Source organism: Chiloscyllium punctatum, chromosome 27 (genome assembly GCF_047496795.1).
Source record: "Chiloscyllium punctatum isolate Juve2018m chromosome 27, sChiPun1.3, whole genome shotgun sequence".
Taxonomy (NCBI): domain Eukaryota; kingdom Metazoa; phylum Chordata; class Chondrichthyes; order Orectolobiformes; family Hemiscylliidae; genus Chiloscyllium; species Chiloscyllium punctatum.
In genome coordinates this window covers 3,724,052-3,796,140 of record NC_092765.1, presented here as the reverse complement: position 1 = coordinate 3,796,140, position 72,089 = coordinate 3,724,052, and the positions used below count along the sequence as shown (strand labels likewise).

At 43.4% G+C, this 72,089-nt stretch overlaps 1 protein-coding gene across 1 annotated transcript; it reads left to right on the top strand.

The window, feature by feature from the left end:
- Nucleotides 1–21,999: 21,999 nt before the first annotated feature.
- On the top strand, nucleotides 22,000–63,391 carry LOC140453276 (digestive cysteine proteinase 2-like). Its single transcript, XM_072547830.1, has 11 exons — nucleotides 22,000–22,114; nucleotides 23,862–23,921; nucleotides 27,560–27,652; nucleotides 29,222–29,394; nucleotides 31,059–31,299; nucleotides 33,972–34,170; nucleotides 39,650–39,843; nucleotides 52,825–52,916; nucleotides 55,897–56,058; nucleotides 61,080–61,269; nucleotides 63,060–63,391. The coding sequence occupies exons 1-11, from the start codon at nucleotides 22,060–22,062 to the stop codon at nucleotides 63,245–63,247; spliced, it is 1,647 nt and encodes a 548-aa protein (XP_072403931.1). The 5' UTR covers nucleotides 22,000–22,059; the 3' UTR covers nucleotides 63,248–63,391.
- The last annotated feature ends 8,698 nt before the right edge of the window (nucleotides 63,392–72,089 follow it).

The following is a 72,089-nucleotide window of genomic DNA, read 5'->3' as shown; positions in this document are numbered from 1 at the left end:
GTTCCAGTGCCAGTATGTCCTTCCTGAGGTGTGGGGACCAAAACTGGACACAGTACTCCAAATGGGGCCTAACCAGAGCTTTATAAAGTCTCAGTAGCACAACAGTGCTTTTATATTCCAACCCTCTTGAGATAAGTGACAACATTGCATTCGCTTTCTCAATCATGGACTCAACCTACATGTTGACCTTTAGAGAATCCTCGACTAGCACTCCCAGATCCCTTGTACTTTGGCTTTACGAATTTTCTCACCATTTAGAAAGTAGTCTGTGCTTTTATTCTTTTTGCCAAAGTGCAAGACCTTGCATTTGTTCACGTTGAATTCCATCAGCCATTTCCTGGACCACTCTCCCAAACTGTCTAGATCCTTCTGTACCCTCCCCACTTCCTCAGTACTACCTGCCTGTCCACCTAACTTCGTATCATCTGCAAACTTTGCTAGAATTTCCCCAGTCCCTTCATCCAGATCATTAATATATAATGCGAACAGCTGTGGCCTCAACACTGAACCCTGCGGGACACCGCTCGTCACCGGCTGCCATTTTATCCCAACTCTCTGCCTTCTGTCAGACAGCCAATCCTCAATCCATCCCAGTAGCTCACCTCGAACACCATGGGCCCTCACCTTTCTCAGCAGTCTCCCGTGTGGCACCTTATCAATGGATTCATGGTCACCACTGGACTCCTAATTCCACAAGAAATTTCAGATCACTGTCCTTTCACCCTCTCATTAAGGCAAATAAAGTTTGAGGATACATGATGAGTGGCAGGGCTCTGGGAAGCAATGAAGATCAGAGGGACGTTGGTGTACACTTACACTGGACTCTTAAGGTATCAGAACAGGTAAATAAAATGATTAAGAAAGCATATGATATACCTGACTTTATTAGCTGAGATATCAGGTTTAAGAGTAGAGAGGCTATGCTGGGACTGTACAAATGTTGTTTAGGTCACAGTTGGAATATTGTGTGGAGTTCTGGAATCCACACTATAGGACAGATGTGATTGCATTGGGTGAGGGTGCGGAGGGAGATTCACCAAGATGTTGCCTTAGGGTTGGAGAGTTTCAGAGATGGAGAGAGATTGGACAATCTGGGGGTGTTTTCCTTCGAACAGAGGAGACAGAGGAAGGACACAATTGAGTTGGAGAAAATGATGAGGGGCAGAAATAGGGTACACAGGAAGAAAAGTTTCCCCTTGGTAGAGGCATCGATGACCGGGCTGGGGACATAGACTGAAGGTAGGGGGCAGGAGGTTTAGGGGAGATGTGAGGAAAAACCTCAGAGGATGATGAGAATCTGGAAATCACTGCCTGTAAGGATGGGAGAGCCAGCAACCCTCAGAACATTTGAGAGATATTTGGATGTACACTTATGATTCCAAGGCATACAAGGCTATAGGCCCAGTATTAGAAAGTAGGAATAGATGAAGAGGATTAGTTAGATGGTTGTTTTTGAGGTAAAAGCAATGACTGCAGATGCTGGAAACCAGATTCTGGATTAGTGGTGCTGGAAGAGCACAGCAGTTCAGGTAACATCCAAGTAGCTTTGAAATCGATGTTTCGGGCAAAAGCCCTTCACGTTTCAGGCTCACTGCCTTTATTCCTGATGAAGGGCTTTTGCCTGAACCGTCAATTTCGAAGCTAATTGGATGCTGCCTGAACTGCTGTGCTCTTCCAGCACCACTAATCCAGAACCTAGATGGTTGTTTTTGACCAGTGCAGATATGAAGAGCTGAAGGGCCTTTTCCAGAGCTGTCAATCTCTATGAAATATCATTAATGAACCCTGTCACTGTCTGTTAATCGAGGTTTGTCAATCCACCGTGCTGTTCCATTTTAATTTCCTGAGAGCTGGTGAACAAGACTCATGCAGGATTGAGAGAACATGCTGAAAACCAGGCAGATATGAAAAATGCATCATCAAATCAGTCTGATTCAGCTGCTTTTGGAGAGAAACGAAATGGATTAACAAAACTACCATTGTCACATTATTAAAGATCGCTGTGTTACAACGTAATTCTATGGTTTCAGTCAACATACTAGCATTTAGTAATAGTTTCACAATGAATGTTTGTTGATGTCCTGAAGACTGAAATGTGGGAAAGCACAGCAAGTTATTGGTACATGTTAAAATAATGTTATACTGCCCTCTGCTGAGTGTATTTTTCTCTGCCTCAGTTGTTTCAGCTTTAACACAAAGTGACCCAGATTTTGCAGGGATTTTTGATGGTTGAACTGCCGGCATTCCTCATCTTTTGAAACTGACCACAACTCCAGGTGTACAGGATGAATATGAAATGCATCATCCATTAGAGACAGAGAAGAGGAGGATTTTTCTCTCTCAATGGTGGAGTTCTTTACTACAGAGGGATGGCGAGGCTGGGTCATTCAGTTAATTGTAATCAGCAAGGGAAATAAAGGTTGTAGCGTTAAGTCAGGCAAGGAGGGTTGAGGATAATCAAATCAACCGTGATCGCATTGATTGGCGAAGCAGACTCTATAGGCTGAATGGTCTCCTGCTGCTTCTATCATCTTGTGGTCTTATGGAGTAGATTAGTAAGAGAATTCTGCAGTTGTGATCAATATAGGAATATTGGAATGAGGAGCAGTAGTAAGCAATTCAAACCTTCGAGCCCGCTCCGCCATTTAACATGATCATGGCTGATCAATCACTGAAGTCTGTGCTGAGGACTCCACAGTGACATCAGTCAAGATGACAAGAGTTGGTCATCGAAACCGTAGGCACAGTTGCACCTTGTTCATTCATGTGTAGCTGGAAATTTAAGTGAGTAATTGCTCCTGACGAACAAAAGCAAATATATATGTTATTGGACTGCTGCTGAATCTGTCCTTTTTTTGTCAATTCCCTGTAGCATCTTACATAACTCAAAATATTATTGTGATAGGACAAAGGATGAACTTTATTGTTTTATGTTTTCAGCTTTAGATTTTGTGTTTTGGTTTGTTTTCTGTGTTTTAAGATGACACATTTCTCACTCTGTTTCCGTGCTGTATGACTCTCTGACTCTCTGGCACTGTATTTGTAATAAATACATATGGCAACAAATCAAATCAAATCAAACCAAATCAAATCAAATCAAATCAAATCAAATCAAATCAATCTCCTCTCATTCTTCTCAAGTCCAGAGTGGTCTAAACTGTGCAATCTTCCTTTGTAAGTCAAACCCCCCAGTTCTAGAATTAATCGAAGTTGTGAAATTGAGATGTGAGCCTGAAAAAAGGATTGACAATACATTGAGATGTTGGTACAGCCAACTAGGTGAAGGGGACTCGTGGAGTTCAGTAGGGCTCAGTGTTGGGACCACAACTATTCACCATATGCATTAACAATCTGGAGACTGAAGTTAGGGCATTGCTGTTAGGAGAAAGTGAGGACTACAAATGCTGGAGATCACAGTCGAGAGTGTGGTGCTGGAAAATCACAGCAGGTCCGAGGAGCAGGAGAGATGATGTTTCGAGCATAAGCTCATATTCCTGATGAAGGGCTTATGCTCAAAATGTCGACTCTCTTGCTCCTCGGATGCTGCCTGACTGGCTGTGCTTTTCCAGCGCCACACTTTTTGACATTGTTGTTAAGTGCCGTGGTTGTGGGTGTGTTTGCCGAGCTGGGAAGCTGATTTGTAAACATGTTGTCCCCTGTCTAAGTGACACCGTCAGGGCTTTGGAGCCTCCTGTGAAGCGCTGCTGTACTGTGTCTTCGGGAATTTATTGGGTTCCATTCCTGCTGCTTCCGCCAGCTCATTGTAGTGGCTGGTATATTGGGTCGAGGTCTATGTGCTTATTGTTGATGGAGTCCCTGGATGAGCGCCATGCTTCTAGAAATTTTCTGGCTGTCCTCTGTTTAGCTTGTCCTATGATTGTTGTATTGTTCCAGTCAAATTTGTGGTCCTTGAGATCTGTGTGTATGGCTACTAGGGACAGCTGGTCATGGCATTTAATGATCAGTTGTTGTTCGTGGATGTGGATTGCCAAACACTCCGTACAATCGTCACAGGAATTCCTCGACAACATCAAGAACATGAACATAGACAAGGACGAAGCAATGGTGTCATTTGATATAAAGGCACTGTTCATTTCAATTGATAAAACTCTAGTCAGAGAGACAATAGCCAATCTCTTGGACAAACAGAACAGACAACATGACGGGGAACCTATCAATAAGGACGGCGTACTCAAACTACTAGACCTGTGCCTCACAACACACTTCACATTCAACAACCAAATATATGAACAGATCAATGAGATAGCTATGGTCTCACCCATCTCTGAGCTCATAGCAGAAGCAGTAATGCAAAGACTGGAACAAACAGCCCTCCCATAAATCCAATCCAAACTCTGGATCAGATACATGGACAACGCTTTTGTAATGATCAAGAGAACAGATTGAGAACACACACTGGATTATCAACCCCATGCTCACAGGGATCAGGTTTATGAGAGAGGAGGAAACCAATAATCATCTCCCATTGCTGGATGTGATGGTAGAAAGAGCACAGAGTGTACAGGACAACACACACGCTGACCAGGTCCTGAACTACAACACCAAACACCCAAACACACATAAGAGAAGCTGCATTAGGACCCTGTTCATAAGGGCTGCAACTCAATGCAGAACTCCCAAACTACAAAGGGAAGAAGAAGAACTCCTCTACAGAATCTTTGCCAAGAACAGATATTCCCGCAACTTCATCCGCAGATGCCTAACAGACAAACAACATAGCGAGGGGATGTCATGACCTAACTCACGAGATGCAGTTATAAAAAACATCTCGGTACTGACAGCCAGACGTTTCTGATCACTGGGATTCATGACAGCCCAAAAAGTGACAGCCTCGCTCAAACAACAACTCACCAGAACAAAAACATCCTATACCCATCATGTACAGATTCCATGTAAAGACTGCATGAAACACTATGTAGTACAAACAGGCAGACAACTAGCAATCCACATTCACGAACACCAACTAGCCACTAAATACCACGACCAGCCACACAGATCTCAAGGATCACAAATTTGACTGGAACAACACAATGATCATAGGACAAGCTAAACAGAGGATAGCCAGAAAATTTCTAGAAGCATGGCACTCATCCATGGACTCTATCAACAAACACATTGACCTCAACCCAATCTATCGGCCACTACAACGGCAACCAGCAACTGGAAGCATCTAGCATGGAACCAAATAAATTCCAGAAGGCACAGTACTGCAGCGCTACACAGGAGGCTCTAAAGCCCTGACAATGTCACCTAGAAAGGGGACAGAAACATCTGCAAATCAACATCCCAACTCAGGGAATGCACCCACAACCACAGCAACCAGCACCAGAGCTTTAGGCAAATCTCGAATTGTTGTTAAGTTTGCAGATCACACAAGGATAGGCAGATGGACAGATAGTGTTGAGGAGGTGGGAAGGCTTCAGAAGGATTTGGGCAGACCGTGAGAATGAGTAAAGAAGTGGCAGATGGAGTACAGTGTGGGAAAAAGTGAGGCTATGCACTTTGGTCAGAAAAATAAAGGCATCGACTGTTTTTTCAATGGGGAAAAACTTCAAAATCTGATGCACAAAAAGACTATGGAGTGCTAGTTTAGGATTCTAATAAAGTTAACATCCAGGTTCATTGGCAGTTAGGAAGGCTAATGCAATGTTTGCATTCATTTCAAGAGGGCTAAAATACAAGAGCAGGAATGTACTGCTGAGGCTGAATAAGGCTCTGGTCAGATCACATTTGCAGTATTGTAAGCAATTCTGGGACCTGTATCTAAGGAAGGATGTGCTGGTATTGGAAGGGATGCAGAGGAGATTTACAAGGATGATCCAAGGGATGAAAGGCTTTTCATATAAGGAGCTTTTGACGACTCTGGATGTATACTCAATGGAGTTTAGAAGGATGAGGGTGGTGCTCTCATTGAAACTTACAGAATACTGAGAGGCCTGGATTGAGCAGACATCTCCACCAGTAGGAGAGACTAGGACCCGAAATCAAGATTAACCTCAGAGTGAAGGGATGACCCTTTAGAACTTAGGTGAGGAGGAATATTTTCAGCCAGAGGGTGTTGAATCTATGGAACGATTGCCACAGAAAGTTATGGAGGCTATGTCATTGAAGATAGATAGGAGTTTGATTTGCATGGGGATCAAGGGTTATGGGGCAAAGGCAGGAGAATGGGGCTGAGAAACTTATCAGCCATGATTGAATGATGGAGCAGACTTGATGGGCCGAAAAGCCTTTATCTGCTCCTATATCTTATGGTCTTATGGTGATTATCAACTTGGTTGGTAACAACAAATATCCTAAATTCCTTTGTAGCACACAGCCATCAAACGTCAATTACATTTGGTTAAGCAGATCAAAATTAAGGACAGTCAATTATAAAAGTGATTTTTAAGTGAAAGAGAGTAGAGTTTTATTACTTACAACACCACCACCGAAAAAGAAACACTATGCGACATCCAACACAGACACAGACACACAGGTATTTAGGTCGTGTCAAAGGGGAGCTGGGGTTGGGGACAGGTACCTGAGACAAGATTTTTATTCATTGAATTTAATCTCCACCAGCCGCAGTGACAGCAGGGCTCTCCAAGGCATGAGCTTCGGTCTGTGGATTACTGATCTGGGAACATTACCACCACATCACCATCGTCCCCAGCAACACAGAAATATCCCAAAAAACAGTATCATATGTAGCAGTATCAAACAGTATCATTCACCAAACCCCCAAAACAACTCCTGGGTAAGTGGGCAGTATGTCAGGGAATGCAGCAATCAACTTGCAAGTAAGGGCCCCATGAGATAAATGACCAGGTAATCTGTTTTCTTTTAACATTTTATTGGTTGAGAAATAAATATGAACAAAGATACGAAGAGAACTGCTGGCTCCTTTCCAATGAGTACCATCCGATTTTTTACGGGACAAAGTGATGTCTAACTGACAGAAACTGGCTGTAAACAATGTGACCCTTACTCAGTCCCACGCAGTAATGGCAGCTTGGATTCACTGCTATGGAGTGGGTCTTGAATCCAATAAGTAATGTACTGTCTCAGACTCGAAAGAGACTGTGCTGAACTGAGGCTAACACCTCTCTACAATTGCTTTAGCCTTTATGTATGATCCATTCTAAATGTGATGAGGCAATTTAACTTAGAATTGTGACCACTGATAAAATGACTGTAATGCTCAATAGCTCAGGCAGCATCTGTGGAGAAAGGGAAGTGATGTTTCAGGTTGACAACTTAATGTCAGGATAGGATAAGTTTCAAGATATAGCAGGTTTCTCATCAGTGCAAAGACAAGGAAAGTGGGAAGGGGAGAAAGACCAAAAGTGAACAGGTTGTTCATTGGAACACAGAAAGGTCAGAGGGCAAGTGGGCAGAATGTGATGGCTCCCATGTTCAAACAGCCTCCTGTTTACTTATTAAGCAGCATCCGAGGAGCAGGAGAATCGAAATTCCGGGCATAAGCCCTTTGTCAGGATTCCTGCAGGTCTGGCAGCACCTGTGGAGAAAGAAACAGAGTCAATGTTTTCAGCCCAGTTCTAAGAAAGGTGACTGGACCTGAAGCGTTAACATTGTTTTCTCTTCTGAGATATTGCCAGACCTGCTAAGTTTCTCCAACAATTTATTTTCGTTCCTAATGAATGACTGCATCAGATAACTAAAATTAAGTGTGTAAATGACTTCTGTGTAAGAAATAGCTCCAGTATTTGAAGATAGTATTTATAATAATCAATTTCATGGATTCACCCTTCACTCCCTCACCTGTATGATTTGTCATTCGAATTTTCTAATGTTCTGAATGAACAGATGCATTTCAATGCCATTTGCTGTGCTTTTTGGGTTAAGACTGAAGAAAGTAGAATATTGATAAAATAGTCTGGTTAATTATTTGTGGAAAAGGAAGTTAAATATTATAGTCTGGAGACAAAAGAAAAACATGCAGATTAATTCCCTGACCTTGATGAGGAGGACACACTGTGAGTGTGGCATCTGGGCAGAGAGGGTCTCTTGTTTGGTGTTTACTTTTGAAAGCTGCAGCACACATCCTACAGCAGCTGGCACTGATATAGCATCTTTAACCAAGGTGAAGTTCCTTTAGTTTTGACCCAAAGTTCAATGTAGCAAATTTAGATAATTGATTGTTGTTGCAGAGGGCAGAGACTAAGCAAACTGAACTAAACAGACAGAACATATCGAAGCATTTTAACACACGCAGCAAAATATTTAAAGACTAAATGGAGAGTGCAGGAGAAGCACCAGGCATACCTAAAAATGAAGTGATAATCTGATGAAGCTACCAAACAGGATTACCTGTGTGCCAAACAGGTAATAACAGACAGAGCTAAGTGATCGCACAACCAACAGATCTGCACTCCTGCCACATATAGTCGTGAACGGTAATGGACAATTAAACAACTCGCTGGAGGAAGAGACTCCACAAATATCCCCATCCTCAATGAATGGAAGACCCTAAGACAAAAGGAAAACACATCAGTGCAAAAAACTGGGGCAGCATGGTGGCTCAGTGGTTAGCACTGCTACCTCATAGCACCAAGGAACCAGGTCGGTTCCAGTCTCAGGTGACTGAACATGTGGAGCTGTACATTCTACTCTCTGGGAAGCTAGAGAAGTGATTGCTGGGCCTCTTGCTGAGATATTTGTATCATCGATACTCACAGGTGAGGTGCCGGAAGTCGGGAGGTTGGCTAACGTGGTGCCACTGTTTAAGAAGGGCGGTAAAGACAAGCCAGGGAACTATAGACCAGTGTGCCTGACGTCAGTGCTGGGCAAGTTGTTGGAGGAAATGCTGAGGGACAGGCTGTGCGTGTATTTGAAAAGGCAAGGACTGATTAGGGAGAGTCAGCATGGCTTTGTGTGTGGGAAATCATGTCTTACAAACTTGATTGAGTTTTTTGAGGAAGTAACAAAGAGGATCGATGAGGGCAGAGCAGTAGATGTGGTCTATATGGACTTCAGTAAGACGTTCAACAAGGTTCCCCATGGGAGACTGATTAGCAAGGTTAGATCTCACGGAATACAGGGAGAACTAACCATTTGGATACAGAACTGGCTCAAAGGTATAAGACAGAGGGTGGTGGTATAGGGTTGTTTTTCAGACTGGAGGCCTGTGACCAGTGGAGTGCCACAAGAATCGGTGCTGGGTCCTCTACTTTTTGTCATTTATATAAATGATTTGGATGTGAGCATAAAAGGTAAAGTTAGTAAGTTTGCTGATGACACCAAAATTGGATGTGTAGTGGACAGTGAAGAGAGTTACCTCAGATTACCACAGGATCTGGACCAGATAGGCTAATGGGCTGAGAAGTGGCAGATGGAGTTTAACTCAGATAAATGTGAGGTGCTGCATTTTGGGAAAGCAAATCTTAGCCGGACTTATACACTTAATGGTAAGGTCCTAGGGAGTGTTGCTGAACAAAGAGACCTTGGAGTGCAGGTTCATAGCTCCTTGAAAGTGGAGTCGCAGGTAGATAAGATAGTGAAGAAGGTGTTTGGTATGGTTTCCTTTATTGGTCAGAGTATTGAGTACAGGAGTTGGGAGATCATGTTGCGCTGTACAGGACATTGGTTAGACCACTGTTGGAGTATTGCGTGCACTTCTGATCTCCCTCCTATCAGAAAGATGTTGTGAAACCTGAAAGGGTTCAGAAAAGATCTACAAGGATGTTGCCAGGATTGGAGGATTTGAGCTATAGTAAGAGGCTGAACAGGCTGGGGCTGTTTTCCCTGGAGCGTCGGAGGCTGAGGAGTGACATTATAGGGGTTTACAAAATTATGAGGGGCATGGATAGGGTAATTAGACAAAGTCCTTTCCCTGGCATCAGGGAGTTCAGAACTAGAGGGCATAGATTTAGGGTGAGAGGGGAAAGATATAAAAGAGACCTAAGGAGCAACATTTTCACACAGAGGGTGGTACGTGTATGGAATCAGATGCCAGAAGAAGTGGTGGAGCCTGGTACAATTGCAACATTTAAGAGGCATTTGGATGGGTATATGAATAGGAAGGGTTTGGAGGGATATGGGCTGGGTGCTGGCAGGTGAGACTAGATTGGGTTGGGATATCTGGTCGGCATGGATGGGTTGGACCGAAGGGTCTGTTTCCATGCTGTACATCTCTCTGACTCTATGACTCTATTCACCTCGTGTCTGCGTGGGTTTCCTCCCACAGTCCAAAGATTTGCAGGTCATGTGAACTGGCCGTGCTAAATTGCCTATAACATTGGGTGCATGAGTCAGAGGGAACTGGGTCTGGGTGGGTTACTCTTCGGAGGGTCGGTGTGGACTTGTTGGGCCAAAGAGCCTGTTTCCACACTATAGCAGTAACTGTCTGTGTACTATCTACAAGATACACTGCAGAAATTCATCACAGTTTTTGAGACAGTACCTTCGAAATCTGCAACCACTTCCACCTAGAAGGATAAGGGCAGCCGATAAATAGGAGCACCACCATCTGCAAGTTCCCCTCAAGCTACTAACCATCGTGACTTGGAAATATATTGCTGTTCCTTCAGTGTTGCTGGGTCAAAATCCTGGAATGCCCTTCCTAAAGGCATTGTTGGTCAACCCACAGCAGGTGGACTTCAGTGGTTCAAGAAGGAAGCTCGCTATCACTTTCTCAAGGGGCAACTAGGGATGGACAATAAATGCTGGACCAGCCAGTGACAGCCACATCCCACAAATGAATAAAAAAGAAATCTGAACATGCAGTTGGAATGTCGGATCCTTTTCGAACACTTTCATTGACAATATGAAAAATTGATGCAGATAGCCACTCAAGTCATCACCAGTGGTTCTGAAATTCCAAACAGTGAGTTGTACCATTTTTACATTACTGAAAAATGATTTGCACTGCCAAACGGCTGGTCAAGTGTTTACATGAGACTATCTCCCTGGGTATTTCATTTGCATATTCTCAGTGTATTTGCATGTATTCAGCATATTTGCATCTACTCAGTGTATTTGCTTATACTCGGGGCAGTGGTTGGAGTATAAAATAGGACTAATACGTTAAGCTGTCCATCAATTATTGCAGCCTTTTAAAAATTCATTGCTGGCCTCAGCAAGTTGGGGTTTGGTAGGTAAGTAACAAGCAATTCCTGACTCAGCATGATTGATGTCTCAAGGTTGTTTTAATATGGTTTTCAAAAACTTCAAACACAGGAGAACAAATACAAAGAGACCAAATTAACTCTTGCATACAACAATCTGTAAAAACTTCCCAAATACTCCACATCCAATTTAAGTTTGTTCTGCTCTAACATGCGTATCATTAATATGAGTTGGCTGTAACACAATTGACGAACTGGCGACACTGTTTCTAAAGCCCAAAGTTTTAAAGTATTGGTTACAATGCGATTCTGGTCCCATTAGTTTAAATGGTGCTACTATACACAATTTTGTTAATCACATGGTTTTGCATTAGAACAGAACTACGTTGTTATAATAGAACTGACTATAAGTGCATTGCAGAATCATTTTTGATGTATATAGGGAAACAACAAAATTCTACAAAAAGTATTGAGATACCTGACCAGATAACCTGTTCACCTTTCATTTTTGGCTAGGTCACCTCTTCTGCTCTTCAAACAGACCCAGGGGATGTGAGATGGCCAGAAGACCATGATTTAATTAAATTCTTCCATTTCTGTAGGGATACCTTGCACCCACGACCTTCTGGCTGAAAGGTAAGAGCATCCCAGTGAGGCAAGGCTGACACAGAGTTAATAAAAACTGGACACTTGCAGGACACAGGAGCAGAGGGACACCCAAGGACTTCAGAATCTAATTCTCCCTGATGTACCAGAGGAAAATATTCGAAAATATCATTCATGCTCTGGGGAACATTATGGCACTGACACTGAGGACTAAAGTTTCTTGAGTCGATCAATGTCATTCAAAGTGTCCCATTGTTTCAACAAGCTGTGTTGAAACCATTCCAAATGGAGGGTGCAAAAACAGAAATTGCTGGACAAGCTTAGCAGGTCTGGCAGCATCTTTGGAGAGAAAGGTGTGGAGAGCTAATGTTTCAGGTCAAATGACTCTTCTTCAGAACTGATGGCAGCTAGGAAAATGTCAGTTTATATGCAGAGGATAGGGTTGGGGTGGGGGAGGGATGGTGGGTAAGTATTAAACGAAGGTGTAGGAGGTGGATCAGACCTGGCCAGTGGCCCTGTCAACAACAGTGCTGGGGAATCGTTGGCTGAGGAAGAAGGTGGACAGTTTGGACCCCCCCTTGTTGAAGCTGGCATATGGGAACATGTGTGACAGCAGTAGAGGAACTGGGAGAATGGAGGGAAAATGTCTTAATCGAATGCTTTGCTGTCTCCTGACCCTGAGCTGTGTAACTTAGTGAGTATCTCAGCATACTTCAAGGTTACTCATTGTTTTGAGTACAAATCGTCTTGATGAAAGGAATATAAACAAAATCTATTTATAATGTTCTGGATTTGAAGTAGCTTAAACAGAAGGCTTCAACAGAAAATAAAATCTAACCAGTCTTTTCTCGTTAGTGTCACAAAAGATTCAATGAAATTATTACAGCAGCACCACTCTCCTTAGGCACTGCCACCATGTTTTGCATCTCAATTGCTGGCAGGAATCCAGCTAACATGTGTGATGAGTATATTCCTTCCCGTTCAGCACTCACATGCATGTACCTAAAACTCCTTCTTCCAGTTTAACAGGATGGTGCTACCATATCTCTTACTTGCGTTGTCCCATGGGGTGTGGTCGACACTGGCCTGCTCATCTTTCCTTCATTTACACAATCGCATTGCAGCACAAAGTGATACACAGCAACTGCAAGAGACAAACAAGTCCTGATACGAAAAGAATTATGCCAAGATTTCATGTCCATGTTACACCAGGGGCATGGGTGTTAAATCCACAAGATTACTGGCACATGAGTCCGTGTACTACCCAGGGTTTAATCAGGGTACTCAGCAACTAGTGAATGTAGGTAAAAACAATGACTGCAGATGCTGGAAACCAGATTCTAGATTAGTGGTGCTGGAAGAGCACAGCAGTTCAGGCAGCATCCAAGGAGCTTCGAAATCGACGTTTCGGGCAAAAGCTGTTCATCAGGAATGATGAAGTGAATGTATGCGAGACATGCCAAATGTACGAACTCCAGCAGTGAAGGAAATCTTTATACACAATATTCCACCAACTCCTTGGTCAAAATAGTAACTGTACATAGGATGATGACTTCCTTGTGAAAGGTCACTTCTCTAAATTTCCCATTGCTCAATAACTTAGCAATGCTATGAGGATGACAGTTGTTGACATAATGAGTCAGGAGCGCTATTTTCAGTTTCAGTTGCACACCAAATAATGTCAAGCAACTGACTGCAATGTACTGGCCAAACTGTTTCAAGACATGTACTAAATGCAGAATGAGTGGTATCACATTGTCACTCAGGTGGTATAGCAGGGACTTATGCAGTATTCAAAATTTGTAAGAAGATTTTAGCTCGGGTGCTCATTGTTGTGGTTCTGTTCGCTGAGCTGGGAATTTGTGTTGCAGACGTTTCGTCCCCTGTCTAGGTGACATCCTCAGTGTTTGGGAGCCTCCTATGAAGCGCTTCTGTGATCTTTCCTCCGGCATTTATAGTGGCCTGTCTCTGCCGCTTCCGGTTGTCAGTTCCAGCTGTCCGCTGCAGTGGTCGGTATATTGGGTCCAGGTCGATGTGCTTATTGATTGAATCTGTGGATGAGTGCCATGCCTCTAGGAATTCCCTGGCTGTTCTCTGTTTGGCTTGTCCTAAAATAGTAGTGTTGTCCCAGTCGAACTCTTGTTGCTTGTCATCTGGGTGTGTGGCTACTAAGGATAGCTGATCGTGTCGTTTCGTGGCTAGTTGGTGTTCATGGATGCGGATCGTTAACTGTCTTCCTGTTTGTCCTATGTAGTGTTTTGTGCAGTCCTTGCATGGGATTTTGTACACTACATTGGTTTTGCTCATGCTGGGTATCGGGTCCTTTGTCCTGGTGAGTTGTTGTCTGAGAGTGGCTGTTGGTTTGTGTGCTGTTATGAGTCTTAGTGGTCACAGTAGTCTGGCTGTCAGTTCAGAAATGCTCTTGATGTATGGTAGTGTGGCTAGTCCTTTGGGTTGCGGCATGTCCTCATTCCGTTGTCTTTCCCTTAGGCATCTGTTGATGAAATTGCAGGGGTATCCATTTTTGGCGAATACATTGTATAGGTGTTCTTCTTCCTCTTTTTGCAGTTCTGGTGTACTGCAGTGTGTTGTGGCTCTTTTGAACAGTGTCTTGATGCAACTTCTTTTGTGTGTGTTGGGGTGGTTGCTTTTGTAGTTTAGGACTTGGTCTGTGTTTGTGGCTTTCCTGTATACCTTTGTGGTGAATTCTCCGTTCGGTGTTTTCTGTACCATCACGTCTAGGAATGGGAGTTGGTTGTCCTTTTCTTTCTCTCTAGTGAATCGGATTCCTGTGAGTGTGGCATTGATGATCCGGTGTGTGTTCTCTATTTCTGTGTTTTTAATTACAAAGGTGTCATCCACATATCTGACCCAGAGTTTGGGTTGAATTTGCGGTAAGACCTGTTTGTTCTAATCTTTGGAGAAAGTGAGGACTGCAGATGCTGGAGATCAGAGCTGAAAATGTGTTGCTGGAAAAGCGCAGCAGGTCAGGCAGCATCCAAGGAGCAGGAGAATCGACGTTTTGGGCATGAGCCCTTCTTCAGGAATGAGGAAGGTGTGCCAAGCAGGCTAAGGTAAAAGGTAGGGAGGAGGGACTTGGGGGAGGGGCGTTGGAAATGCGATAGGTGGAAGGAGGTTAAGGTGAGGGTGATAGGCCGGAGTGGGGGTGGGGGCGGAGAGGTCAGGACTGAGACAAGGTAAGGAGAGGGGAAATGAGGAAACTGGAGAAGTCTGAGTTCATCCCTTGTGGTCGGAGGGTTCATAGGCGGAAGATGAGGCACTCTTCCTCCAACCGTCATGTTGCTATGGTCTGGCGATGGAGGAGTCCAAGGACCTGCATGTCCTTGGTGGAGTGGGAGGGGGAGTTGAAGTGTTGGGCTACGGGGTGGTTGGGTTGGTTGGTCCGGGTGTCCCAGAGGTGTTCTCTGAAACGTTCCACAAGTAGGCGGCCTGTCTCCCCAATATAAAGGAGGCCACATCGGGTGCAGTGGATGCAGTAAATGATGTGTGTGGAGGTGCAGGTGAATTTGTGGTGGATATGGAAGGATCCCTTGGGGCCTTGGAGGGAAGTAAGGGGGGAGGTGTGGGCGCAAGTTTTGCATTTCTTGCGGTTGCAGGGGAAGGTGTCGAGAGTGGAGGTTGGGTTGGTGGGGGGTGTGGACCTGACGAGGGAGTCACGGAGGGAGTGGTCTTTTCAGAACACTGTTAGGGAAGGAGAGGGAAATATATCCCTGGTGGTGGGGTCCATTTGGAGGTGGTGGAAATGACGACGGATGATACGATGCATCTGGAGGTTGGTGGGGTGGTAGGTGAAGACCAGTGGGATTCTGTCCTAGTGACGATTGGAGGGGCGGGGCTCAAGGGCGGAGGAACGGGAAGTCGAGGAGATGCGGTGGAGAGCATTGTCGACCACGTCTGGGGGGAAGTTGCGGTCTTTGAAGAAGGAGGCCATCTGGGTTGTTTGGTATTGGAACTGGTCCTCCTGGGAGGCGAAGGAATTGGGAATATGGGATGGCGTTTTTACAGGGGGCAGGGTGGGAGGAGGTGTAGTCTTGGTTGCTGTGGGAGTCGGTCGGTTTATAGTAAACTAATCTTTATTCTAATCTTTGCGTTACCGCTTCTGCTATGAGTCCGGAGATGGGTGAGCCCATGGGTGTGCCATTGATTTGTTCATATATTTGATTGTTGAATGTGAAGTGTGTTGTGAGGCACAGGTCCAGTAGTTTGAGTATGCCGTCTTTGTTGATAGGTTCAACGTCCTGTTGTCTGTTCTGTATGTCCAGCAGGTTGGCTATTGTTTCTCTGGCTAGGGTTTTGTCGATAGAGGTGAACAGTGCCATTACATCGAATGAGACCATGGTTTCTTCCTTGTCTATGTGTATATTTCTGATGATGTCCAAGAATTCCTGTGTTGACTATATAGAGTGTCTGGATCCGCTGATCAGGTGTTTCAGTTTCTGCTGTAGTTCTTTAGCCAGTTTGTGTGATGGTGTCCCTGGTAGTGATACAATGGGTCTGAGTGGGATGTCTGGTTTGTGCACTTTAGGTAGTCCATAGAATCTGGGGGTGTTGTTGCTTTCAGGTTTCATATTTTGTAGGTCAAACCTGTTTATCTGTCCGTACACAAAAGAGGGAGTTTGACCCCACCCCACAGCTCACCAATACGATAAACAACACACTGAGGAACCTACAAAAAACGGACAATCTTTCAACTTATGATTGACCTGCCATTCCGGGAATTGAACTAGTGAACCTACGCTGCACTCCCTCAATAGCCAGAATGTCCTTCCTCAAATTTTGAGACCAAAACTGCACACAATACTCCAGGTGCGGTATCACCAGGGCCCTGTACAGCTGCAGAAGGACCTCTTTGTTCCCATACGAAATCCCTCTTGTTATGAAGGCCAGCATGCTATTAGCCTTCTTCACTATCTGCTGTACCTGCATGCTTGCTTTCATTGACTGCTGTATAAGAACACCTAGATCTCGTTGTACTTCCCCTTTACCTAACTTGACTCCATTTAGATAGTAATCTGTCTTCCTGTTCTTGCCACCAAAGTGAATAACCACACATTTATCCACATTAAGCTGCATCTGCCATGCATCTGTCCACTCACCTAACCTGTCCAAGTCACCCTGTATTCTCAAAATATCCTCCTCACATTTCACCCTGCCACCCAGCTTTGTGTCATCAGCAAATTTGCTCATATCACTTTTAATACCTTCAATTGCTTCAGTAAGAACAGAGAAGATGGTAAAAGAGGGGGAGGTGTGGCATTGTTGAGCAGGGACAATATTACAGTTGTTGAAAGGATGCTTGGGGACTCGTTAACTGAGGTAGTATGGGCTGAGGTTAGAAACAGGAAAGGAGAGTCACCATGCTGGGAGTTTTCTATAGGCTTCCGAATAGTCCCAGAGATGTGGAGGAAAGGATAGCAAAGATGATTCTTGATAGGAGTGAGAGAGGCAGAGTAGTTGTCATGGGGGACTTCAACTATCCAAATATTGACTGGGATCACTACAGTACGAGTACTATAGATGGGTCAGTTTTTATCCAGTGTGTGCATGAGGGCTTCCTGACACAGTTTGTAGACAGGCCAACAAGGGGCGAAGCCATTTTAGATTTAGTACTGGGTAACGAGTCTGGCCAGGTGTTAGATTTGGAAGTAGGTGAGCACTTTGGAGACAGCGATCACAATTCTGTCAGGTTTACTTTAGTGATGGAAAGGGATAGGTGTACTCCACCGAGCAAGAGTTACAGCTGGGGGGAAGGGAAATTACGATGCAATTAGGAAAGATTTAGGAAGTGTAGAATGGGGAAGGAAACTGCAGGGGACGAGCACATTAAAAATGTGGAACTTATTCAAGGAAAAGCTCCTGTGCGTCCTAGATAAGTATGTACCTGTCAGGCAGGGAGGAAGATATAGAACGCGTGAGCCGTGGTTTACGAAGAAAGTGGAATCCCTGGTCAAGAAGAAGAAGAAGGCTTATGTTAGGACAAAATGTGAAAACTCGGTTAGGGCGCTTGAGGGTTACAAGGAAGTCAGGAAAGACTTAAACAGAGAGCTCAGAAGGGCCAGGAGGAGACATGAGAAGTTGTTGGCGGATAGGATCAGGGTTAACCCTCAGGCTTTTCATAGGTATGTCAGGAATAAAAGAATGACGAGAGCTAAATTAGGGCCAATCAAGGATAATAGTGGGAATTTGTGTGTGGAGTCAGAGGAGACAGGGGAAGCACTAAATAAATAAATTTCGACAGTGTTCACTATAGAAAATGAAAATGTTGGCGAGGAAGATACAGAGATACTTGCATCTAGACTAGAAGAGATTGAGGTTCACAAGGAAGAGGTATTAGAAATACTGCAGAGTGTGAAAATAGACAAGTCCCCTGGGCCGGATGGGATCTATCCTAGGATCCTCTGGGAAGCAAGGGAGGAGATTGCTGAGCCTTTGGCATTGATCTTCAAATCATCATTGTCTACAGGAATAGTGCCTGAGGACTGGAGGATAGCAAATGTGGTTCCCTTGTTCAAAAAGACCAGTGAGTCTCATTTACTAATTACAGACCAGTGAGTCTCACTTCAGTGGTTGGTAAAGTGTTGGAAAAGGTTATAAGAAATAGGATTTATAACCATCTAGAAAAGAATAATCTGATCAGGGACAGTCAGCATGATTTTGTGAAGGGTAGGTCGTGCCTAACGAATCTTATTGAGTTTTTTGACAAAGTGACCAAACAGGTAGATGAGAGTAAACTGGTTGATGTGGTGTATATGGATTTCAGCAAGGCGTTCGATAAGGTTCCCCTATGTAGGCTATTATAGAAAATGCGGAGGAATGGGACTGTGGGAGATATAGCAGTTTGGATCAGTAATTGGCTTGTTTGAAAGAAAACAGAGGGTTGTAGTTGATGGAACATGTTCATCTTGGTGTCCAGTTACTAGCGGCATACCGCAAGGGTCAGTGTTGGGTCCACTGCTGTTTGTCATTTTTATAAATGACCTAGATGAGTGCTTAGAAGGGTGGGTTAGTAAATTTGCGGACGACACTAAGGTCGGTGGAGTTGTGAATAGTGACGAAGGATGTAGTAGGTTGCAGAGAGACATATACTGGATTAGTGGTGCTGGAAGAGCACAGCAGTTCAGGCAGCATCCAACGAGCAGCGAAATCAACGTTTCGGGCAAAAGCCCTTCATCAGGAATAAAGGCAGTGAGCCTGAAGCATGGAGAGATAAGCTAGAGGAGGGTGGGGGTGGGGAGAGAGTAGCATAGAGTACAATGGGTGAGTGGGGGAGGAGATGAAGGTGATAGGTCAAGGAGGAGAGGGTGGAGTGAATAGGTGGAAAAGAAGATAGGCAGGTCGGACAAGTCAAGGAGACAGTAACTGAGCTGCAAGTTTGAAACTAGGATGAGGTGGGGGAAGGGGAAATGAGGAAGCTGTTGAAGTCCACATTGATGCCCTGGGGTTGAAGTGTTCCGAGGCGGAAGATGAGGCGTTCTTCCTCCAGGCGTCAGGTGGTGAGGGAGCGGCGGTGAAGGAGGCCCAGGACCTCCATGTCCTCGGCAGAGTGGGAGGGGGAGTTGAAATGTTGGGCCACGGGGCGGTTTGGTTGATTGGTGCGGGTGTCTCGGAGATGTGCCGAGGACATGGAGGTCCTGGGCCTCCTTCACCGCCGCTCCCTCACCACCAGACGCCTGGAGGAAGAACGCCTCATCTTCCGCCTCGGAACACTTCAACCCCAGGGCATCAATGTGGACTTCAACAGCTTCCTCATTTCCCCTTCCCCCACCTCATCCTAGTTTCAAACTTGCAGCTCAGTTACTGTCTCCTTGACTTGTCCGACCTGCCTATCTTCTTTTCCACCTATCCACTCCACCCTCTCCTCCTTGACCTATCACCTTCATCTCCTCCCCCACTCACCCATTGTACTCTATGCTACTCTCTCCCCACCCCCACCCTCCTCTCGCTTATCTCTCCATGCTTCAGGCTCACTGCCTTTATTCCTGATGAAGGGCTTTTGCCCGAAACGTTGATTTCGCTGCTCGTTGGATGCTGACTGAACTGCTGTGCTCTTCCAGCACCACTAATCCAGTATTTGATTTTCAGCATCTGCAGTCATTGTTTTTACCTTGCAGAGAGACATAGATGGGATGCAGAACTGGGCTGAGAGGTGGCAAATGGAGACTTATGTGGACAAGTGTGAGGTGATACACTTTGGGCAGAGTAATTGGAATCCAAAGTACTGGGTTAATGGTAAGATTCTTGGGAGTGCAGATGAGCAGAGAGATCTCGGTGTCCATGTACACAGATCCCTGAAAGTTGCCACCCAGATTGACAGGGTTGTTAAGAAGGTATACTGTGTTTTGGCCTTTATTAATAGAGGGATTGAGTTCCGCAACCAGGAGGTTATGCTGCAGCTGTACCAAGCTCCGGTACGGCACACTTGGAGTATTGTGTACAGTTCTGGTCACCGCATTATAAGAAGGATGTGGAAGCTTTGGAAAGGGTGCAGAGGAGATTTACTAGGATGTTGCATGGTATGGAAGGAATGTCTTATAAGGAAAGGCTGAGGGCCTTGAGGCTGTTCTTGTTAGAGAGAAGAAGGTTGAGAGGTGACTTAATAGAGACATATAAGATAATCAGAGGGTTAGATAGGGTGGACAGGGAGAGCCTTTTTCCAAGTATGGGGACGGCAAACATGAGGGGACACAACTTTAAAGTGAGGGGAGATAGGTATAAGACAGATGTCAGAGGTAGTTTCTTTACTCAGAGAGTAGTCAGGGTGTGGAATGCTTTGCATGCAACGGTAGTAGATTCGCCAAGTTTAAGTGCATTTAAGTCGTCATTGGACATACATGGAATAGTGTAGGTGGGATGGGCTTCAGATTAGTATGACAGGGCAGCGCAACATTGAGGGCCGAAGGGCCTGTACTGCGCTGTAATGTTCTATGTTTTATGTATCATTAATGTATATTGTAAACAGCTGCAGTCCCAGCACCGAACCTTGTGGTACCCCGTTTCTTGAATGTGCAGCCTGTTCAGATTATATGAAGTCATTGTTGCCTCGGTTCCACATTGTAAAGGCACAGAGGACACTCAGACCAATGTATGACACGCGTTCACCAAGAGAGTGAGTAAGAACACTCTGTGGGTGATGATTGAGCAGGATGATATTGACTGGCAGCAACCAGCAGCAAGGCGACCAGAGTGACAACCGAGTGTCATGGAAATCAATGCCTACTCATTCAGGCAGGCATTTCCACACTACAAGTTGCACACTTCCAAACCACTACACTGAAATTTAATCTTGTAAACTCTGTTTTACGTGCTTGTAAAATTATTGAACTCACAACATGTGTCTATGTCATAGAGTCATAGAGACGTACAGCATGGAAACAGATCCTTCGGTCCAACCCGTCCATGCTGACCAGATATCCCAACCCAATCTAGTCCCACCTGCCAGCACACCCCAATATCCCTCCAAACCCTTCCTATTCATATACCCATCCAGGTGCCTTTTAAAAGTTGTAATTGTACCAGCCTCCACCACTTCCTCTGGCAGCTCATTCCATACACGTACCACCCTCTGCGTGAAAAAGTTGCAATGGGACCCCTGCAGCTGAAGTCATCCTGACCTAGACACCTCAGTCACCTGTTGGGCTGCACTGCTGGTTTAACTATCTGAAATTAAAGTTTTAGCTCAGGGTCCTGAGGCCAGTGCTTAAACTGAACGGACTGAACAGAGATCAGAAAGTGTACCTGCAGCCAAGCTGGTCTGTGTACTGTAACCACACTGAGGAGGGGATGAGGGTCCACTTTCAAAGGAAAATTGAATCATTAAATGCAGTCCTGAGGTCAACATTGTCGAGTCAGGTCAATCACAATCAGATTAAACTAGACGTTGGAGACATGTGACACAAAAGAAGCTTAAAGTCCATGATTCTCGACCTTTGCAGTTATCCCCAGGCTCTGATGGATGTGTTCTCATTAACCTGGAGCAGATAGGACATGAACCCAAGCTCCCCGGCTCAGAGGTACAGGCACTACCACAGGAGCCCTCAATTTGACTGTGGACGTGGCAGAAGTTGCTTCTGGAACGATATTCCAAGATCTGGAATTCTGTACGTTTTGGCTTCATTTTTCCGTGCGAATGGTGTGGATGTAAAGGGGATGCTCATTGCAGGGAGCGGGCTGGTTGTGGTTGGGACTGGCCTGTGCTATCACTGGGAGGGAGGAGTTTAGGATAATTCTGTAAAGCTCAGCAGCTTCCTCCACCCTGCCGGTCCCAGAGGCACTCTCAGTCCGGCTTCAGAGCTGGGACTAGCGGCTGCTCCGCCCGTCCTGCCGTGCTGTCCCTGGCGGAGCGATGGCACTAATCGGACACTGGATGGGCATCATATTTCTCTTCACCTTGTTCTCAGGTATAAGCTGCTCCTTTAAATAAACCCTGGCTGGGTTTACAGAAAGGCTAGAGCACTGGCTTTGACTCCCAGTCTCACTTAGGAAACAACAGGAAAAGTTACTCCTGAAAGTTACTCCTCTGATGGTTGTTTAAAATCAGGTTTGACTTTGGGACTGAGACCCGTGGGCTGAAGGTGGCAGTTAGACCAGAACGGTTCCAGATAACGAGTTCTTCAGTTAGGGAGCTGGAACTGAAAACCCAGCGATCAGGAGATTGAGAGAGATTTTTTTTAAAAAACTGCAGGAGGAGAAACTCTGGCAGCATTTGTGTCGAGAGAAATAGAAAGAATGTTGCCAGTCAGATCTGACTCTTATTGGGAACAGGAGCAGGGAGGAGATCTGATAGAGGTGCTCATAATCACACGCCATTAGGATCCATAAGGGGAAAAAAAACTTCTCCCCAACTGGGGAAAGTGGTCCAAGCCAGAACACAACTATCTACAATTGCAGGAGAAAGTGAGGATTGCAGATGCTGGAGATCAGAGCTGAAAAATGTGTTGCTGGAAAAGCACAGCAGGTCAGGCAGCATCCAAGGAACAGGAGAATCGACATTTCGGGCATGAGCCCTTCTTCAGGAATCCTGCAGATCTACCATTGCAGCATGGTGACACAATGGCTCAGTGGTTAGCACGCTACCTTACAGAGCTAGCTGCCTGGGTTCGATTCCACCTTCAGTGACTGTATGGAGTTTACATATTCTCCCTGTGTCTGTGTGGGTTTCCTCCCATAGACCAAACATGTGCAGGTTAGGTGGAATAACCCTGGGAAATTGTCCCATAGTGTTCAGGCTAGCTGAGGGGGATTACAGAGATGGGCTGAATGGCCTGCTTTCACACTGTAAACAACAGTATGAGAGAGAAGTTTTGTTTTCGCCGGAAGCAGTTGACCTGAATGTAGCACCTGGAGTGGTACCTTCAAAAATAATTTAGATCATTATCTGACGGTGGAAGGGTTTAGGTGAATTGCTTTTTGCAAAAAGCCAGCACGGGACAACAGGCCAAAAGGTCTCCTTCAGCGCTGTCACTGTACTATTATTCTAAATGTACCCACCATTAATGTCACGATGTATATGGTGTGTTTAATATTTATTCATTGCTCAATGAGTTTCCTTACAGTAGGTCTGGAAGGAGGATGTGGACTCATGCAAAAAAAATCTGTATTTCCACATATTTCCAATAAGTTGTCCTCCATGTCATAAACCAGTCTGTCTGCATCTATCTTGATTGGGCAAGTCTATAAAACTATTTGCAACTTGATAGTTTCCCACTGGGGAATCTAGTAACTGATGCACTTTCTGTATTTAGTCAGGCTGATTCGGCCACATTCTGCTAAATGGGTGGCATAGTCGTTAGCACTGCTGCCTCACAGCACCAAAGACCCGGGTTCAATTCCCGCCTCGGGCAACTCTCTGTGTGGAGTTTGCACATTCTCCCCGTGTCTGTGTGGGTTTCCTCCGGGTGCTCCAGTTTCCTCCCACACTCCAAAGATGTGCAGGTCAGGTGAATTGGCCATGCTAAATTGCCCATAGTGTTAGGTGAAGGGGTAAGTGTGGGTGGATTGCGCTTCGGCGGGTCGGTGTGGACTTGTTGGGTCTGTTTCCACACTGTAAGTAATCTAATCTGATATGACAAATCAGCACAAAGGGGTTTACTGTATGGTCATGTGTTTCTCTAACTATCTGTGTTAATTTTATATTTTCTGAGGTAGCATTTGATGCCCAGTCTTGGATGAACACGCCCAAATTTCCAGATACCTATCATGTTACAGGTATGTTCCAGGTATATTCAGCATAATGACATTGATATCAGAAATAAAAACTAGAATCACTGGAAATATATTGCAGATTCTTCAGCATCTATCAGAATGCAAGTAGATTAACATTCTCGGATTGACCCTTCACTAGAACTTTAGAAGAGTCACATTTTTCCTCCACAGTTGCTTATGGAATTTCTGTATGCTTTGAATATTTCTATTTACTTTTATATTGCCAGATTTTTTCTGTATCTCTGCATTAAGTAATTGCCTTATTAAATACATTTCAAAGTCCTAAAGAGCTTGCGTATGTATATATGTGTCTACATTGTGTGTGCATCAGTGTGTGTGTCTCTGTCTGTGTCTGAATGTGTGCATTAGGGCATGTGTGTTTCTGTCAGTCTGAGTGTGTGCATCAGTGTGTGTGTCTTTGTGTCTGAATGTGTGCATTAGGGCGTGTGTGTTTCTGTCAGTCTGAGTGTGTGCATCTGTGTGTGTGTGTCTCTGTGTCTGCATGTATGCATCAGTGCATGTGTCTGTCTGTCTGCATGTGTGCATCAGTGTGTGTGTCTCTGTTAGTGTCTGAGTGTGTGCATTAGGGCGTGTGTGCCTCTGTCTGTCTGAGTGTGTGCATCAGCGTGTGTGCTTCAGCATGTGTGTGTGTGTCTCTGCGTCTGCATATGCATCAGAGCGTGTGTCTGCGTGTGTGCATCAGCGTGGGTGTGTGTCTCTGTGTCTGTGCATCAGTGTGTATGCCTCTGTGTGTGCCTGAGTGTGTGTATCAGTGTGTGTATCTCTGATTCTGAGTGTGTGTAACAGTGTGTGTGTCTCTGTCTGTGTCTGCGTGTGTGCATCATTGTGTGTGTCTCTGTCTCTGTCTGCGTGTGTGCATCAGTGTGTGTCTCTGTGTCTGCGTGTGTGCATCAGTGTGTGTGTTTCTGTCTGCGTGTGTGCATTAGTGTGTCTGTCTGTCTGTATCTGAGTGTGTGCATCAGTGCATGTGTGCATCAGTGTGTGTGTCTCTCTGTGTCTGCGTGTGTGCATCAGTGTGTGTCTCTGTGTCTGCGTGTGTGCATCAGTGTGTGTGTCTGTATCTGAGTGTGTGCATCAGTGCATGTGTGCATCAGTGCGTGTGTCTCTGTGTCTGCGTGCTTGCAAGAGTGTGTGTCTCTGTCTGTGTCTGAGTGTGCGTCAGTGTGTGTTTCTGTCTATGTCTGTGTGTGTGTGTCCATTGTGTGTGTCTCTGTCTGTGTCTGAGTGTGTGCATCAGTGTGTGTCTCTGTCTGTGTCTGAGTTTGTGCATCAGTGTGTGTATGTCTCTGTCTGTGTCAGAGTGTGTGTGTCAGTGCATGTGTCTCTGTGTCTGTGTGTGTGCATCAGTGTGTGTGTTTCTTTCTGTAGCTGCATGTGTGCATCAGTATGTCTCTGTGAGTGCATCAGTGTGTGTCTCTCTGTCTGTGTTGGCATGTGAGCATCAGTGTGTATGTCTCTGTCTGAGTGTGTGCATCAGTGTGTGTCTCTATGTTTGCAAGTGTGCATCAGTGCATGTATGCATCAGTGTGCGCATCTCTGTCTTTCTGTGCGTGTGTGCATCTGTGCGCGTGTGTATGTCTGAGTGTGTGCATCAGGGTGTGTATGTCTCTGAGTGTGTGCGTCAGTGTGTGTGTCTCTGTGTGTTTCAGGAGTGTGTACATCAGTGTGTGTGTCTCTGTGTCTGCGTGTGTGCATCAGTGTGTGTGTCTCTGTGTCTGCGTGTGTGCATCAGTGTGTGTTTCTGTCTGCATGTGTGCATCAGTGTGTGTGTCTCTGTCTGTGTCTGCGTGTGTGCATCAGTGTGTGTCTCTGTGTCTGCGTGTGTGCATCAGTGTGTGTGTCTCTGTGTCTGCGTGTGTGCATCAGTGTGTGTCTCTGTGTCTGCGTGTGTGCATTAGGGCGTGTGTCTTTGTGTCTGAGTGTGTGTGTGTGTCTCTGTGTCTGAGTGTGTGCATCAGTGTGTATGTCTGTGTGCGTGTCTCTGTGTCTGAGTGTGTGCATCAGTGTGTGTGTGTCTGTGTCTGTGTGCGTGTCTCTGTATCTGAGTGTGTGCATCAGTGTGTGTGTCTGTGTCTGTGTGCGTGTCTCTGTATCTGAGTGTGTGCATCAGTGTGTGTGTTTCTGTTTGTGTCTGACTGTGTGCATCAGTCCGTGTTCTGTGTCTGAGTGTGTGTGCATCAGTGTGTGTGTGTCTATGTCTGTCTGAGTGTGTGCATCAGTGTATGTGTGTGTGTGTCTGTGTGCGTGTCTCTGTGTCTCAGTGTGTGCATCAGTGGGTGTATTTCTGCCTTTGTCTGAGTGTGCGCATCAGTGTGTGTGTGTCTATGTGTGTGTTTGTGTGTGTGTGCCTGTGTCTGAGTGTGTGCATCAGTCCATGTGTCTCTGTGTCTGAATGTGTGTGCATCAGTGTATGTGTCTGTGTCTGTAAACTTTTGCTATAAAGTCTGTGTCCTACAGTCGCATGCTCCACAACCACGTGATGAAGGAGCAGCGTTCCGAAAGCTAATGCTTTCCAATAAACCTGTTGGACTATAACCTGGTGTTGTGTGATTTTTAACTTTGTCCAAAGCTGGCACCTCCAAATCATTATTTTATAACATTTCCTTGCAATTGACTGTTTTCCATTTAAGGTAATGGACCTTGTAATTGGTTTTAGTTACGTCATTTTGGGAGGTCATCACCAGATCTATTCTCTCTGATCTCTTTCTTTAAGGTTATGCTTGAAAATGCAGGTGCAGCTGCCTGGACCATTATCTCCATCTCCCTTATCTTTACGGCCACAGAAACAATAGGCACAGTTCCCTGATAGCCCCAGCACAGTTTCAACTTGGCAAAAGGGAGGACTGCAGATACTGGAAACCAGAGTTTAGATCAGAATGGTGCTGGAAAAGCACAGCAGGTCAGGCAGCATCCGAGGAGCAGGAGAATCAACGTTTCGGGCAATAGCCCTTCATCAGGAATAGAGCTATTCCCTCTATTCCTGATGAAGTGCTTTTTCCCGAAACGTTGATTTTCCTGCTCTTCAGATGCTTCCTGACCTGCTGTGCTTTTCCAGCACCACTCTGATCTAAACCCCAGCACAGTTTCAGCCTATTAACAAATATCTATGGCTTGACCACTTCCTTGCCATCTGGCCTTTCAGTCCTCATACCCAAAATGCCATTTGCTTTTTGGTCAGGGTACCCATTCTGTCACCATGATGCAACCCAGCTCACAGGGCTTCATCACATACAGTTTCCAATCATTAATAGGAATGAGATAATAGATGCATGATTCAAAGTACATGTCACAAGATTGTTTGCACGTGTGTGTATTGGCCAACAACATGCAGACTTCAAAAACATAATAAATAAAGTACAGGAACCTTCATTTATAAACATTAAAAATGTCTTTATCCATTTATTTTACCTATTCACCTCGGTTAAAGTGTCAATTTTTTAAATGTAAAGAAACAATTGCATTTTTACAGCTCATACTTTGACATAGGAGGTCCGACACAGCTTTAAGCCCTGAATGTGGTGTGAGTGCACATGGAGAATGGTGCGATGCTGAATGTCTCTTAGTTGCAAGGGAGAGGTCTGTTTGACTGTAAGAATAAACAAACTTTTTAATATTTGCAGGAATTCTGTCATTGCCATTCGCTGAGATTAAAGAGCCGTTCGAAGCTTGGTACAACCTGTCTGGAAACGTCAGCCGCATTGAATACTATTATGGTACTGCTTCTGTCCCGATAGATTAACATATTGTTTCAGTTAATTAGCCTTAAGTATGCGTGTCAAGTCATAGTGAATTGTTACAGTTGGAATTTTCCTGATTCTCAAAGGATTTAATTTCTGATTAAATCCATCTATTTCTATAACCTGATTATTATCTCCCTCTTTAGTTTCAGTGAAGTGAGAACAGTGATAAGGTTCTGGAACAGTGGTATGGTTCTGGAACTGCTTGACTGTGAAATGTTCCTACAATTTTTTCTTGCAAATTTAAGGATGATGCTGCATTCTGGAAGAAGCTAAAACCAGAATTGAACTGAAAGCAACATATGCCAGAGATCACAGTGGGTCAGGCAGCATCCAGGGAGAGAGAGCAAACTAACATTTCGAGTCTGGATCACTCTTCATCAGAACTAACGTGAAATGTGGAGGGGGCAGCATTTATGCCATAGTGGGGGGTGGGGGGTGGGGGATTGGAACTATCAACACCCTTTCTCCCCCAGCACTCCCACACCCCCCACACTTCACTTCAGCTCTGATGAAGAGTTATCTAGACTGGAAACATTAGCTTGCTCTCTCTCCCTGGATGCTGCCTGAGCCGCTGTGATCTCCAGCATTTGTTGCTTTCAGTACAGATTCCAGCATCTGCATTGATTTGTTCTGACAAACTGAGTTTAGAATTGAGTTAGATTGTGTCAAGGCTGTTAGTAGCTCATCATTATTTTTTAAAAACCTACTAGTTTTTGTCAGCAAATTAATAAAGTTGTTCTAAAGTTACTGTAGCAGAAGCAGATAAAGACCAGTTCTGATTATAATATAGTTCTTATATCTCAATCTCTGAAACCTTCACTGTATTGTCATTAGGGAATCAGGTTTAAAAAACAGCACGTTTCTTCCAGATCAGATTAACAGAAAGGGAAAATTGGCTTCATAGATTCCCTACAGTGTGGAAACAAGTCATTTGGTCCAACAAGTTCACACCCACCCTCGAAAGAATATCCCGCCTAGACCCATTCCCTCACCTATTACTCTACATCTACCCCTGACAGCAAAGCTGCACCTTTCTGCAGTGGACATTTCGACAAATTCACAACCCCTGAGCAAAGAAATGTCTCCTCACCTCAATCTTAAATGCCTGTACCCTTCTTTTAGAGCTGTGACTATAGAAGACATAGAAATTTCAGTCGATGATCATCAAAACATTCAAGTGAGATACTGTGAATCCTGGGAATGTGAAATAGGAGCAGCAAGTGTTTAATTCCTCAGCAGGTCATGCAGCACCAATGGACAGAAAAGCAAAGTTAATGCTTCAGAGCGATGGGCTATCACTGAAATTATCAATGCCGTGTTCAAATGTACACTGGTTTTTAATCTTCCTGATTACAAATTACTTTGGAAGTGTAGCTATTTTTGACTCTTTTCCACATGATGAAGACCCAGCAGCCACACTGTCTGTCGGAGGACGTTTGCTGAGTGTAAGCAATAGTATTGATAGTGATCTGCTCACAGCTTTCATTTACTGTTTCTCCTTTTGTTTGAATAGTTATAAATCGATTCTTTTCCATTTGACAGGTCAGGTTATAACCCTACAGCATGGGTTCGAAAAGCCAGCTGGAATTAGTTACAAGATTTCTCCAGAGACTACAGAAACGGAGATAAATGTTATCAAATGCTTCCAAATAAATGGAACTGTTGACGATCCCATCCTTCCACAGTCAGTCTTTCCAAACTTGAAGGGTTTTAAGGTAAGAGTGACAGGTGCTAAAGTTTAGAATTCAGTCAAGAATTAAAATAAAACTATGAGAGCATCATAATGGAAAATTCTAAATGAAAACAAAAATAATATGATTAAAGGCAAGACAAGAGGAGCAGGAAAATGCAGAGGTAAATGGGACCACCAGGTGCTTGAGCAGGGAATTAGGATGGAGGGAAGGTAATAATGGCAGAGAAGGTGTGGGTGGAAAAGAAATAAAATAGGATGGGAATCACAAGTTGGAGGAGTATCTGAATGACTGAGGAAGAAATAGAGAAGAGGTGTCTCTAAGTGCTAGATTTTTCAAAGCCCCTTGACCACCTCCAGAGAACAAAGTCTCAGGATGATGGGGCAGGACATTGAAAACTGGAGGAATTTCTTCATTTAGAGGTTGGTAAATCTTTGAAATGCTCTGTCCCAAAGGTTGTGGAGCTCAGTCGCTGATAGTGTTCAAGACTGAAACCAATGAATTTCTACTAAAGGGATTTGAAGATGGCTTAGGATAAAGGTGTGCAAATAGAAGATTAGGTATGGTCTCAATAGATGGTGGAATGGACTCAAGGGGCTGAATGGCCTCCTTCTGCTTCTATTTCTTATGATCTCACCTCCATATTGTACTATCACCTCTCCTCGAAAAGGAAAGGACAAAAAGATAGACGATGGGGGGATTGAAAACAACCTCATCTCAACTGACCACCGTACATGAATGAATGAACACATCCAAAATGAACTCACTCACGTGAGTCTCCGTGATGTGTGGTCAATAACCTGACCTTCTTCATTTTAGCTGTTAATGTCCCGCTGCTTGCACTGACACAACAACATCTCTAGAATGTTTCCTGAAGTAGGGCTTTCCAAAATGAGAGGTCATCATGTTCGGAAAAGGGGCAGCAGATTTAAGAGAGAGATGAGGAAAAATGACTGCTCCAAAAGGGTCATGAATCTATGGAATGCACTCCCCCAGAGTGCAGTGGATGCTGGAGCATTGAGTAAGTGTAAAGAGGAGGAGATGGATTTTTAATGAGTAACAGGTTGAAGGGTTTTGGAGAGTGGGCAGGCAAGTGGGGTTGAGGCCAAGATGAGATCAGTCACGATCGTATTAAATAGCAGACCAGGCTCCAGGGGCTGAATGGCCTCCTCCTGTTCCTAGTTCTTATGTTTAGTGGAGAACATTATTTTACTTCTGTATTTCCCAATGAACCTCAGTTAGAAGACTGCCAATATTTCCCCATGAGATTGAGAGATTCATGTTGCCATTTAAGACCCAGTTCTGAGGTAATTGTCCCTCATTACTCTAACGTTACTGTGTTCACTAGCATTTTCATTATGTTCCATATTTAGCTGACCTGCTGCAAGTGGAGACAGATTCACTTTGACACTGCTGAAAGAGGCATGGGTGAAACAATTGCCTCTGGATTGCTCACAAATTGGAAGTAATCAGCCAAGCAATAAAGCAAACAAAAAGCAGTGATCTGCCGTTATTTCAATTTTGTAGTGCAGTGAAAATCTAAAGTAGAGAAGTCCTTTATGGTGAAGGGAGTACAAATAATTCTCGATCTGTATTAAATACTAAAGAATTAAGTTAACTTTTATTATCCTATTTGTATTTATCAACATTTGCGGTCTGATTGTGTATTTTAATGTCCATCTATTTAGTTTATCAAGGAAGAGGACTATAAAGGACAACATTGCAGTGTGTGGCAGAATATTATTTATAAAAATGAAAAGAAGAACAATTACACCATTTGGATCACCAATTCTACAAATGGTCCCATTCCAGTCCATTATGAAATGAAGGGGTATAATACGTTGTTTGGATCCCATTATGACCAATATCAATTAGATTATGGGACTGTGCACTTTGACATGGACTCAAATATCTTCGAACTTCTTGAAGGTAAAGCTTTTGAAAGATGGCTACAGATGAATATGTTGTTCAGAGATGTTGATGTTTGCAGAGAGCACTCCCCATTTGGTTATGTGGTGTATAACGACACACTCTTGCTTGAGGTTCTGTATGGACCAAAGCAAACCCCCTTCAAATAATTCCAGAAGATAGCCTCGACCCAACTTTTACCTCATTTAAAGGCAAGTGTAAGATGCTGTGTTCACATATAATTTGATTGGTTACACTACTCAGCTTTAAGCAAAACACACTTTATTCCTAACCTACTGTTAAAATACAAATGAAAGAAAGAAGAATTGAAATAACTTTAACTCCATTGGAAAAATTAGTAGAATAATAGATTATTTAACTACTAAACAGCAATTGTTCCAGTATAATAACACCCCATAAACACACCCTTGACAAAGGCAAATTCAGTAAAACAGATTGTCTCACATGTGATTCCGTCTGCAGGGAGAGAGCCCAACCTTTTAGCTGGAACAGAGAGAGGTGTAGCTGCTTCTATATTCAGCTTCAAACCACAACAACCAAAACTCAACTAAAACCCTCTGGGAGCCAGACTCCACCCATTCATGCTGTTTCTATTGTCCAAACGTTAAAAAAAACTTTATTGTCTTGGAAGAGTCAATGTGGTACCTCTGTCTTAAAACGTCTCTTCAAAAACCATGGGTGGCACGGTGGCTCAGCAGTTAGCACTGCTGCTTCACAGCGCCAGAGACCCGGGTTCAATTCCCACCTCAGGTGACTGACTGTGTGGAGTTTGCACATTCTCCCCGTGTCTGCGTAGGTTTCCTCCAGGTGCTCCGGTTTCCTCCCACAGTCCAAAATGTGCAGGTTAAGTGAATTGGCCATCCTAAATTGCACGAAGTGTTAGGTGTAGGGGAATGGGTCTGGGTGGGTTGCTGTTCAGCGGGTTGGTGTGGGCTTGTTGGGCCGAAGGGCCTATTTCCACATTGTAAGTAATCTAATCTAAAAAAGGATGAAATACACCTCTTAAAGCCACAGTGTCATCATAGCACTCTCAGATAGTCATCATACACTGTCACTGATGTATGAGGAGGGCAGAGAGCAGCACTCTTCCTGTTTGCCTTACCCTTGAGATTGAGTTTAACATATGAATTTTCAAACTGTATTGAATGTTTTGAACCTTCCATTTGAGCTCATTTTTACTGACTGTCTCCTCAGCATTTTCTCCCACTGAAGAATTGAAATGTAACCTACTGTCTATTTTTAAAGTTCCAAAATTAGCAGTGTTTGGAGTCACTATGATAAAACAAAGAACTGAGTGCATAAAATAAAAACATCGTGCTGGAGAAACTCAGCAGATCGGGCATCGTCTGTGGAAAGAGAAACAGAGTTAATGTTTTGAGTCTAATGAAGAAGCATCATTGGACTCAAATGTGAACTCAGTTTCCCTCTCTACAGATCTGTTGAGTTTTTCTAGTAATTTCTGTACTTGTGGGAACCACTACATTTGTTTTTAATATTGTCCCAAATTGGCACTCACTTTATCTATGTTAGAGCAATCAGTAATTCCACACTAACTCCTATCATAGAATCATTCATGCCGACATCATGAAATGTTTCAAAAACCAGTAACAGTGCAACAGTGCAACTTTCATTCTTCAGCTTTTGTAAAGTAACAACTCCTTGTTAAGGCATTATGCGATCGCTCATATAATGAGTGTAGCTTTGGGAAGAGAACAGGAGCATGATTTTAAGGGAATATTGTGGTTCAGAGCAGCATTGATTAACCAGAAGGTAAAGATGGGAGCATGACCAAACTTGATATTTGAATATTCCAAAAACCTCAGTAGCTACGATGAATGAAGTAAGAAGGTTAGGACTGGGGAGATGTGAATTTTATTTTGTGTGCTGTTCGAATTAATGTTGGGCATTTTATTGGAAATGCTCTTGAATATTGTGTATGTCATAGTGAACCTGAACATTAGTAATTAGTAAGCTGTCAAATTTATTCATTTCTCATCAGAAAGGAAACAAAGAGCCTACAAAATACAATCATAACATTTAACATTAAAGAGACAAACGTGTCGTTCCGTTATAACACTTGTTTCATCAATGTGAATTCACTGTAACGCGATTGACGAATTGGGGCACACGTGTTGGCTGTAACAGAATTACATCATCTACATGTTAAGTGCTGTTTCTAAAGCATGATTTTTCTATATCGGTGGCTCAGTGGTTAGCACCGCTGCATCACAGCACAAGGGTCCCAGGTTCGATTCCAGCCTTGGGTGACTGTCTGTGTGGAGTTTGCATATTCTCCCCGTGTCTGCGTGGGTTTCCTCCGGGTGCACCAGCTTCCTCCCACAGTCCAAAGATGTGCGGGTCAGGTGAATTGGCCATGCTAAATTGCCCATAGTGTTAGGTGCAATTGTCAGAGGGAAATGGGTCTGGGTGGGTTACTCTTCAGAGGGTTGGTGTGGACTTGTTGGGCTGAAGGGCCTGTTTCCACACTGTAGGGAATCTAATCATAATCTATAACATAGGATTCCACAAGAACGCAACCATCGCGTTATAGAAGGACTGATTGTATCTTTGACTTTCTAATGGAGAGTCCGGCATATGGTCATGCTCACTCTAATAAAACTATTGGAAACCTGAATTGATCCATTATTGATCTATTGATTTCTTTGTGACAGGTCTGCCTTGTGAAGGATTTACTGGTCCTGAAGTAGAACACAGAATCCTGGCAAATCCCATTCAGGATTTAGTTACCACCGATAAGGAAGATCAGGCTCATCGTTTGTTTCAGCATTACAAGGAGACGTTTAATAGAGACTATGAGACAGATGATGAAGAGCATGATTTGAGAAGAACCACATTTACTCACAATGTGAGGTATAGCCACTTTTACTTTCAATGAAATGGAGAGCTGTCATTTTTATTTTTAATGCTGGTTCTGAGCCCAACTATAATAAATCCCAAATAAAAATTGAAAACACTGTGGATGCTGTAAATCAAAGACAAAAACAAAAATTGCTGGAAAAGCTCTGTGGAGCATCTGTGGAGAGAAATCAGAGTTAATGTTTCAGGTCCAGTGATGCTTCTCCAGAACATTCTGAGGAAGGGTCACCAGACCCGAAATGTTGACTCTGATTTCTCTCCACAGATGCTGCCAGACCTGCTGAGCTTTATCAACAATTTCTGTTTTTGTGTTTGATAAATCCCAATACTTCCTTTCTCTGGGATACTTATGTCAGTCCATCTTGAATTTTGGCTGCGCTGATGATCTTTCATCCTTTCACTGTTTTACTGAATCTCAGTAGACCAATCACTGCACCTTAAACACTTGCAGAAGCATTTTAAGAGGTGTTTATAAAAACCACTTACCATACGACAATTAGACCATAATAAATGGCAACAGGAGAAGACCGTTCGGCCCCTTGAGCCAGCTCCATCATTCAGTGGGACCTGTGGTTGACCTAACATTCCTCATTTCCACTTTCGTGTGTATTCCCCGTAGCCCTTGATTCCCTGACTGATGAAAAATCTATTTCAGTCATAAATACACCCAGGGACTCTGCCCCACAGCTCACTGTGGCAAGAAGTTCCAAAGATTCACAACTCTCTGGGGAAAGAAAGTCCTTCTCATCTCAGTCTTAAATTGGTGCCCCTTTATTCTGAGACTATGCCCTGTGGTCTTAGACTCTCCCATGAGGGGGAGCACCTGTCAGTATTTACCCTGACAAGCCCTTTAAGAATCCCATCTGTTTCAATGAAATCACCTCTCATTCTTCCAAATTCCAATAAGTAGAATTGTTTCTTGTCAGTGGCAGTCACTCACTAACGATTACAGCTGTCCACCTCAGAAGCTCCGTGACACTGGTCATGGATTCTATGGCTCCTTGTGTGGCCGATGCACCCAATCCTAGAGCCACATCTCCCACCGCACGTTTCCGAGAGATGGAATTGGTGCCTGGCCTGGAGATCATTCCTTTTCTGTTCTTCCTCTTGCTGGCGGATGTTCTTGAAGAATTGTGTCTCTTCATACAGGAGTTTCTTCCAAGTCAGTTTCTTCTGAACGAGGGTCTCCCATGTGTTGACATCAATGTTATGTTTCTTGAGGGAAGCCTTCAGGGGGTCTTTCAAAAGATTCCAATCTCCTCCTTTCAGTCGAGTGCCTTCCTTGAGCCTGGTGAGGAAGCTTTGTTCTGGCAGTCAGAACTCAGGCATCTTAAACACATGGCTGTCACAGAGTCATAGAAACATACAGCACAGAAACAGACCCTTCAGACTCTATCATGCCTCCAACAAAATAACATATTTCCTCAATGGGACCAGAACTGCTCACAGTATTCCAGGTGTGGTCTGACCAACAGCCTGCACCTTCAGAGAGCTGGCAAGTTCTCCCTGGTGTCCTGGTGTCCTCTCTCTCAATCAGAATCATTAAAGCAAATGACCCTGTTCATTAGCACCTTTTTTCACTGGAATTTAGAAGAATGAGAGGAGATTGCAGAGAAACCTATACAATTCTAACTGGACTAGACAGGATAAACATAGGAAGGGAGTCCAGAAACAGGGGTCAGAGGCTGAGGGTATTTAGGCCATTTAGAACTGAGATGAGGAGACACTCATTCAGAGAGTGCTAAGACTGTGGAATTCTCTGCTACGGAATGCAGTCGAGGCCAAAACATTGAATGCTTTCAAGAAGGAGTTAGATATAGTTTTTTGGATTTAACAGGTATGGCGATACTGAGTTGGATGATCATACTGAACAGGCTTGAAGGGCCAAATGGCGTGCTCCTACTCCTGTTTTCAATGTTTCTATGTGTTATGTTTTGTGAGATTTTGACATGTGTCATTACAAGTTTAGAATTTACAAATATCGAAACTTCAAAAAAAAGGTTATCCTCTTTCAAGCAATTTGACACACCACGTGGTTGTGAAAAGGCAAGTTTCTTCACTTTAATTTCAACAAAGATCCAATAAAATGTGAGTCTGGAGAATGAACTTTTATTTACATAGTGTTTCAGGACAACCCACAGATTCCTTTTGAAATGCAGTCAGAATAGTTATGCAGATCAACAAAGGGTTAATGCTACACATCTGGAAGACATTGTCTCATCCTACCGCTCCCCCCACCCCAACTTCCACAAATAATCAAAATCAATGGAGCACCACTGGACAATGTGGGCTAATCCACATAGAGGCAGCAGGGCAATCTGCTTTGGGAATGTGTCTGAGATATGTGCAATGTACAGCAGACATCTCAAATCCTGAGGGAAATACCACTTGTGATGCAAAATCCTACAAATCCACTGTCAGGGTAGATGCTCCCTTGTCAGTGTCCTCTCTCAGGGCCAATGTCCTCAGCATCAAGGCACTGGGTTAATGTCAATCAGCTGCATTCGACAGGCCACATCCTCTGGATGCCTGACACAGGACTCCAACACAAGTTCTCCATTCCAAGCTTCACCAGGGAAACCAGTTACCTGGAGGGCAGAGGAAATGCTTCAAGAACATCCTCAAAACTTTCCTGAGAAAATCCGGAATCCCACACTGACCCTTGGGAATCTCCCACCTGAGGCCTCCCAAATGAGAGAAGAATCATCTGTGAAGGAGTGAGCCATCTCGAATGTCTCCATCAAGCTGGGTTGGTGAGCACATGCACTGTGGAAGGAGTGTGTGAAAACTCAAACATCCCTCACACCTCCTGTCCCACTGGCTGGCAGGACGTTGGATCCAGAATCAGATTGTTTCCTGGCCTTAGGACCCATAACTCCAGAGTAGGGGAAAAGTCATCCTTAATCCTGAGAGACTCCCTAAGAAGGTGAAGAAGAATATTACATTCAACAATGTTTTAAAAAGAATCAATAACTGATCGGCCAGATAAGAATAAACAGTCTGGTAGCGTTGCTGGAGAAACCTTCACAACAGGAACTGTATACTCATCCACATGGAATCCCTTGAAGGCTGCCTCAATGGGATAATCAGCTTTAACTGAAAAGCAACATTTTCAACATTACAGCGTCCTCCATTAGTATTAAGAAATGTCAGCTCAAGGCCACAATGAGACTTAAAGCCAGACTCACAGATAAAAGGACTCCTGGTGGGCACTGTGATCCATAAATGCAGAATGGTGAGATGTTTGTGTTCACATGCCCCACCCACATGCTGAGCCTAAGATAAAGCTGCAATCGACCATCGTTCAAAACTACATTTCCAATGAAACATTGTAAATGAAACCTGTCCACGTGAGAAGGACATTACATACTGACAGAGACGTTGGCCAGGGAACAAAGTGGTGCTTTGAAGTGACAGATAACTGGAAGCTCATGGCTATTTACGCAAACAGAACATAGGTGTTCCACTAAGCGATTGCCCAGTCTGCGCTTCGTTTCCCCAGTGTAGAGGAGACCACATTGTGAGCAGCGAATGCAGTCGACTAGATTGAGTGAAGGACAGGTAAACACTGGTTCACTGAAAGGTGTGTCTGGGCCCTTGATACTGAGGAGGGAAACAGGCAGCTGCTACACCTTCTGCATTTCAAGGGAGGATGCCGTGGGGCTGTGGGGTGGGGCGAGGTGTTGGGAGTGAAGGAGGAGTGGACCAGTGTGTCCCAGAGGGAATGGTCCTTTTAAAAGGCTGACAAGAGATGGAATGGGAATATATGTCTGGTGGCGGCATCTGCTGAAACTGGCAGAAATGAACCTCTGGATGTGGATGCTGGTGGGATGGGAGGACAAAGTGCAGTCAGTTCAGATGGAGATAAATTGGAATTGCTGAGGGGGGCAGAGAAATTGAGGCAACCAATTCACATCACCAGTTCTCAATAAACAGGTTAGGGTCAGGTAAAAGGTCAGAGGGAAGGGCCCAGGTGAAGGGAGAGTGTTGGAGGTGGGTGAAGGGATATCTGGGATGGGGAGGAGACTCTCATCTGAAGAAATGGGCACGGAGATGGTAGGTGATGGAAGATGTGTTCAATGTCAAGTTGTGCCCGAAATTCATTATGATGGGGATGCAGAGGGATAAAGCTGAGCCCTTTGCTAAGTACAGAATGTTCAGCATCGAAGAGCGGAAGGTCGGGAGGATAGTAAATACATGGCAGGAGATGGCATCGGGAAAGGGGATGGAGTCAGAGGGAAGAGGAGGAGAGAAAGGTTCTGGAGGGCTGTGGGTATCTCTGAGTTGTTGCATCTTGTGTTCCTTTACATGTGAAAGAAAGAAAGAATGTTTCTTGTTAGCACAGCGAATGAACCAGAGAATGAAGTGGAACATGGGAGCAGTGCAGCTCTAAGCCAGCGTGAGGCGATGTTGTTGGAGAGAGCGGGTGAGAGTGTGTACATGATGATGCATGGCACTGAGTGTGACTCTCAGCATGTGTTGAGAGCAGCTGTCTGAGCGACACTGAACATCGTGAGATCCCTGGAATCCTGGGTGGATTGAAAACACGAGGGATGGATCTTGAGTTGGAATCCATGTGGGGTGAGTCTGAGTCTCTAAGGGCAGTCACTAAGGAACAGGGCGTGGCTGTGGAAATGAGTTTTAGCAAATACCTGGTCAAATACCAGGAGCGATAGTGAACTAGAAAAAAGATTGGAATGGAAATCCTGTTGGAGAGAGGAGCAGATCTTCACCAAGATGGGCACACCTAAAAGGAATGTGGCAGAGAGGTAAGCATTTAAAATAAAATAAAGAGCTGCAGATGCTGGAATTCTGAAACAAAAACAGAAATTGCTGGAGAAACTCAGCAGGAGAGGCAGCATCTGTGGAGAGAGAAACTGAGTTTCAAGTCTAATGGTAAAATCCAGTTTACAAACAGTGAGAGAAAATACAATTGTATTATTGATATCATAGCCTTGAGAGAGAAAGCAATTAATAATGTTGTGGCAGAATGGCAATGTCACTGAACTTGTAACCTGGGGACTCAAGCATAATGCTTTGGAGACTGAGGTTCACATCCCCAGTGTATCAGGTAGAATTTTAATTCAGCTGATAAGTTTGGAAGGTAAAGCTAATTGCAGTGATGGTGACCATGAAGCTGTTGCTAATTGTTAATCAAAACCCATCTACATCACGAATCTTCAGGAAAGGAAATCTGCTATCCTTACCTGGTCTGGCCTTCATGTGACACCAGACCCACAATAAACTGCTTATTCTCAACTACCCTCTGAAGTGGCCTAGCAGGGCAATTAGGGATTGGCAACAAATGCTGGTCTTGCTGGTGATGGCCACATACAATGAGTAAATGTAGGCAGGTATATTAATCAATTGTTTAAACATCCAATGCTATGTTCCTATGACTGCTCCATCTGGTCACTCTGATAATGTAGTAGTCAATGCCACAAGGTAACAGTTTTATTTATTTGATTTTAAGGTACATCCATTCAATGAATCGAGCAAACCTAACCTATAAATTGGAAGTTAACCATCTAGCTGACCGTACTGTGGCCGAGACAGCAGCAATGAGAGGACGGCTGAAGAGAACCTTACAAGATAACGGGCAGCCTTTTCCAACAAATCAGTACATATCCATTGTTGTCCCTCTGAGTGTAGACTGGAGACTGTACGGTAGGTGGGTCTATTCCCTGTGAGTGAAGGGTTGTTGAGGATTATACAATGTGACAAGCTGATTGACTTGAACTATTCAGTGTCTGTTGACCTTTCTTCAACTCCTCTGCTCCCACACATCCCTCCACCACAACTCCACCTCCCCACTAACCCAATGAAAAGAACTAAACTCAGTAACTTCGATGCTTCCTTTTGCCTTGAAGCAAAAGATCTAACTGTCCATTTAACCAACAGGTAAAACCAGAGCACCAATTTGTGTTTGTTTCAGATCCTTAACAATTGAAGGTATTTCAGAGGAGCAATGACCAATTGCAAGATGTTAGGATGATGACCAATACCTCACTCAAAGAGATAGATTTTAAGCACTGTCTTAAAGAAACAGAAATAAAAAGGTGAACAGTTTTATGAGGCAATTCTAGAGTCACTACAGATTGGAAGCAGGCCATTTAACTCATTGAGTCAATACTGACCCTCTGAAGACCATCCTACCAGACCCAACCCATCCCTGCAACTCTTTATTTCCCAAGTCCAATCCATCTAACCTCCAAATCTTTGAACTGTGGGAGGAAACCCATGCAAACACGGGGAGAACATGCAAACTCCACACAGACGGTCACCCACGGGTGGAATCAAACCTGGATCACTACTGCTGTGAGGTAGCAGTGCTAACCACTGAGTCACCATGCCGCCCTTTCAGGAATATTTAATAGCACAAATAAATCAAGAATATTCGAGAGCGGTCAGAATTAAAGAAACTTTGCTATCTCCGAGGTTCATGAAGTGGAGGTGCCAAGGGTGTGGAAGCATTTGAAAGTAAGGATGCAAATTCATAAATGTAAAACAGCTGGCACACTGATCTGTGAGATCAGTATAAAAGGTAAAGACAAACACTACTGCAGTTAGGCGGTAGTGTGGGGGTAATGGGAGAAAAAAAAGGTGAAGTCAGACTGGCCCATACTGCTTCTGTCTCAGTAGAGACAGAGACAACTGTGGGTGGCACGGTGGCACAGTGGTTAGCACTGCTGCCTCACAGCGCCAGAGACCCGGGTTCATTTCCCGCCTCAGGCGACTGACTGTGTGGAGTTTGCACATTCTCCCTGTGTCAGCGTGGGTTTCCTCCGGGTGCTCCGGTTTCCTCCCACAGTCCAAAGATGTGCAGGTTAGGTGAATTGGCCATGCTAAATTGCCCGTAGTGTTAGTTAAGAAGTAGATGTAGGGGTATGGGTGGGTTGCGCTTCGGCGGGGCGGTGTGGACTTGTTGGGCCGAAGGGCCTGTTTCCACACTGTAAGTAATCTAATCTAAACTGGTAGTGATTTAACCTGAGGGTCACTATGCCTCAGATGAGGGGAGAGGTTGAGAAGGAACATGAAAACCTCAGCTGGTGTGGGAATTAAACCCACATACAGAAAGTAACAGTTTTGTACGAGCTGTCGGTAATGTGCAGTAGCAGTAAATAAGACTAATGGAGCAGCAGAAGATTAGAATAAATTCAGTAGCTCCTTTATTTACACATTATTTAACTGGCAATTTAAATTCAACTTATAATAGTATCAAAATAGGAAATCTTTGTGAAATTCTTCCTGTCAAGTCCTTAGCTCTCAATTATTATCTTCCAACAATGGAAAGTAAAACATCACTTTTTCCACCCTATGTGATGTTAATTCAACTAAGACACACTTTCCCATTCAACATACTGACCAGTCACTCAGGTTCTTGATGAAGGGCTTATGCCTGAAATGTCGACTCTCCTGTTTCTTGGATGCTGTCTGACCGGCTGTGCTTTTCCAGCACCACACTTTTTGACTCTGATCATCAGCATCTGCTGTCCTCACTTTGTTCTAGTCACTTCAAGGTGTCCAGCAATGCCAAAGGATGTAAGTCCATCGTTACCATCCACACCCTTCCATACATTGCTGTTTACTCAACATGTTTCAGTCCCTACTTCATGGGTCCTGACAATACTCCAGCAATAGTACAAAAAAACTTGTGTTCCAGGGCTAGGTTCTCAGCCAAGATATTCAGGTACAGCTACAACACTGCATTTACCTGAGAATGTGGAAAATTGCTCAGGTGTGTCCTGTACATAAAAAATGGGACAAATCCAAGTACTTCTCATGAGCCTCATGAATCTACTCTCAATTACCAATAAGGTTAACAGTGGTATCAAGTGGCAATTGCTGCATAATAAACCTGCTCACCAAGTTGACACTGCTCCTGACCTCATTACAGACTTGGTCCACACACGGACAAAAGAGCTAAATTGCAGAGCTGTGCTGAGAGAGATTCCCCAGTCATCAAGACAGCCTTTGACCCCATGTGACATCAAGGAGCCAGAACAAGACTGGAGTCAGTGGGAATGAGGGGAATCTCTCCACTGTTTAGAGTCATACCCAACACAAAAGAAGATGGTCATGGTCGTGAGAGATCAATGATCTCAGCTCTAGGACATCTCTGCAAGAGTTCCTCAGGGTAGTGTCTGAGGCCTGACCATCTTCAGCTGCTTCATCAATGACCTTCCTCCATCGTAAGGTCAGAAGTGGGGATGCTTGTCGATGAATGTACAATGTTCAGCACCATTTACTACTCCTCAGGTACTAAAGCAGTCCATGCAGGTATACAGTAAGACCTGGATACATCCAGGCTTGGACTAATTAGTGCTAAGCAACATGTGTGTGAGACAAGTGGCAAGCAATAGCTATTTCAAACAAGAGAGAACCTAAGCATCACTCTTTGAATTTCAATGGCATGTCCATTGCTAAATCCCCACTTCCAACTTCCTTTTTGTGACCTTTTCATGAGAACTCCCAAATCCCTTTGTGATGAAACTTTCTGCAGTTTTTATCCATTTAAATAATATTGAGCTCCTCTATTCTTCTTGCCAAGGTGTGTAACCTCAAATTTTCCCATGTTATACTTCATCTGCCATGACTTTTCCCACTTGCTTAACCTGCCTGTATTCCTCTGCAGACTCTTTCCATTATCTTCACCATTGGTTTTCCCACCTATTTTAGTGTCATCTACAAACTTGGCTATAATATATTCACCTCTCTACCTCAATCATTAATATATTGTCAATAATTGTGATCCCAGAGCAACTCCCTGTAGCACTCCATTAGTTGCAATTGCTATCCTGAAAATGTTCCCATTATCCCATCTCTCTGTCTTCCATGAGTTAATCAATTCTTTATCCATGCTAATACACAGCTGGAATAATAAATAGCCTAATGTGTGGTACTTTATCACATGCACTCTGGAAATTCAAAAATAACTACAGGTTCGCCTTTATCTATCCTGCTTGTTAACTCTTCAAAGAATTCAAATAAATTTAACAGGTATGATTTCCCCTTCACGAAGTCATGCTAACTCTGATTGATTATATAATGCATTTCTAAATGTTCAGCTATTATATCCTTTATCACAGATTATCACATTCGCCCACTGACTGATGATAATTACACAGCCAATAATTACCTGTTTTTTTTATCTGCTTCCCCTTTGAAATAAAGGTGTTACATTGGTAATGTTACAATCACATTCCTGATGAAGGACTTATGCCCAAAATATTGACTGTCCTGCTCCTCGGATGCTGCCTGACCCGCTGTGCTTTTCCAGCACCACACTCTCAATTCTGGTCTCCAGCATCTGCACTGCTCACTTTCTCCATTTTTATAATTAAGCCTATTTTTCAACTGACTCATTTATAAAAATGTTGGTTTTGTTATCTCTCAACTAGACATTATCTTAATTGTGTATTTCATTGGAATTTGAATGCAAATGACTCACTCCAGACTTATTTGGACTTGCTTGTTTCAGTATTGAAAATTGTGACCTTGTGAACACCGTAGTTAGTTCATATTGCTAAATGCTGTAGTACAAATACATAGCTTTTGGTGGTGCTGTGGGCTATTATAAATCACTGGAGGGAAGAATTGAATTTACACAATGACACATTCTCATGCCAGCCTGAAATGACTCACCATCATTGAATTAAATTTGAACTGCAGTCCCTGTTATCATATTGGCACATGAAGCAACTAATGTGCAGATGACAAAATCTTGTGATTAATTGGAATGAGCTGCCAGAGGAAGAGGTGGAGGTTGGTACAACTGCAACATTTAAAAGGCATTTGGATGGGTATGTGAATAGGAAGGGTTTGGAGGGATATGTGCCGGGTGCTGGCAGGTGGAATTAGATTGGGTTGGGATGTCTAGTCGGCATCAATGGGTTGGACCAAGAGGTCTGCTTCTGTGCTGTACATCTCTGTGGCTCTCTATGACTCTATAACAAGGTGGATGAAGGGTTAATGAGGTTTCATATTGTTCAAGGGATACCATCCTTTCTCAAAGTGTACCAAGGCTTTCTTTTCCTTTCATGGGTGTCCCTGGCTGGGCCATTATTTATTGCCCATCCCTATCTTCCCATGAAAAGATGGCGGAGGGGGAGCTGCTACCTGGAACTGCTGCAGTCCATGTGGTATACACACACCCACAGTGCCTTTTACAGCCACTACAGCAAGTGGTCAAGGCCTTAGCATCATGTCTCCTCTAAAAAAAAAGTAGCTGTGGCAATACTGCATTCCTGCAGCACTGCACTGACATGCCTGCAACATCCAGCACCTCGCAGACTTCACCAATGATTCCAAACTTCAACAAACACTAAAACTTTCCCAAACTCAGCATGAGCCAGTAAAGCATGAAAAATGACAAACCTGCAATTTAATTTAAGCAGCTTGGAGTGGGGGTTGGGAGAGGGCTGTGTGCACATGCAGTTGGATGTATTTAAGAGAAAGTGTTAACCAGACCTACAAGCTCAAAAGCAGTAGGTCAAGCATCAAGTCAGCATTTGGCACTAACTAACAGCACAACCTTCCTAGTTTCTATCTTTCTGAGCGCACACACCAGTCCCACACCAACACCGTCAATGACAAAATGCACAAGAGATACCAGAAGGTACTATGGATTCTGTGTTTTTCCACAATATTCTCCTGATTTCTGTATGTCACGACTGATAGAGGAAGAGAAATTGGATCGATTAGGGCTTTATTCACTGGAGTTAGAGGCATGAGGGGGGATCTCAGAGAAATCTGTAAATTTCTAACGAGATTAGACAGACTAAATGTAGGATGGATGTTCCCAATGAGCAGGGAGCCTTGACCAGGACTCACAGCCTAAGGATACAGGGTAGGCCTGTTAGGACTGAGATGAGGAGAAATGTCTTCAGCTAGAGAGTGGTGGGTCTGGAATTCTCTGCCACAAAGTAGTTCAGGTCAAATATTGAATGGTTTCAAGAAGGAGTTTGATTTAGTTATAGAGTCATAGAGTCATAGAGATATACAGCATGGAAACAGACCCTTCGGTCCAACCCGTCTATGCCGACTAGATATCCCAACCCAATCTAGTCCCACCTGCCAGCACACAGTCCATATCCCTCCAAACCCTTCCTATTCATATACCCATCTAAGTGCCTCTAAAATGTTGCAATTATACCAGCCTCCACCACATCCTCTGGCAGCTCATTCCATACACGTACTCTGCGTGAAAACGTTGCCCCTTAGGTCTCTTTTATACTTTTCCCCTCTCACCCTAAACCTATGCCCTCTATTTCTGGACTCCCCGACCCCAGGGAAAAGACTTTGCCTATTTATCCTATCCATGCCCCTCATGATTTTGTAAACCTCTACAAGGTCACCCCTCAGCCTCCGACACTCCAGAGAAAACAGCCCCAGCCTGTTCAGTCTCTCCCTGTAGCTCAGATCCTCCAACTCAGGCAACATCCTTGTAAATCTTTTCTGAACCCTTTCAAGTTTCACAACATCTTTCTGATAGGAAGGAGACCAGAATTGCATGCAATATTCCAACAGTGGCCTACCCAATGTCCTGTACAGCTGCAACATGACCTCCCAACTCCTGTACACAATACTCTGACCAATAAAGGAAAGCATACCAAACGCCTTCTTCGCTATCCTATTTACCTGCGACTCCACTTTCAAGGAACTATGAACCTGCACTCCAAGGTCTCTTTGTTCAGCAACACACCCTAGGTCCTTACCATTAAGTGTATAAGTCCTGCTAAGATTTGCTTTCCCAAAATGCAGCACCTTGCATTTATCTGAATTAAATTCCATCTGCCACTTCTCAGCCCATTGGCCCATCTGGTCCAGATCCTGTTGTAATCTGAGGTAACCCTCTTCGCTGTCCACTACACTTCCAATTTTGGTGTCATCTGCAAACTTACTAACTGTACCTCTTATGCTCGCATCTAAATCATTTATATAAATGACAAAAAGTAGAAGACCCAGCACCGATCCTTGTGGCACTCCACTGGTCACAAGCCTCCAGTCTGAAATCAACCCTCCACCACCACCCTCTGTCTTCTACCTTTGAGCCAGTTCTGTATCGAAATGACTAGTTCTCCCTGTATTCCATGAGATCTAACCTTGCTAATCAGTCTCCCATGGGGAACCTTGTCGAATGCCTTACTGAAGTCCATATAGATCACATCTACTGCTCTGCCCTCATCAATCATCTTTGTTACTTCTTCAAAAAAACTCAATCAAGTTTGTGAGACATGATTTCCCATGCATGAAGCCATGTTGACTATCCCTAATCAGTCCTTGCCTTTCCAAATACTTGTACATCCTGTCCCTCAGGATTCCCTCCAACAACTTGCCCACCACCGCGGTTAGGCTCACTGGTCTATAGTTCTCTGGCTTTTCTTTACGCCCTTTTCAAACAGTGGCACCACATTAGCCAACCTCCAGTCTTCCGGCACCTCACCTGTGACTATTGATGATACAAATATCTCAGCAAGAGGCCCAGTAAACACTTCTCTAGCTTCCCACAGAGTTCTCGGGTACACCCGATCAGGTCCTGGGGATTTATCCACCTTTAACCGTTTCAAGACATTCAGCACTTCCTCCTCTGTAATCTGACATTTTGCAAGATGTCACCATCTATTTCCCTACAGTCTATATCTTCCATATCCTTTTCCACAGTAAATACTGATGCAAAATATTCATTTAGTATCTCCCCCATTTTCTGTGGCTCCACACAAAGGCCACCTTGCTGATCTTTGACGGGCCCTATTCTCTCCCCAGTTATTTTGTCCTTAGTATATTTGTAAAAACCCTTTGGATTCTCCTTAATTCTATTTGCCAAAGCTATCTCATGTCCCCTTTTTGCCTTCCTGATTTCCCTCTTAAGTATACTCCTTTTTCCTTTCTCCTCTTCTAAGGATTCACTCGATCTATCCTGTCTATACCTGACATATGCTTCCTTCTTTTTGTTCACCAAACCCTCAATTTCTTTAGTCATCCAGCATTCCCTATACCTACCAGCCTTCCCTTTCACACTGACAGGATATACTTTCTCTGAATTCTTGTTATCTCATTTCTGAAGGCTTCCCATTTTCCAGCCGTCCCTTTACCTGCGAACATCTGCCTCCAATCAGCTTTTGAAAGTTCTTGCCTAATACCATCAAAATTGGCCTTTCTCCAATTTAGAACTTCAACTTTTAGATCTGGTCTATACTTTTCCATCACTATTTTAAAACGAACAGAATTATGTTTGCTGGCCCCAAAGTGCTCCCCCACTGACACCTCAGTCACCTGCCCTGCCTTATTTCCCAAGAGTAGGTCAAGTTTTGCACCTTCTCTAGTAGGTACATCCACATACTGAATCAGAAAATTGTCTTGTACACACTTAACAAATTCCTCTCCATCTAAACCCTTAACACTATGGCAGTCCCAGTCGACATTTGGAACATTAAAATCCCCTGCCATAACTACCCTATTAGTCTTACAGATAGCTGAGATCTCCTTACAAGTTTGTTTCTCAATTTCTCTCTGACTATTAAGGGGTCTATAATACAATTCCAATAAGGTGATCATCCCTTTCTTATTTCTCAGTTCCACCCAAATAACTTCTCTGGATGTATTCCTAGGAATATCCTCCCTCAGCACAGCTGTAATGCTATCCCTTATCAAAAATGCCACTCCCCCTCCTCTCTTGCCTCCCTTTCTATCCTTCCTGTCGCATTTGTATCCTGGAACATTAAGCTGCCAGTTCTGCCCATCCCTGAGCCATGTTTCTGTAATTGCTATGATATCCCAGTCCCATGTTCCTAACCATGCCCTGAGTTCATCTGCCTTCCTTGTTAGGCCCCTTGCATTGAAATAAATGCAGTTTAATTTATCAGTCCTACCTTGTCTCTGCCTGCCCTGACTGTTTGACTCACTTCTGTTCTCAACTGTACCAGTCTCAGATTGATCTCTTTCCTCACTATCTCCCTGGGTCCCAATGTATTAGGTTAAATCCTCCCAAGCAGCTTTAGCAAATTTCCCTGCCAGTATATTAGTCCCCTTCTAATTTAGGTGCAATCCGTCCTTCTTGTACAGGTCACTTCTACCCCAAAAGAGATTCCAATGATCCAAAAATGTGAATCTTTCTCCCATACACCAGCTCCTCAGCCATGCATTCATCTGCTCTATTCTCCTATTCCTGCCCTCACTAGCTCGTAGCACTGGGAGTAATCCAGATATTACTACCCTTGAGGACCTCCTTTTTAAATTTCTGCCTCTCTGTAATCTCCCTTCAGAATCTCAACCTTTTCTCTTCCTATGTCGTTGGTTCCAATGTTTATAATGACCTCATGCTGGCCCCTCTCCCCCGTGAGAACATTCTGCACCCTCTCTGAGACATCCTTGATCCTGGCACCAGGGAAACAACACACCATTCTGATTTTTCGCTGCTGACCACAGAAACATCTGTCTGTACCTTGGACTACAGAATCCCCTAACACAATTGATCTCTTGGAACCCGACGTACCCCTCGTTGCATTAGAGCCAGTCTCAATATCAGAAACTTGGCTGTTCGTGCTATGTTCCCCTGAGAATCCATCACCCCCTACATTTTCCAAAACTGCATACCTGTTTGAAATGGGCAAACCCACAAAAGACTCCTGCCCTAGGTGCCTACCTCTCTTACCATTCCTGGAGTTAACCCATCTATGTGACTGTATCTGAGACTTCCCCCCTTCCTATAACTGCCATCCATCACATACTGTTGCTGTTGCAAATTGCTCATCGCTTCTATCTGTCTCACCAACCGATCCACTCGATCTGATAAGATTCACATCCAACAGCATTTAAGGCAGATATAATTCGCAGTAACCCTTAAACTCTCTTGAAACTCCCACATCTGACAAGAAGTACATATCACTGCAAAGGCCATTTTTGCTCCTTCACAATCTACAGACCCAGAAAATAACACCGTCTTATTCCTGTACAATATACTGCACCTGTTAAATTAATAGCTGTGGTTTATATTTTAAGTTAATTAAGAGACTTATCTCCAAAAACATATAATCAAGAAAGAACCCACTGTACTCACTAATACAGCCTTTCACTTGGACAGACCTAAACAACAATTAACTTATCTGATTCTGTGTTGTGAACTTCGCCCAAACCGATTCCTCCAAGATTAGTTCTGAATTTCACTGTTTGTTAATTTTCCCAGATGCACTCCGATCTCCAGCGATACATGAATTCAAAAACAGCAAAGGCGGTAACTGTGCAGGCTCTCTCTCTCTCTCTCTCTCTGTCTCTCTCTCTCTCTCTCCTGCACTGTCCTCACCATGTGCTTCCTTTGTCTGCTCTTCTCCCTTTTAAAACTTGTTTTGACTTATTTTTCCAAAGTTCCAAAACAATGCAAAAACATATAAAACAGTAATTGCTGCTCCTGGAATACGAGGAAGTCACTTCCAGCACCTAAGATACCTCAAAAATAGAAGCAGTTCTTACAGCCAGAAATTTTTCCCGTCCTCCATCTTGAGGAATCAAAGGGTGTGGGAAAGAAAGCAGGAACAGGGGGCTGAGTAGGATTATCAGCCATGATCATATTGAATGGCAAAGCAAGCTCAAAAGGCCAAATGGCCTACTCCTGCTCCTACTTCCTATATTTCTACATTTTCATTGGCATCCATAGCCTCAAAACCATTGTGATCTTAATAAAAGCAAATTACTGCGGATGCTGGAATCTGAAACCAAAAGCGAAAATCCTGGAAAATCTCAGCAGGTCTGGCAGCATCTGTAAGGAGAGAAAACAGCTGATGTTTCGAGTCTAACTGACCCTTCATCAAAGCTCAGGGGAGAAGGGTAGCAAAGGGGGAAGAGGAGAGGAAAAATGTGATGAGAGAGTGGGGAGTGAGAGAAAGAGAGACAATCAAGAAATAAGAAGTACGAACATTGAAAAAATTATAAAAAAGATAAATAAAGTAAATGAAATAAAATTATGGAGCAGAATGAAAGCAGAGCGGTTGAGATGGGATAATCATCTGAAGTTGTTGAATTCAATGTTGAGACCAGCAGGCTGTAATGGGCCTAGTCGGAAGATGAGATGCTGTTCCTCCAGTTTGCGTTGAGCTTCACTGGAACATTGCAGCAGGCCCAGGACAGACATGTGGGCGTGGGAGCAGGATTGTGTGTTGAAGTGGCAAACAATGGGAAGGTCCGGGACCTGATTGCGTACAGACTGAAGGTGCTCAGCAAAGCGATCACCCAGTCGGCGTTTTGTCTCTCCGACATAGAGGAGACAACATTGGGAGCAACGAATGCAATTGACCAAATTGAAAGGGGTACAAGTGAAACGCTGCTTCGTCTGAAATGAGTGTTTGGGGCCTTGGATGGTGAGCATGGAAGAGGTAAAGGGGCAGGAGCGAGAGAGAAAGCAGGAAATTATAGACCAGTTAGTCTGACCTCAGTGGTGGGAAAGATGCTGGAGTCTATTATAAAGGATGAAATTATGACATATCTGGATAGCAGCAACAGGATAGGTCAGAGTCAGCATGGATTTATGAAGGGGAAATCATGCTTGACTAATCTTCTAGAATTTTTTGAGGATGTAACTCTGAAGATGGACAAGGGATAATCCAGTGAATGTAGTGTATCTGGACTTTCAGAAAACCTTTGATAAAGTCCCACATAGGAGGTTAGTGAGCAAAATTAGGGCACATGGTATTAGGGGCAAAGTACTGACTTGGATTGAAAATTGGTTGGCTGACAGGAACCAAAGAGTAATGATAAAGGGCTCCCTTTCGGAATGACAGGCAGTGACCAGTGGGGTACTGCAGGGATCAGTGCTGGGACTGTAGCGTTTTACAATATATATTAATGATATAGAAGATGGTATTAATAGTAACATTAGCAAATTTGCTGATGATACAAAGCTAGGTGGCAGGGTGAAATGTGAGGAGGATGTTAGGAGATTACAGGGTGACCTGGACAGGTTAGGTGAGTGGACAGATGCATGGCAGATGCAGTTTAATGTGGATAAATGTATGGTTATCCACTTTGGTGGCAAGAACAGGAAGGCAGATTGCTACCTAAATGGAGTCAAGTTAGGTTAAGGGGCAGTACAAAGAGATCTGGGTGTTCTTGTACACCAGTCAATGAAGGTAAGCATGCAGGTACAGCAGGTAGTGAAGAAGGCTAATAGCATGCTGGCCTTCATAACAAGAGGGATTGAGTATAGAAGCAAAGAGATTCTTCTGCAGCTGTACAGGGCCCTGGTGAGACCGCACCTGGAATATTGTGTGCAGTTCTGGTCTCCAAATTTGAGGAAAGACATTCTGGCTATTGAGGGAGTGCAGAGTAGGTTCACGAGGTCAATTCCTGGAATGGCGGTACTCTCTTATGTTGAAAGATTGGAGCGACTGAGCTTGTATACCCTTGAGTTTAGAAGACTGAGAGGGGATCTGATTGAGATGTATAAGATTATTAAAGGATGTTTCCGCTGATGGGTGAGTGCCGAACCAGAGGAGACAGCTTAAAAACAAGGAGTAGGCCATTTAGGACAGAGATGAGGAGAAACTTCTTCACCCAGAGAGTGGTAGGTGTGTGGAATGCTCTGCCCCAGAAGGCAGTGGCGGCCCAGACTCTGGATTCATTTAAGAAAGAGGTTGATAGAGCTCTCAAGTATAGTGGAATCAACAGTTATGGAGATAAGGCAGGAACAGAATACTGATTGAGAATGATCAGCCATGATCATAATAAATGGTGGTGCAGGCTTGAAGGGCAGAATGGCCTACTTCTGCACCTATTGTCTATTGTGTTGCACCTTCTGCGATTGCATGTGCCGTATGTGATGAGAGAGGTGTTAGGTGTGATGGGAAGGTGCCGTGTGTGATGGGAGAGGTGTTAGGTGTGATGGGAAGGTGCCGTGTGTGATGGGAGGGGTGTTAGGTGTGATGGAGGAGTGGACTAGATTGTCCTGGAGGGAACGATCTCTGCGGAATGTAGACAGGGGGAGGGAAGGGAAGGTGTATTTAGTGGTGGTGTCGTGTTGGAGTTGGCGAAAATGGTGAAGGATTATTCTTTGCATGTGAAGGCTGGTGGAGTGAAAGGTGAGAACAAGAGGGACCCTATCCTTGTTCTGGGAGTGGAGGGAGGGGGTGAAGATCGTGGCGTGGGAGATGGATCGCACGCTGTCGAGAGCCCTGTCAACAACTGTAGGTGGGAAACCATTTTGGAAAGTGGCCTCATCGGAACAAATGTGGCGGAGGCGAAGGAACTGAGAGAAAGAGATAGAGTCCTTAGGACGTAGGGTGAGAAGAGCTGTCGTCCGGATAGCTGTGGGAGTCAGTGGGCTTGTAATGGATATTAGTGGATAGACTATTGCCCGAAATGGAGACAGAAAGGTCAAGGAAAGGAAGGCAAGTGTCGGAGATGGACCAGGTGAAGGTGATGGAGGGATGGAAACTGGAAGCGAAGTTTATGAATTTTTCCACGTCAGGACGAGAGCATGAAGCTTTGACAAAGGGTCAGCTAGATTCGAAACATCAGCTCTTTTCTCTCCTTACAGATGCTGCCAGACCTGCTGAGATTTTCCAGCATTTTCTCCTATGGCTTAAGTCTATTTTAAATGACCAAACTTATTTGGAGAAATGTTCATGGATCTTAATTTAAACCCTTTGTGTATTGCAGGAGCTGTGACCCCTGTCAAAGATCAGGCTGTTTGTGGCTCCTGTTGGAGTTTTGCAGCAACTGGTGCTATAGAAGGAGCACTTTATCTCAAGGTGAGTCGTGTGTTTCTGAAACGATTGCTAATGCAGCTGTCTGGATGTGCATTTAAGCGTGTTTTATAACAGTGCAAAGCTCTGAACATGAGTGCAGTGACATTCAATAGTGCAGAGTGGGGATAACACAGATACAAACCTTGCTCTGCTTAATTCCCAACTTCGGGAAAATCAGGTGGGGAATCACAGGTGTGCCTCTGGCCACATGCATTGCAACGTAAGCACACAAATAAATCCTGGGCGATTCATACAATTTCCTACTTCCAGTCTGAACAGGAATCAGTAACAAACTAAGAACAAGCTGTGTGTCTGCCTTACACTCCTCCAGCCCCAGCGCCCAATATCAGGGCAGATCAATGAACAATAAAAGACCATTAGACGTAGGACTCGAATTAGGCCATTCAGCCCATCAAGTCTACTCTGGCATTCAATGTGAAATGGCTGATCTGATAATCCTCAGCTCCACTTTGTTGCCTTTTCCCCAATAACCCTAGATTCCCTTCCTCACCAAACACTTTAGCCTTGAGTGTACTTATTGACCTAGCTTCGACAGCCCTCTCCAGTGAAGAATTCCATAGATTCACTCCCCTCTGAGAGAAGGAAGTCTAGCTCATCTGTCATAATTGGGCAACTAATCTAGTTTAATCTAAAAACTCCTTGCTCTGAGATGACGTCCTCTGGTCCTAGACTCTCTCACAAGGAGTAACATGCTGTCTGCATTGCCCCTGTCAAGCCTCCTAAGAATCTTGTATGTTTTGGTAGGGTTTCCTCTCATTCTTTTAAACACCAGTGAGTATAGGCCCAAGCTAATCATAGAGTCATAAAGATGTGCAGCATGGAAACAGACCCTTCAGTCCAACTTGTCTATGCTGACCAGATATTCTAAATAAATCTAGTCCCATTTTCCAGCACTTGGCCCATATCCCTCTAAATCCTTCCTATTCATGTACCCATCCAGATGCCTTTTAAATGCTGTAGTTGTATCAGCCTCTACCACTTCCTCTAGCAGCTCATTCCATACACGTACCATCCTCTGTGTGAAAAAATTGCCCCTTTGGGCTCTTTTATATCTTTCCCCTCTCACCCTAAACCTATGCCCTCTAGTTCTGGACTCCCCCACCCCAGGGAAAATACTTTGTCTATTTATCCTATCCATGCCCCTCATGATTATCTTCATAAGAAAATCCAAGGCAGTGAACCATCGAATGCCAGGATATCTTTCCTTACATAAGGGAACCAAAATTGATCACAGTATTCCAGCTAGAGTCTGAGTAGTGCTTTGTATAACTTTAACAAGACTTCCTTATTTTTATATTGCATTCCCTTTGAAATATAGGCCAACGTTTTTTTTCCCTCTTTATTATCCACTCAACTGAATGCTAAACATTTCAGATTCATGCACCATGAATCTCAAATTCCTTGTGCTGCAAGTGTCTCTCCATTTAAAGGTGAAACATACTCAGAATAAGCTTTTTAAAAACTTTTGGATTCCACATCATTTTTGACAATGAACAATATCAGTGAAAGTAAACGTGTTCTTACTGTTGATGGTTGCCTGGAGTAACCAAACACCTTCAAAGCTGAATGAAAGGTAAACTTGTTGAAAGGGAATTGGATTAGCAACTGAAAAGAAACAATTTGCATGGTATCAGGGAAGCGTGTGACAATTGCACTAGCTGAGTTGCTCAGGACGAGAGCTAGCAAAGATTTGATAGGCTGAATTGTCTCCTTCTGTGCTGTGCCCAAGCTATACTTCAATGAAAACTACAATTAAAATCTGAAATTAAACAGAAAAAGCTGAATTGAAAACCTCTCATCAACTGAAGCAAAAAGAGGCAGGTTAGTAATTTAACTGTCGCATTGTTCAGAAACTATTAATCAGCTCTGTTTGATGTGTATACCCTGTTTTAGTGAAACTATTAAAAAGTTCCTTGCCACAGTCATAGAAACAAAAGCTGTTAGCGCCATCAAAGTTGCTGAGACCGCTGACCTTTACCTCTCAGTTAAAAGACAAAACCTTCAAGTCAATTTTGAGCTGCTTGACTTCACCTCTCATTCGAACTGATGATTTTATACTTCTCAAATTAACAGGAGAACAAAGAAACGTTTCTCAACTACCTCTTCTAGTGCAGAGACAGAAGATGTAAATGAATATGTACTGTACTGTATGAAAATCAAACATTAATTCTGGTCGAGAGTGCACTAATTTAGTAGCAGTATCAATACTTCAGTTTTGCTAAAGTTGATATTGGAATAAAGTAAGAACAGAAAGTGCTGGAAAAACTCAGCAGATCCGGCAGCATTTTTGGAGAGAGAAACAGAGTGAAATAACTCCACAAAGACCTGTCACCAAGTCACCCTTTATTTACACGTATATTGTTCATGACACTGATCCTGCCATCTCGGAGCTCAGGCTCCTAGAGTGAACAGACCCTGACACCCCTATTCATGTCTGTTAGCCAGGACTCCCTGATTGGACCAGATTAATGGTCCCAATGAAGGAACTCATATTCTATGAGGTTTACCTGCTTGACGTTGTTCCATTCACTACACAAAGTTAACATTTCAAGCCTGAAATGACTGTTCTTTGGAAGAAATTCAAAACAATATCTGTTTTTCTCCCCACAGATGTTCAAGGAACAGGAGAATCGACGTTTCGGGCATAAGCCCTTATGCCCGAAACATCGATTCTCCTGTTCCTTGGATGCTGCCTGACCTGCTGTGCTTTTCCAGCAACACATTTTCAGCTCTGATCTCCAGCATCTGCAGTCCTCACTTTCTCCTCCCCACAGATGTTGCCAGACCTGCTGAGTTTCCCGAGTATTTTCTATTTTTATTTCAGATCTCCAGCATCTGCAGAAATTTTGCTTTGATTTCACTGGAACAGAGAGTTTAATTCATGTTTCCAAGATGAAACAGTTTGAAGGAACAGCCCCATCACCATGATTTCTGTACTAAGTTCACTTGCTTTTCATCTCAGACAGGAAACTTAGTTCCTCTTTCCCAGCAAATGTTGATGGATTGTACCTGGGGTTTTGGAAATCATGGGTGTGATGGTGGATTGGAATGGCAGACATTTGAATGGATCATGAAACATGGTGGAATCGCTGATGCAGAATCGTACGGCTCTTACATGGGACAGGTCTGTACTGAGGGTTTTTCCCATTAATTGGTTGTTCCCTTTCATTATGCATTGTTCAGCTGAAGAAGTCCTGAGCAAAGTGTATTTGGTAAGAGATGTCAGCATCACCTTCTATGGCATCCCGATGTATCGGAGAGATTGTCCTAAATTTATCCTTTAAGTAACTCAAATATTTTGTTGTACAAGACCTATGGGGCAACTTTTTCACACAGAGGGTGGTGCAAGTATGCAATGAGCTGCCAGAAGAAGTGGTGGAGGCTGGTACAATTGCAACATTTAAAAGGCATCTGGATGGGTATATGAATAGGAATGATTCAGAGAGATATGGGCTGGGTGTTGGCACGTGGGACTACATTGGGTTGGGATATCTGGTCGGCATGGACAAGTTGGATCGAAGGATCTGTTTCTGTGCTGTACATCTCTATGACTCTATGACCTAGCTGGACTTTTCCCAGCTTGTGTCACCCAAGCCTCACCCTATCTATATCACCCTCAGTGCCATCTCCTCCAGGGCCTCTGCCTCATGTCCGTGCTCTGAACATTTCATTCTTATCTGTCTCTTGATCCACTTTTACTACCTTTCTGGTCTACCATCTTCCTCATCTACCCCCCCCCCCCCCACTCAACGCCATCTCAAATTCTTCAATAAGAACATCCTCCCCTTAAGCTTTTAATCTTCATCTCAACTCCTGTCACCTGTTAATTCATCGTCCCTATGTCCTCACTTTGCCAGTCCCACCATAAAAATAATCTCTGACTCAATTTCACAAAGCTGGGCATTACTAACTTCTGCAACCTCACCACTTTCATGGTCCTAATCACAAACAAGACTAGATTTGCTCCTATTCCTCACTGTCTACATCCCTCTACTCCTTCTTAAATCTAATTTCTATTTCAGCCACCCCTTGACAGGAAAGTTAATCCTCATGTTGCTTGCAACTGCTTTGTCAAAGATTCAATTGTCTAACCTTTGTCCTGCATTAACCATGATAACTCTGCAATTGATCTTCTGCACTAATTGCTTTTCCCTACCTTCTCATGCCTTTGTCTCCAGACAGCTCTTTGCCGCCTCACAATAACACCTTTATATTAAAGTCTTTAATGTAGTCAATTATTCAATGGTGCTTCATAGGAGTTTAGTCAGATGCAAAGTTGATAAAGACAAGAGAAGACTTCAGATGGTTTTAATGCAAGAGGTTTTAAAGCATTCTTAAAAATCTGTTTGTAGTTCAGACTAAGCTAAGGGGCTCTCAATGTGTCTATCACTTGGACTTCTTAAGTAATAACACTGGAGGAAGTAAAACGTTGGGGACAGTGGATGTTTCCTTTCAAGATGGCAGGCAAAAAGAAGGGACTGCATCAGGCACAGGCTGAATATAGTTTACTGGCACATTGGTACAAAGTTTTCATCACCTACAGTAACAAGACTTTGGTTGGATTTCTGAAGTTTATTATGTGGATAGCTGAGTGCAATACATGATGGAATGCCCTGAAAATTGTGAGAAAGAGAGGAAACATTGGGAGCCTGATTTGTGATTAAGACATTAGCAAAAACGAAAATGAAAAAATGTGCATGCTGAAAATTGGAAATAAAAAGGAAGTGCTGGAGAAACAGAGTTAACATTGCAAGGCAATAACATTACATCAGTGAGTAAAACACAAATATGTTGCTCCAAGTGTTTGAAGTAAATTAATTATTTTCATGGCATAGTCCTGCAAATCTCATAGGATAAATAAACAAGGTCTTTTCCCCAGGTGGGGCACCAGAACTAGAAGGCAAAGGTTTAAGGTAAGAGGGGAATGATTTAAAAGGACCCTAATGGGCAACATTTTCATGCAGAGGGTGATGTATGGAATGAGCTGCCAATGGAAGTGGTAGAGCCTGGTACAATTACAACATTTAAAAGGCATCTGGATGGGTAAGTGAATAGGAAAGGTTTAGAGGGATATGGGCCAAGTGCTGGCAAATGGGACTAGATTACTTTAGGATATCTGATCAGCATGGACAAGTTGGACTGAAGGGTCTGTTTCCATGCTGTACATCTCGATGATTCTAATTAAACCTTCTCGCTTCACAAATACTGCCAGATTGAATGTGGAATGCAGCTATTAGATTTTGAGTACTAGTAGTATATTTGCTTTCCTATAAGATGCTTTCTCTGACAGCTCCTTTCCAGGCTGTAAAGTTCACATCTCTTCACCCTTAATTCACAAACTGGAACCTATACAATAGGGGTCAGCTTTGTAGGGTTTTGAGAATTCTAGTGTTTGAAAACTTCACTTGTTTTTTTTCAGTGAGTGAGTCTTAATCAGGGTATTTATAGTCCTATGGCCTATTCATGCATCTAGATAGTTTTAATCAACTTGTTCAGACATAACATGACACATACCTGAGGCAAAATGGGACTTCACCCCAAACTATCTGGCCCAGAGGTAGGGACACTCTCACTGCGTCACAAGAGTCTTATAGAGAGCAGCCTCTCCCTATCAACGAACTGAAGCTCTGCTTTCTATATGCTAGCTAAGGACACTAACCACGATACCAACAAGCAGCTTTCTCTCCGCCTCTAATCTGTAGCCATTGTGTTGAACCTCAAAGCAAATTTCTTGTTCATGCCCAACAGCTATCAAGTCATAGAGTCATAGAGATGTACAGCACAGAAGCAGAGTCTTTGGTCCAACCCACCCATGCCAACCAGATGTCCCAACTCAATCTAGTCCCATTTGCCAGCACCCAGCCCATATCTCTCCAAACACTTCCTATTCATATACCCATCCAAATGCCTTTTAAATGCTGGAATTGTATTAGCCTCCACCACTTCCTCTGGCAGCTCATTCCATACACGTACCACCCTCTGTATGAAAAGATGCCCCTTAGATCTCTTTTATATCTTTCCCCTCTCACCCTAAACCTATGCCCTCTAGTTCTGGACTCCCCGATCCCAGGGAAAAGACTTTGTCTGTTTACCCTATCCATGCCCCTCATAATTTTGTAAACCTCTATAAGGTCACCCCTCTGTCTCCGACGTTCCAGGGAAAACAGCCCCAGCCTGTTCAACTTCTCCCTATAGCTCAAATCCTCCAACCCTGGCAACATCCTTGTAGATCTTTTCTGAACCCTTTCAAGTTTCACAATGTCTTTCCAATAGGAAGTAGACCAGAATTGCATGCAATATTCCAACAGTGGTCTAACCAATGTCCTGTACAGCCACAACATGACCTCCCAACTCCTGTATTCAATACTCTGACCAATAAAGGAAACATACCAAATGCCTTATTCACTATCCTATCTACCTGCGGTTCCACTTTCAAGGAGCTATGAACCTGCACTCCAAGGTCTCTTTGTTCAGCAAAACTCCCTAGGACCTTACCATTAAGTGTATAAATCCTGCTAAGATTTGCTTTCCCAAAATGTAGCACCTCACATTTATCTGAATTAAACTCCATCTGCCACTTCTCAGCCCATTGGCCCATCTGATCAAGATCCTGTTGTAATCTGAGGTAGCCTTCTTCACTGTCCACTACACCTCCAATTTTGGTGTCATCTGCAAACTTACTAACTGTACCTCTTCTGCTTACATCCAAATCATTTATATAAATGATGAAAAGTAGTGGACCAGCAGCAAAAAATCAGAACGGTGTGTTGCTTCTCTGGTGCCAGGATCAAGGATGTCCCAGAGAGGGTGCAGAATGTTCTCACGGAGATAGGGGCCAGCTGGAGGTCATTGTAAACATTGGAACCAATGACATAGGAAGGGAAAAGGTTGAGATTCTGAAGGGAGATTACAGAGAGCTAGGCAGGGATTTAAAAAGGGGCTCCTTGAGAGTAGTAATATCTGGATTACTCTCAGTGCTATGAGCTAGTGAGGGCAGGAATAGGAGGATAGAGCAGATGAATGCATGGCTGAGGAGCTGGTGTATGGGAGAAGGATTCACATTTTTGGATCATTGGAATCTCTTTTGGGGTAGAAGTGACCTGTACAAGAAGTTAATTAACATTTTTATTATTCAATTAGTCCCTTACTTCTGTTCTCTGCCAAAGCTCACCTTGCAATTTCCTTTGTTCTTTCATATATTTATCAATTATTGAACCATCTTTCTCCACTGTTCAGGCAGCATGGTTCTATCAGAACAATTCATTGCACAAAAGCAATGGCACGAGTTGTCAATTCTTGAAATAAATCAAGGATATTGAACATGCTGTCTCTAGTTACTATTTACCAGTTGTGTATGTCTGTTTCCTAGGGACATTGAGCAATATAACATAATATTTCAAGCCTGTCACAGACTAAGTCATTGAATTACTCAGTTTTTGTCGAAGTCTGTAATTTGTCAGTGAGCAGAGGATTTGAAGGAAGTGTCATATTCATTTTCTGCCTAATCTAACTCATGAATGTATTTTTCTTCACAAACGGCCCTCGCTGTTGGATTTTGTCATTTCAACCACTCAATTCAATAATATAATTCTTCCTTTGGTGCATCAGCTAGTTCCATTCTCAGCCTTCCTGTTTGAAAGGATGGAGTATGGAACAATTGACAAAACTTCATACTTTATTGGGAGGGAAAGGAAAAGGACTTTACTCATGTACTCACCAACTGTGAACATTTTGCAGGCTTGACTCATTACAATCTTTAACAGTGAGCTAATCCTCCACCATCCTTGAATTCTCCATTGTAAATGATCTCTTTTGTATTGGGGAAATTCACCCAATCTTCTCACATGAACCGGGCTTGCAACAGAACATTCTTAATCAAATCAAAAAAGGGACTGTTTCTAGGTAACCCCATTACTTTGCTTCGTCAACTCTTGTAGCTACCTGACGAAGGAGCAGTGCTCCAAAAACTTGTACTTTCAAATAAACCTGTTGGACTGTAACCTGGTGTTGTATAATTTTTAACTATGTAAAGTCAGATAGTGAATGCCAGATTATTTTTAGTCATGATTTCAGTTTTATTTCTCTGGTTCCCTCTCATATTTTGATGTGTTATTTATTTATTTTTGATGTTTTAATTATTCCTAGAATGGATTCTGCCACTATAATCAATCCACACTTACAGCCAAGCTGAAGAGTTACACCAGGGTCACTTCAGGAGACACAGCAGCATTAAAAATGGCCATCTTTAAAAATGGCCCAGTTGCTGTTGGGATCAATGTTGAATCTAAATCCTTTCTGTTTTACAGCAATGGGGTCTATTATGAGCCAAATTGTGGTGAGTCTTCTAATGTCCATAATGTGCTAATGATAGGAAATATAATGGAATTTTCTTTGCAATAAACTTCAATGGTCAAATAAATATAACCCCTATTATTTGAATATAATTAACTATTGCTGCAATGAATGTCCCTGCTGTAATCATAGCAATTACAGAAAACAGCTCTAAACAGCTGCCAGGTAATCAAAAAACATTACATCTTTGGGGCAACTGCTTGAAATGTTTGATTCAGAAAAAATAGCAAACATCATTTCAAATGGGAGCAGTAGTATATATTGGGAGCAATAGAAACAAAAATTGCTGGAAAATCTGAGCAGATCTGGCAGCATCTGTGGAGAGAAAGCAGAGTTAACATTTCTGGTCGAATGACACTTGTTCAGAGCTCTGAAGTAAAACTCTCAGTTCTGAAGAAGGGTCACTGGACCCAAAACGTTAACTTTGATTTCTCTCCACAGATGCTGTCAGACCTGCTGAGATTTTCCAGCAATTCCTGCTCTTGTTTCTGATTTCCAGCATCCACAGTTCTTTCAGCTTTTTAACATGAAATGGGAATTTGGTTAGCTCAGGTGGCTGGAAAGTTGGGTGATATCAGCTGTGTGGGTTCAATTCCTACACCAGCTGATGTTACCATGCCTTCTCAACCTCTCGCCTAACGTGAGATTATAGTTACCATCAGGTTCAACCACCAGTCATCTGCTCTGTGGATCAGCAGCCCTATGGTCAGAGGGACTGTGGTGACTTTGCTTTTAATAGAATGCAATATTAATTCTTAAATAGACAAATAATTATTCAAAAAATGAAATATTAATATTTAAATAATGCTATTGTATCATGCTAATATTAAATAAGCAATGATTAGTGTAATGCTCGCATTACTGATCTAGTAATTCAGAGGTTTGGACAAATAAGCCATAGAATTGAGTCTCAATCCAATCAGGTCATCTGGAGAAATTAAATTCAGTGAATGAAGTAAAGCTGAAATAAAAATCTATACACACTATTGGTGACCATTACACTACAGGATTGGTGTAAAATTCCAAATGATCCTTAAAGGGAAGGAAATTTGCTGTCCTTTCCAATCTGGCCTATATGGCAGTCCGGAATTAAGAGCCTAATGATGACCACAAATTCATTGCTGATTGTCGAAATATCTTCTTGGTTCATTAATGTCCTTTAGGGAAGGGAATTTCCATCCTTAGCTGGTCTAGCCTACATGTGACTCCAGACCCACAGCAATTAGATGGGCAAAAAATGCTTCCTTGGAATGAATAAAAAAACGTAACTCTACATCCACAACAACATGGTGGACTCTGACTGTGAAAATGCCTAGTAAATTATTGAGTTGTTGAGAAAATGTCACACCACAATCACCTAAGGGACAACAAGGATCTTGATTGATGGCCTTACCAATGACTTCCCAATTCCTTGGATTGAGTCTCAAAAAGATAACTCTGGTTGGATATCTGGCAGATGTTTTCCCATTTTGATAGAACAATTTACTAATGAACCAGCTGGTCCATGTCTCCATTTCTCTGTGTGTGCCCTCTCCACCCCAGAAAAAAGGACATGCCACAGTTCCTCAAACAGTGAAAAACAGGGTAGCTCTCTGCAGTTTATCTGCATGGATGGCATCTCAGGTTACTTTGAAAATGTCCTGATTCATACTTGTTTGTGTTATGTTATTATGCAATTTGCTCAAGAAAAATTGAGACAGGCTTTGTGCAAAAGAAATGTGAGGGAGTCACTGCATTGATGTGATTTAAAGTTATGGTCTTTCTGCCTTTCAGGAAATGACCTGAAAGATTTGAATCATGCTGTGCTCGCAGTTGGTTTCGGAACACTGGATGATCAGCCGTACTGGCTAATTAAAAACTCCTGGTCAACATACTGGGGAAATGATGGATATATACTGATGTCCATGAAAGACAACAACTGTGGAGTTGCAACAGATGCATTTTATGTCACCCTGGAGTAACTTCATAAAAACGACATTATCATTTAGTCAGAAATTATTATTACATAGATAATTGCAAAACCCTCGTCAGCGTGAAGTGTAATAACCAAATACAAATGCATTAATGATCAATAAAATTTAATCTTTAATTTATTTCCATGCTTTTCTGAATTGTGAACTCTTAAAAACTATTGTGCATGTGGTTGCAGAGTGCTCCTTTTTCATTACTGATGGAAGAGAAACACATTGGCACATAATCTGTGATTATGCAGATGTAACATCTCTTATGCTTCATGTTGGAAAACATTTGTCCTAATAAATCATTGCAGAATTCTTCATCTGGGATGAGGTCCTTTGGTTCATTGATAAATGAGTAGAATGTACACAATGATTCTCTTAAAAACTCCACAAAGCTAAAGCACAGCAAAATAATATAATTCACTGGCTTTCCTACTACATAAGTAAAACATAGTCACTAAAAAATCTAACAAGTAACTCAGAAACAAACTTTTTTTTAAACCAGAGCATGGTAAGAATGTGGAACACATTAACGGATTGAGGTGTGTAGCATACATGTGTTTTAGGGGAACCTGGATAAACACTGGGGAAATGGATTGGAGACGCATACCGACAGAATTAGGTGAAATAGTTAGGGGGAAGCTCGTCTGGAGCATGAATGCTGACAGAGACAACTAGTTGGAAATCCAATATCTTGGTAACACGTTACTCCTTAACTGCTCACAGTAAGGAATGTGAAGGAAGAAGAAAGGAAAAACCAGTAAAACTTTTGAATGGTACACACTGAAACGGACTCATGCCCGAAACGTCGATTCTCCTGCTCTTTGGATGCTGCCTGACCTGCTGCGCTTTTCCAGCAACACATTTTCAGCACACACTGAAACAAACCAAAACAGAAATTGCTGGAGAAGCTCAGCAGGATCTGCAGAGAGGAAACAGAATTGATGTTTTGAGTCCAGTGACTCTTCTTCTGAATGGGTTCACCAGCACTCTGTACCGAACAAGGATCCTATCAAACTTTAACATTAATATTGTTTTTCTCTCTCTACAGATGCTGCTGAGTTTCTCCAGCAATTTCTATTTTGGTTTGTTTCAGATCTCCAGCATCTGCAGTTCTTTGTTTTATTTTAGTGAATGACACACACAGGTCTGACTAGTCTTGTTGACCTCAAAATGGAGGTTCCGTTTGACCAGTAAGATCATTTTCAAATGTAGCTGACTTCTTATTGGTTTCTTTCCCCTTTGGGACAGAGATGATTTAAGAGGATGGTTCATTGCAAAGAAAAGGGACAGAGTTTCTGGATGTGCCCAAAGAGTTTAGAAGGCTGAGGAGGGCAGAAAACAAACATTTTCAGAATCCTTCAGGCAGGAAGGATGTACGGCATGGAAACAGACCCTTTGGTCCAATTTGTCCATGCCAACCAAATATCCTAACCTAATCATGTCCTATTTGCCAGCACTTGGTCCATATCCCTCTAAACCCTTCCTATTCATATACCCATCCAAATGCCTTTTAAAAGTTGTAATTGTACCAGCCTCCACCACTTCCTCTGGCAGCTCAATCCATACACGCCACCACCCTTTGCATAAAAAGGTTACCCCATAGGTCCCTTTTAAATCTTGCCCCTCTCACCTTAAACCCATGCCCTCGTGTTTTGGATTCCCCCATGCCGGGGGAAAGACCTTGGCTATTTACCCTATCCATGCCCCTCATCATTTTATACACCTCTATAAGGTCACCCATCAGCCTCCGAAGCTCCTGGGAAAATAGTTCCAGTCTATTCAGCCTCTCCCTGTAGCTCAAATCCTCCAACTCTGGCAACATCCTTGTAAATCTTTTCTGAAACCTTTCAAATTTCACAATATCCTTCCAAAGCAGGGAGACCAGAACTGCACACAGTATCCCAACAGTGGCCTAACCCATGTCCTGTACAGCCTCAACATGATCTCCCAACTCCTGTACTCAATGCTCTGACCAATAAAGGAAAGCATACCAAACACCTTCTTCACTATTCTCCCTACCTGTGACTCCACTATCAAGGAACAATGAACTTGCACTCAAAGGTTTCTTGGTTCAGCAGTATTGCCTAGGAGCTTGCCATTAAGTCTATAAGTTCTTTCATGTTTTCAGTGTGAATCCTGGCAGACAATTGAGAGGCAGTGCCACTCTGATTTCCTGATGAAGGGGTCCTGCCCAAAACGTCGATTTTCCAACTCCTTAGATGCTGCTTGACCTGCAGTGCTTTTCCAGCACCCCACTCTAATCTTGACTCTGATCTCCAGCACCTGCAGTACCCACTTTCATCACTATGAAGCCAGTCATGCTACTTGGGTCACTGCACTAAAGTGACAGGAACTGATTGTATGAGGCATCTCGGGGAGATGCCTGGCACTCAGCCTCCAGTGTGACACTTCAAGAAAGAACAAATTAGTTACCTGCTATTCTCAAGAAAAAATAATGATATGACATCAAGCACATTCAGATGAGTACAAAGTTAGAAAAGGATAGTGACCGGCAAACAAATGATGAAAAGATCATTTTCATCATTTCAAACTCCCTGGGGTGTCGTTGAGACATCAGGCTTTAACCTCAGGCCATGATTGTTTAAATGCATTAGCACCTATTTTTCTGTGTCCTTTTGGCTGTCAGTCTGCTGATGTTTATTTTTAATTGGGTCTGTCCCTGATCACTTTTTCTTCTTGAGATTATGAGAGTATGTTCATTGATTCCAGTTGCCGGGTACAGTTGACGTTTGATTCAGTGTATATTTCTGAGAACAGCCGACACTTTGAACTTAACCAGATTCGAGGGAATCTGTACTGCATCCTCTCTAAGTAGGTAAAGAATCTGCTTTGCTTTTCAAACTGTCACACGCCTCAACCAGCGTTACCAAAAACAAATCTATTCATTTATCCAATTACTATCTGTGGGACCTTTTTGTAGACAAATTAAATGTCAGGTTTTCTGACATTAAAACAGTGCCTTCATCTCAAGCATTTGTAACTAGCTGGGAACCCCTTGGCACATCCTGAGGCAGTACAAAGTGCAACATTAATTGGGTCTTGTTTCTTAATAAGTGTTTGGGCCATTGGACAGCAGGGTAATTTTATAAGTTTCAGAAGTAAACATGACTGAATGATCTCTCAATCACAACAATCCAGAGTTAAGGCTCTTGTCTGCATTGTGCTACTTCACACAGCTGAAAATCAAAATATACTGGAAAACCCCGAACAGGCTCTTTGAAGAGAAAGCTCAAGTTATGAAATGCCTCAAACTCAATACTCTCGCATTCTATTTCAACTTGTCCATGACTCCAGGATGTGATTCTGATCATAGATTTGCACAATCACCACTGCTGCTTCATTCTACCTGTGTACCATTGCCATTTTCATCCTGCCATCCCACTCATAGAGTCATAGAACACACAAACAGACCCTTTGGTCCAACCAATCCATGCAGCCCAAATATCCCAATCTGACAGAGGGCTGTGGGGCAGAATCCTTATGTATATTCCCAGTCCTGAAGGAGGGTCATTGGACCTGAAACATTTACCTCGACTTCTCTTCACAGATGCTACTAGACCTGCTGGGTTTCTCCAGCAATTTCTGCTTTTGTTCTGCAGTTCTTTGCTTTATTTAAGGGAAACTATGGACAGTCTGCAATAATAAATTACAGTCAAATTCTAATTCAAGGCATATCCTTAGATGTCATTTTGAAGAGGAATTTCTCTCGACTGTCCCATTTGAAATCAATGTTTGTTTTCGCTGTATCCTCTGTAGTGTTTAATTACTGCAGTTTAGCCAAACGTTGTGGTAGGACTGTTTATGGGCTAGCTCCCAAGGTTGCAACACTTTGGCCACATGACCATGTCCAAATGTCTCTTGGGACGGGGTGCTAGTGGTAGTATGGGTAGTGTTAGGAATGGGGGTGTGGGTGGAGGACCTAATGGAGGTGTGGGTGGTTTTAGAGATTGGGCTGGTGGTAGTGTTGTGAGTGGTTTTGGGAGTTGTGGGTTGGAGGAGCTAGTGTGGATGTGCATATAGGTGCACATGGGGAAGCTGGTGGGGGGTATGTGTGGTTTTGGGGGATGGGTGGAGAGTGTGGGTATTTTTGGGGGGTGGGTTTGGGATGTGGGTTGTCTGGGGTGTGGAAATGTAAGTGGGAGTGTGTGTGGTTTTGGGGGGTGGGATAAGAGTGTAGGTGTGGATGCTTTAGGGGTGGGTTGTGTGGGTGGGGGTATGGGTGAGGGGTTTTGGTGGGTGGGGTAATGGGTGCGTGAAGGGTTTTGGGGGGGTGGGTGAGGAGTGTGGGTGAAGGGTTTGGTGGGTATGTGAGGGTGTGGGTGAGGGGTTTTGGGGGTGGTGGAGGTGTGGATAAGGCATTTTAGGAGTGGATGGGAGTGTGTGAGGGGTTAGGGGGATGGGTGGGTGTGGATGTGTGTGTGAGGGATTTTGGGGGTGGGTGTGTGAAGAGTTTTGGGTGGAGTGGGGGGTCGGTGATGGGTTTTGAGGGTGTGTGTCTGAAGGGTTTTGGGGATGGGTGGGGGGGTGTGAGGGGTTTTGGGGTGGGTGTGGATGTGTGTGAGGGACTTTGGAGTGGGTGGGTGTGTGAAGGATTTGGGGGGTGGGGGTGGGTGATGGATTTTGGGGATTGTGCTTGGGCGGGGCTGATGTGCAGCCCCGCCCATGGCTGAGGCCCCACCATTGAGCGGTGCTGATTGGTTGTTCTGTGAGAGAAGTCCCGCCCCCCACCTCCTTGGTTGATGTTGATTGGTTGGGGGGATGGATGAGTGACACCCCCCATGCCCCCCCTGGTTGAGGTGGTTGTGGGGGAGTTCCAGGTGATGGAGATGCTGAGGAGGGGTGGCATTGTGGCGTTGCTGATGAGCTGTTTGTCAGGTAATCATCTTCAGCCCCTTGAAACCCTCGCCCCTCCATCTGTCTCCCTCAGCTTCACCCACTCTCCGACCGGAATGCCGGCGTCTGTCCCGCTCCCAATACTCTCCCTATCTCACTCTCGATGGCTCGAGTGGCGTGTCTGTCATCTGACTGTCTCTGATTCCGTTTGGGTGGTGAATCTAACTCACTCAGCCGCAGGGCAGCAAAAGGAGTTTGATCTGAATGGGGCAAAATCTGATTTAGCACGTTGCTTTATACGTACCTGGCTGGGGTGTTTTCATTGGCTTGTTTAAGGGTTTCATTAATTACTTCTCTCAAAAAATTGAATTAGATCAATCCAATACAACCTTCCTCTTATAATTTCCATGCTGCCTTCCCTTAAATCACTCAAGCCTTTCCAAGTACTTGTTGATTTTGTTTCTCCTTGGTTATAGACTCGAAAATCTTACCGCCATCTCTGACATTAGACTCAATCGCCTGCAGTCACTAGTGCTTTTATATGTTCTTGATTGAGTTGGGACATGTTTGCTGCTCTCTTATCATCTGGCACCTTCCACTTTACAATGGATTGAAAGTTCTCCAGCTATCTAGTCATACAGCATAGAAACAGACACTTTGGTCTAACCAGTCCATGCCAAGCATAACTCCAAAGTAAACTCGTCCCATTTGCCTGTTTCTAGCCCATGACAACTTTGAAATGGGGATGGAAGTCAACAGGAATAGGTAACCTATCTACCCTTTCTGCTATCTCCTACCTCTCAAATTTCATACTATCTATTGCCTCCATCAGCTCCACTTACATCAATAGATTGATTCCTCTTCTTCATTAAGAATCAGTACAAAGAACTCACGAAGTATTCACAGAGAATACTAGAGAAACTCAGCAGGTCTGACAACATCAAGGGAAGAGGCTCGGGGTGGAGAGAAATGTTTCAAGTCAAGTATGACTTCTTCCGAACACAACAGTTCTTCATTTCTGGAGAAGAGTCATAATGGACTCTGTCTTTCCTTTCTCCACAGATGCTGTCAGACCTGCTAAGTTTCTCCAACATTTTCCTTGTTTGTGTCAGATTTCCAGCATCTGTAACGTTTTGCTCTGCTGAAGTCATCTGACCTTTTCCTGCATTTCTAAGGCTGTATCACCTTTTTCCTTAACAGGACCAACCCATTCTCATGAATAGGAAGCGTTTAGAGGGATATGGGCCAAATGCTGGCACATGGGACTAGATTAATTTAGGATATCTGAATGGCATGGATGAGGTTGAACCAAAGGGTCTGTTTCCATGCTGTACATCTCTATAACTCTATAACTCCACTTCCTACTACCTGCTGATAGAAGATAGAGTTCCTTTATAATGATGTTTAATAAGTGTTCAGTCATGCTGTAGCACTCCTCCAGGACAGGTGGTACTTGAACCCAGACTTTCTGATCCTGGAGTAGCAATGCTACCGCTCCATCACAAGATCCCCTGTTAGGTTCACTTATATGTTGCCTGCCTTTCTATTCTCATTCTTTTTTACTTTCCTCTTCACCAGCTCACTCAACTGGTCGGATTTGACCTATCACCTGAAGAATTCACCTGATATGCATCATAAACCCTCTTTTTTAATTTCATCATAAAGCTCATTATCTAAGGAACTCTAGTTTTGGGTTCCTTTGTTGCAGTGTACCCAGCCTGTATTCATAGCGCTTTTCCCTAAGCATCATCCATTTTTCCATTACAGTTTTTCCTGGTTCCATTTAATCCTGGCTGAATTCCCATCTCATCACACTGCAATGGGACCTTTTCCAATGTAGAAGATCTATTTTAGATTATTTCATGTTCTTTCCCATTATTGACCTAAACCTTATGATACAGGATGTCACCTACTCAAAGCACTCCACGGACACTTGGCCCATTTTTCTCAACTCCGTTCCCAGCACCAGATCCAGCAATGTCTCCGTAGTTGGGCTGAGAACCTTGGGGGTTGATAGAATTAAGATTCCAGGTAGTTCTGAAAGATATAAGGGAGTTTGGAAGCTAATGAACATATTACCTGGTACTGTGTGTTGGAGAGGCCAGAGAGCGATTTGGCTGATTAAGCACCAGCACCAACCTGTGAAACCTGATGCACTTAAACCTTAGTTCTGCCAGTTTTACCTAAGCTTTCTAGACTTCAATAAATGGTTTTGGACAAACAGAATTGTTATCACAAACGAAAACAGAAATTGTTGGTAAACTCAGCAGGTCTGGCAGCATCTGTAGAGAGAAAGCAGAGTTAACGGTTGGGGTCCAATGACCTTAGGAGAAAGATCACTGGACCTGAAACATTAAGTCTGCTTTCTCTCCATAGATATTGCCAGACCTGCTGAGTTTTTCCAGCATTTTGTTTTGTTTCTGATTTCTAATATCTATAGGTTTTTTTTTAGAATTGTTAGCACTATTGGTTTCTCTATAACCTGATTTGGAGTTTATTAAACTGGGTCCAAAAAGCATACTAGTTCTGTTTTCTTTGTTATTCAAACAGAAATTGGTGGAGAAACTCACTAGTTCTGACAACATCTGTGGAGAGAGAAACAGAGTTCATGTTTCAAGTCCAGTATGACAATACACATCCAGACTTGCTGAGTCTCTCCAGTACTTCCTAATTACTTTTTAAGATCTTTAGCATCTAAAGAAATTTGCTTTTATTCTTCTGCCTTCTTTGTGTATCTTAGCTTATTTGGGTAAATAATTGTTTGAGACCTCTTTAATTATATTAAAATATTTTACTACAAGACAAAACAGATAAAACTAACTTGATTTCCAAATTAAAGCGAATCACAATAACAAAACCCACTGTCTGAGAGACAAATATAATAGTCACAACCAAAAATGTTGTGTTCATAGATAACTAAATAACTAAACTATATGTTTTCTCTAGTGGTGAATGTCAAGCCTTCAACTGTCCCTACATTTCCAGATGTTTACCATGTTTCAGGTATGGTCCACATTGTTTTCAAATAAGATTTTTGAAAAGAGAGCAAGAATTTATTTGAGCAAACATTGGATATATTAATTTACATTTTTTTTTACCAAAAGCTTTTGCAGATGAGAAGTGAAACAAAACAGGAAAGAAGCATTTACACCAAAAAAAATCAGAATAATCATGATGCTATTTTCTGAATTGACCTGTCTCACTGCACTGTTTTTAACGGGAGCCCTACTTTGCACTAGAAATGCCATTTGGGATTTTTCTCATGTTTGCAAAATGGATGTGAAATTAAACCTTTTAAGTGAACGTAGTTAAAGTTTACGTGTGACAACAGTGCTTTCATTGCATTTCCATTCAAATGACCATTCAAATGGTCTGTTTGAAGAAGTTAGATGGAATTGTATTTGTTTTTGTTTATCTGTGCTCTATCAATTCTATGGAACTCCCTCTGGAGGTGGTAATACCATGCAGAGTGGCTGGATAAAATGTTGACAAATGGTAGAACAAAAAACAGAGCAGGACTTATGCATCTAATGATCAGGTCTGAGGGAGTGTTGCTGAACAAAGAGACCTTGGAGTGCAGGTTCACAGTACTTTGAAAGTAGAGTTGCAGGTAGATAGGATAGTGAAGAAGGTATTTGGTATGCTTTCCTTTATTGGTCAGAGGATTATGTAAAGGAGTTGGGAGGTCATGCTGTGGCTGTACAGGACATTGGTTAGGCCACTATTGGAATATTGTATGCAATTCTGGTCTATTTCCTATCAGAAAGCTGTTTTGAAACTTGAAAGGGTTCAGAAAAGATTTACAAGGATGTTGCCAAGGTTGGAGGGCTTAGATTAGATTAGATTCCCTACAGTGTGGAAACAGGCCCTTCAGCTCAACAAATCTACACCGACCTTCCAAAGAGTAACCCACCCAGATCTATTTCCCTCTGACTAATGCACCTAACATTCTGGGCAATTTAGCATGGCTAATTCGCCTAGCCTGCAC

Coding starts and splice junctions, on each gene's coding strand:
- LOC140453276 (XM_072547830.1), top strand. CDS start 22,060: ATGGCACTAATCGGACACTGGATGGGCATCATATTTCTCTTCACCTTG. Junction 23,922..27,559: donor AGATACCTATCATGTTACAG/GTATGTTCCAGG, acceptor TAATATTTGCAG/GAATTCTGTCATTGCCATTC. Junction 56,059..61,079: donor ACGGCTCTTACATGGGACAG/GTCTGTACTGAG, acceptor AATTATTCCTAG/AATGGATTCTGCCACTATAA.